General features: G+C 36.3%; 6 protein-coding genes and 1 pseudogene across 11 annotated transcripts; 3 read left to right on the top strand and 4 right to left on the bottom strand.

The window, feature by feature from the left end:
- Positions 1-11,307: 11,307 nt before the first annotated feature.
- Positions 11,308-16,592, bottom strand: LOC112274843 (putative methyltransferase PMT18). 3 transcript variants are annotated; one of them, XM_024504645.2, is made up of 8 exons: positions 16,451-16,592; positions 15,490-15,644; positions 14,334-15,001; positions 13,905-14,115; positions 13,394-13,700; positions 12,753-13,145; positions 12,089-12,166; positions 11,308-11,756 (listed from the first exon to the last, which is right to left on the bottom strand). In XM_024504645.2, exons 2-8 carry the CDS (start codon positions 15,515-15,517, stop codon positions 11,519-11,521), a joined length of 1,923 nt encoding a protein of 640 aa, XP_024360413.1. In that variant the 5' UTR covers positions 15,518-15,644; positions 16,451-16,592; the 3' UTR covers positions 11,308-11,518. The 3 variants fall into 3 exon arrangements, 2 of the variants coding, with proteins under 2 accessions (XP_024360413.1, XP_024360415.1); XM_024504647.2 differs by having other exon boundaries at positions 15,490-15,635; positions 16,451-16,573; XR_012216400.2 differs by having other exon boundaries at positions 11,534-11,756; positions 11,997-12,166.
- A 1,704-nt stretch (positions 16,593-18,296) lies between these two features.
- LOC112275395 (putative MO25-like protein At4g17270) lies at positions 18,297-20,599 on the bottom strand. Of its 2 annotated transcripts, XM_090246137.1 has the most exons (2): positions 20,118-20,246; positions 18,297-20,008 (listed from the first exon to the last, which is right to left on the bottom strand). In XM_090246137.1, the coding sequence occupies exon 2, from the start codon at positions 19,956-19,958 to the stop codon at positions 19,032-19,034; it is 927 nt and encodes a 308-aa protein (XP_090102263.1). In that variant the 5' UTR covers positions 19,959-20,008; positions 20,118-20,246; the 3' UTR covers positions 18,297-19,031. The 2 variants fall into 2 exon arrangements, with proteins under 2 accessions (XP_090102263.1, XP_073386124.1); XM_073530023.2 differs by having other exon boundaries at positions 18,297-20,599.
- A 3,455-nt stretch (positions 20,600-24,054) lies between these two features.
- Positions 24,055-26,381, bottom strand: LOC112275055 (mitochondrial carnitine/acylcarnitine carrier-like protein). The gene is made up of 3 exons (XM_024505009.3): positions 25,920-26,381; positions 24,870-25,166; positions 24,055-24,576 (listed from the first exon to the last, which is right to left on the bottom strand). The coding sequence occupies exons 1-3, from the start codon at positions 26,251-26,253 to the stop codon at positions 24,287-24,289; spliced, it is 921 nt and encodes a 306-aa protein (XP_024360777.1). The 5' UTR covers positions 26,254-26,381; the 3' UTR covers positions 24,055-24,286.
- A 949-nt stretch (positions 26,382-27,330) lies between these two features.
- LOC112275052 (uncharacterized) lies at positions 27,331-31,250 on the bottom strand. Its single transcript, XM_024505006.3, has 5 exons — positions 29,704-31,250; positions 29,303-29,389; positions 28,623-29,011; positions 28,176-28,490; positions 27,331-27,866 (listed from the first exon to the last, which is right to left on the bottom strand). Exons 1-5 carry the CDS (start codon positions 31,156-31,158, stop codon positions 27,530-27,532), a joined length of 2,583 nt encoding a protein of 860 aa, XP_024360774.1. The 5' UTR covers positions 31,159-31,250; the 3' UTR covers positions 27,331-27,529.
- A 1,028-nt stretch (positions 31,251-32,278) lies between these two features.
- LOC112275058 (uncharacterized) lies at positions 32,279-34,711 on the top strand (annotated as a pseudogene). The gene is made up of 7 exons (XR_016499949.1): positions 32,279-32,414; positions 32,759-32,822; positions 33,211-33,288; positions 33,395-33,471; positions 33,930-33,996; positions 34,163-34,270; positions 34,475-34,711. The product of XR_016499949.1 is annotated as an uncharacterized LOC112275058 (transcript).
- A 2,872-nt stretch (positions 34,712-37,583) lies between these two features.
- Positions 37,584-40,808, top strand: LOC112275053 (uncharacterized). Its single transcript, XM_024505007.3, has 6 exons — positions 37,584-38,483; positions 38,601-38,777; positions 38,896-39,135; positions 39,254-39,462; positions 39,623-39,865; positions 40,008-40,808. The coding sequence occupies exons 1-6, from the start codon at positions 37,883-37,885 to the stop codon at positions 40,533-40,535; spliced, it is 1,998 nt and encodes a 665-aa protein (XP_024360775.1). The 5' UTR covers positions 37,584-37,882; the 3' UTR covers positions 40,536-40,808.
- A 13,612-nt stretch (positions 40,809-54,420) lies between these two features.
- On the top strand, positions 54,421-56,591 carry LOC112275054 (agmatine hydroxycinnamoyltransferase 1). 2 transcript variants are annotated; one of them, XM_073530222.2, is made up of 3 exons: positions 54,421-54,599; positions 54,856-55,290; positions 55,554-56,591. In XM_073530222.2, exons 2-3 carry the CDS (start codon positions 54,889-54,891, stop codon positions 56,454-56,456), a joined length of 1,305 nt encoding a protein of 434 aa, XP_073386323.1. In that variant the 5' UTR covers positions 54,421-54,599; positions 54,856-54,888; the 3' UTR covers positions 56,457-56,591. The 2 variants fall into 2 exon arrangements, with proteins under 2 accessions (XP_073386323.1, XP_073386322.1); XM_073530221.2 differs by having other exon boundaries at positions 54,845-55,290.
- Positions 56,592-70,931: the final 14,340 nt, after the last annotated feature.

The raw sequence follows: 70,931 nt of genomic DNA, 5'->3' as shown, positions 1-70,931 counted from the left end.
CTTGAACCATACAAGATAGTGGACATACCAAGAAGAAGACAAGTTCCACCTCCTCCTATAGAAGTGGACAATAATGAAGAGTTTGAAGTGGAAGAAGTCTTAGATTCAAGGCGGCACCAAAATAAATTGGAATATCTTATCCATTGGTACAGATATGATATTAGTGAATGTATATGGGAGCCAATAAAGAATCTTGCAAATGCAGGAAAGGCGGTGGAGGCTTTTCATTGACGACATCCATCAAAATCAAGATAAAAAACTTCTTTATAAAAGAAATAACATCTAAGCAAGATATCATTCTACTTTCAATCCTTGTTTGTAGCTTCTTTATAGTTGTGATGCTCGGGAGATGGAAAACTAACAACTAGTAGATTCGACTCAAGAGCCTTCATTTGTTGATCTGTTGGATGAGACATTACAATTATTACACCCTTCAAGATGACGCAATCGAGATGAAGATCTTCAATAACGACATGTTGTTTCTCGAATAGATGGCAAAATACAACGCGTTTGGTATCATGACCTTGGAAGAGACTTCCGATGTTTGGTGATTTTACTAGAGGTAGGAACAACTCCTAATGGTGTTCCAAATTTTTTATTCGAAGAAAGTTATGAAGGCCTCAACAATGATCAAATAATTAGGTCGTCTTCTTACCTTGGTATGAGACACTACCAATGATTGAGAGGCCCTATTAATCATCTTCGAAGAGAACAAAGATCAAAGTATGTGATGAATATAAATGGTTGCATCATAGATTTTCTCAACATATGATGACCACTCCTCGTGGAACTCGTCCCTAGAAGGGGGGAGAGGTAATGTCACGGACATATTCATATAAGCCAACAATTACATATATAAATAGATAGAAGTTAGTAAAAGTAGATAAAAATAAGTTGATTCTATACTATTTGGTATGGAAGCTTCCTAAAAGCTTCATAGACATTGCTTTGACTTTATATGTGTCTTTAATTGACTTTTTGGATAAGAAACATGGTCAAACAAGTTGGCCATGTGCCACACATGTTGTTAGCTTGAAGACCAAGCTAACTATGTGGCCCACATATAAAAAAACTTGCCTTATAAGTCAAGGCATGTGTCCTACAAAGTCAACACATATTGGAGGTCATATAGAACGTCGCCACGTTGTCGTATTACGTGCTTTCCTGCTCAAGAACGCGCCGGGCATCTGGGTGTAGAAGGTAGTATGGAGATTCACCGATAGTCAAGCAGTCTATCAATTTTTGACTGCTGGAATATAAACGACTGCAACAATGTACCATAAATCTATACGGATGCTCTTCGACTGCTTGTCGAAGTCTTTTTTTTTTTTTTTTTTTGCCCCAGCCGATAGGTCTCTAGACATTACAGAGAACCCCGAACAACCCAAACTGTTAATCTTCAATACCCCTTTGTACTTACGATCTTGTATCCACTGACTGTCCTGTTAGATTAACCCAATAAATTTCATTCACTCCGCATACTCAATCCTATAGACACCCCTTTAATCCTTCAATCACAGACGTAACTCAATTTTACAAAACAGTCAAGAGTATTCAAACCCACTTCATTTAAAAATCCCGATTCACCATTACAACACTGACTTCAGCAGCGATTGCCTCAGTCTTCCCAAAACTCTATGAAGAAGAAAAAACCAAATTCTATGTCTCTCGTTCCCCGACCCGAAGCATGAAGCTCCTCTTTCTAATTCCCTTGATCTTCAAAAACCTCCAATGAAAACCGAACTGGTAACCTTGCAGAAGCTTGAAAACTAGCTCCCCCCCCCCCCGATTCCCCGAAAAAAAAACCTCCCTCCTCAAAACTATATCCCCTCTAACCTTATCCTCTGAATTTCTTCAATCTTCCGTCTTAGATCCGGAATTGGCTCCCACCTCAAGCTTGGATCCGAAATTGGCTCTCGTCGTCAAGCTTTCTCCTCCGTTTTTACCTTTAAGAAATCCATTTACCAAAAACAACGTTCCCTGAAACGGCACAGAGAACAGGACAACCTGAAACAGAATCGAACCCCGTAATCGGGACCACATTGAGTCGCCCGACCAATTCAGGTCCTATATTGGGAAAGATGCCCGTAGTAACCTGGATGTTCCCGTAATTGGGTCAAATTGGTCCTCGCGTCAGATTGACTAAGACCCGTAGTAAGACCTGGATTTCTCGTAATTAGACTGCATTGGGTTGACCGGCCAATTCAGGTCTCATATTGGATAAGAGGACCCGGATTGGATTATCGAAATTGGATCCAATTGGCTCCTTGAACCCGTCGTGTGAATTGGTCCTTCTCTTCCTGCTGACTCCCATTATTGGAATCGAATGGAGCATTTCAGTATGCCCCGGCTGACTGTAACGGAGTGACTGAACCTGACCACTTAGTATTTGTACTGGAGTTGGTCGATGCTCCCAATATTCGAGGTAACTGAATATTAATAAAATTCTCCTTTCTTTTTATTTTCACTGTATACTCGTGTTACAACACGACATCCACCCCCTCTGAACCTGTGCATCTTCCGGTATGCACCAATTTACCCAATTGCTGTTTGATTCAGAATATATCCCCTACGTCTTTGTGCAGTTCGTCTTTGTCACCTTCATTATCCATATCACTTTCATCTTCTTGCTGCAGAATCTCTGTACCTTCATTAAGGTCTTCCATATTCATCTCTGCGTGTCTTCGTTTAAATATTTTTACTCGCTTCCCTGCAATTGGTATTTTCAATTTTGTACCATCTAACTCCCGTAATGAGTAAGTCGCATTATCATGAACAGTTGTTACAACATATGGTCCAAACCAACGTTTTGAAAATTTCCGCAAAGTACTATGTTGATTATCCAGACTATTGTCATAAATAAGTACCCAGTCACCTTCCTCGATTGCTTTTGGTCTCAATCGATGTTGCTTACCGAATCGCGCCTTGTTTTGTAACCTTGCTCTTTTTAACCTTTCCAATGCTATCTGGACATCTTCCGTTCTTTGCTCCAATTGTCGAATCCTAATAGCCAGAAGTTCTTCTCTTGTCAATCCATCTTCCCATGGTAGCATACTCTAAGTAAGTACCTTTTCTTCAATCGGCATAATTGGTTTTTGACCTGTCATAAGTTCTACTGGCATATATCCTGTCACCGAACTATGTGTTGTTCGATCAGCCCATAATGCAAATGACAAAAGCCGTGGCCACTCTTTAACCTTCCCATTACAAGCTTTAACCAATGCTTTCACAATCGGTGGGTGACCACGTTCACTTTTCGCATTCCCTTTCGGATTATAAGCAGTAGTCAGTGATAGTTTAACTCCACATTTTTCAAAGAACTTACGAGCTTCTTGTGCATTTAATTCTCCACGATCTCCAGTGATTTTTCCTACGCACCCGTAACGGCAAATGACATCTTCAAGCAAAAACCTACAAATCCCCTCTGTAGATTTTGTCCTCAATGCTCTTCCTTCTACTTGATTTGATAAATCTTCACGAGCTAAAACCAAATATCTCATCTGCCATAACCCAACCGACATAATAACCAAATCAACAACCCATTTAAAATGAATAGCCAGAGGATACGTAGGATGAAGACCATCTCGATGTCGGATATTAGAATACGATTGACAAATTTCACATGACTCTACAAATGAGAGCACATCTCGATACATATTTTTCCACCAATATCGTTCCTTGAGTTTAGCAAAAGTAGCCCAGATTCTTCTATGCCCTGCCCATAAACTATCATGAAACTCCTTTAATAATTTTAGTTTTTCTTCCCTTTTGCCTATCACTCGTTGTGGCATCCCAATTCCTTTCTTCGGTCTCTTCCATAAGAATCCATCTCGAAGTAAAAATCCATATGTTTTTTTTCTTATTTGTTTGAATTTTTCTATAGACCAATTCCCCTGCTTAGACAAGATATTCAAATAATGACCAATATCCAATAATTCTCCTTCATAAGATTCTTCAAGAAATAACTTGTCTTCTCTGTTGAGATTTGATATTGAATAGAATTTCAATCCGACATCATTAATGTCTTCAACCATTTCGTCCTCCCTCTCGTATCTTGCTCGAGATAGCATGTCTGCTACTAAATTGTCCTTTCCAGTGATATGCTTAAATTCTGGATTTAGTGACTTAATATAAGCAATCCATCTCAACATTGCAATATCTGGCGTTGAACAGTTAATAATCATTCCAAGCAATGGCAAGCAATCTGTTTCAATTACTACTACTGCCCCAATCAAATAGTCCTTTTCAGCTTTCATAGTCGAAACGACTCCCCAAAGTTCTCTTTTGACTTGCGAATATGCACGCTGACGAATACTTAAAACTTTAGTCCCAAATCGAACTGCAAATCTACTCCCATTCGAATCATCTTGACCCACAGCCCATCCAACGGCAATTGGACTAGCGTCTACAATAAGAATCACTGGTCTATTGCACTTATAATCAACCTTCCTCAATATTGGAGGTGACATCAATAATTTCTTCAATCTTTGCATTGCCTGAATATGCCTTTCTTTCCATTCAAATCGGTAACCCTTGCATAACAGTTCATATAATGGATCCACTATGTGAGCAAAATGAGGGATCCAGATTCGATAAAATACATATGCACCCAAAAACCTGCGAACCTCTGTTAAAGAACCACAATCTTCTTTCATCCTTCTAATTGCATCAACTTTAGTCGGATCTGGTTTTCTTCCATAAGATCCGCATAAATGTCCAACAATTACAACCTCTCGCACTCCAAATACGGACTTCATACCCAATAATGTAAGATGAACTTCTCCAAGCCGAGTTAAAATCTTTTCATAATCTTGTATATGATCAACAACATATCTGCGACACCCCCTCGTATCTAAAGTTTCATCCTTGTCTCCTTCTCTGCACCCTTTTATAGGAACATCATCCAGAAAAGGCATAGTCTTTTCCGGAATAAAATCTCTCAAAACCTTATTCATCCCATTCATCATATGCGCAACTGAGTTGATCGCGCCTTGAAGAAGAGTGCACATTCTAACCAATCCAAGCGGTGTTCTCATCGTTGTCATATCTCTACTTCCTTCGGCAAGTTGAAATTGATCATAACCTGAATACAAATCACCCATTGAATAGATCGCCCTTCCAGCAAACGCCTCAGCAAATTCATCCACAATAGGTCCAATTCCTGCATTCATGACAGTTACAGCATTCACCGGCTGCATATCTTGAATAAACCGCAGTGACCCATTCTTCTTAGGTACCGTAAACCATCGACTAGAATACGGCGCAAATGAAGGTTCTAATATTTTCATCTTTATCTTTTCTTTCAATAGTTCCACCAATTTAGGTAAATGTGCCCTCGGTACTGGAATCGGTCTTAGATTCCAAGGTACATGCGGTACAGTGAAGATAACCATAGGTGTTATAATATTTGGATCCACACACCCAATTTCATGAGATTCGAAGGCAAACGATCTACCTTGTTTAGCCAACATCTTTTTGAAGCAAGTAATTTCCTCCGGCAATAAAGAACCATCAGAACCAATCTTCAATTCTTCAAGAGTCTCTTCAGTAAACTGATGTCCAATACTCATTGGATCTCTTAAACTTGCTTCTTTTGATGCTTCTCCCATTTGTTCTTTAGAATCCTCTGGTAATGGTCTGGCAACAGGCTTTACCTTCTTATCTGCCGTTTTATATCTCGTCTCTACTGTGACTTCTGGTGCTTGAAAAGATTCAAGCATGGTATAAACCTCTCTCGAATGAATCTCAACAATCTTATGATTATCCCCTAACCCAATAGATGTAATCAATTCCAATGAATCTTCCAGTCCATTTTCTTCATAAACACCCAAAATCCTCTCATCATCTTGCAATGTACCTATCTTACGTAACTGTCCTTCAATATCATATAATCTTTTTCTTTCTTTTCTTTTAAAATCATCAACTTTCTTATACATAATATTTCTATTCTCCAATATACCAATAAAACTCGCATCAAAGGCACCTTCATCTCGCGAGAGTACCTCCTCTTTTGTACCTCCATAATCTCGCTTTACAGTGGTACCTCCCCAAAATCCTTAAATCCTTCAACAATCTTTGGCAATGGTTTCTCCCTCAACTTATCTCGATTCCGTTCATGGTTAGGACGTACTGTTAGAAATTGTACAGCTTTCCTCCCATCTTTGCTCCGTACCCTTGCATAAGCAGAACAATCGTCAAGTACCTTTGTTTCCATCCGTGTTGCCGTGATATAAGGTTGTCCTAAAATCAACGGATAAGACGTTGTATCTTGAATGAAGAAATGTTGCTCCGTCGCAACATCCTCAATCCGAATTTTGACATTTGGACAAGCTCCATATAATTCGCCTCGTGTGTTATTAGCTGCTCGTATGGCCCATCCATGTTCCATATCAATTGGCCATTTTTGCTTCTTATAAAGATCTTTAGACATGAGATTTATTTCAGAACCATGGTCCACCAAAGCAACTATTGGTTCTTCTATATCTCCTACCTTCACCAATACCTCAGTAGTTGCCCTTGCCCAATGCTTTCGAGTATAATGGCTCAAAGTTTCCATTTCCTTGTCACTAGAATCTTCGAAACGTACTCGCTGATTATACCCATTCTTTTCATTTGTTGGTTGCTTGTAACCAATATCAACCTCTTCTTCATCTCTACATATTCTTGCATCAATAGCATGACTCATTCCAGTTTCGCTCATTAATTGCCTCTTTCGCTTAATGCTGTCAATGATAATATCATGAAACTCCTTCTTTGCAATTCCCAAGACTTCTTTCAATGTGAATTCCACCTTAGCGTTTAATATACGTTCTTCCAACACCCCTTTCAAATTTGTTGCCGCTTCAATGTCAGAAAGTAGCTTATAAGCAATTGATTTGCCCTTATCTTTTGTCTCCGTTGTTTTTTCTCCCAATGATGCTGAGGTATCCTTTACAGGCAATTCTTGTGAAGCTGCCTCCCGAGCCTTGTCTCCTCGAGTTTGCCTCTTAAAAGAATTTCCTTCTCTAGTATCATCAAAATTTCCTCGTCTTTTTTCTTCCATCAAAGCTTCATGTTGGCTCTTAGCAAAATATGCATGAACTGAAAGAGACTCAACGGGATCCTCCCAACCTGTTCTTCCTCGTATTGTAGCTGCAGTTCTCAATAACGCTTCTCGAGGTAATTTCCCTTCTTGCATTGTAGAAATGGCAGAAGCCCAAAACTCACTAGTTTCCGTACTTCCACCAATTTCATCATCTACTCTAGCACCATAACTTGCACTTTCTCGTACTACTGTTTCATGCTCTTTTAAGTAATCTTGAACCAATGCTCTCATTCCTCCCTTGCCAAAATTGGTTTGAAGAAGATCCTCCCTATCTTTCAATGCTATCTTCCCATCTTTCCAGCAAATAATTCCCTGCCGTATCATATTATTAAATTCATTGCAATCTTTTCTAGTGTGTGAAGCATCATCACACCAAATGCATCTTTGTACATATCCTTGTTTTGAAACATTCTTCGAATTGTTTATAGAAGTATTCTCTTCAAGTCTTGCCAATTTGATTTGAAGATCTCGCATTCCTCGTATAATTTCTTCCATACCCATATCTGCTTTCTTTGACAAGGATGTCGAAGGTTGAACTGTAGGCATTGTCGGTGGTGTTGTACGTACTGGAGCTTTGGATGCTTGTACTGTTTTCGGAATATTGCTCCTATCCTTCCTCCTTTCTTTTTTTGTAAGCAACCCCACCGCATCTTCAACGCTCTTCCACTTCGTCGTCAATCCTTCATCTTCTTCTTTGTCTTCAAGAAGGGGTTCTAATTTCTCTTGCAATTCTCCATCAGCAGCTTGAAGAAATAGATCAACTTTGTTCGGCTCCAATGTCAATTTTTCTACCTTCGATAATTGAAAATACTGCCTCTCAAATTCCCTTAGTAGCTCTGTTGCTTACAAATTCTTATTGGGCCGTTCAATCCATCCCAAAAACAGCTTCTTAGTAACACGATCAGCATCTTCCAAGAAATATTCGTCTTTTAATGCATGTGAAAAATCCTCCCATGAATTCCCACAACGATCCGTAATCGATGTAATGTGGTCCCTTATCTCCGGTATCGTGGCAAGTCCAAATAGTGCAACCATTTTCTTCTCAGAAATCCGATTTAATTCCATTTCACGAACATAACATCTTAAATACTTTGAAATATTCCTTCCATCAAATTGATCAATTTTATTGACCACTGCTTGCAATGCTTTGGTTGCCAAAGCTTCCTTTCGATCATTGCTTTGCTGTTGCTGCATTGACAATGAGAAGGCTTGAAACAAACTAGCAATAGACGGATCCATGTGCATACCTTGTCCTTTAGAAGACTCCCCACCAGAAACTTCTCCCAAAAATCCTTCAAAATTTTTATTTTCGTTTTCCATAAAAATAAAGATAAAATCAACCGAAATCCAATACCTTCCACCTCAAGCTTTCACGTCGGGTTCACCACTTATGTCATATTACGTGCTTTCCTGCTCGAGAACACGCCGGGCATCTGGGTGTAGAAGGTAGTATGGAGATTCACCGATAGTCAAGCAGTCTATCAATTTTTGACTGCTGGAATATAAACGACTGCAACAATGTACCATAAATCTATACGGATGCTCTTCGACTGCTTGTCGAAGTCTTTTTTTTTTTTTTTTTTTGCCCCAGCCGATAGGTCTCTAGACATTACAGAGAACCCCGAACAACCCAAACTGTTAATCTTCAATACCCCTTTGTACTTACGATCTTGTATCCACTGACTGTCCTGTTAGATTAACCCAATAAATTTCATTCACTCCGCATACTCAATCCTATAGACACCCCTTTAATCCTTCAATCACATACGTAACTCAATTTTACAAAACAGTCAAGAGTATTCAAACCCACTTCATTTAAAAATCCCGATTCACCATTACAACACTGACTTCAGCAGCGATTGCCTCAGTCTTCCCAAAACTCTATGAAGAAGAAAAATCCAAATTCTATGTCTCTCGTTCCCCGACCCGAAGCATGAAGCTCCTCTTTCTAATTCCCTTGATCTTCAAAAACCTCCAATGAAAACCGAACTGGTAACCTTGCAGAAGCTTGAAAACTAGCTCCCCCCCCCCGATTCCCCGAAAAAAAAACCTCCCTCCTCAAAACTATATCCCCTCTAACCTTATCCTCTGAATTTCTTCAATCTTCCGTCTTAGATCCGGAATTGGCTCCCACCTCAAGCTTGGATCCGAAATTGGCTCTCGTCGTCAAGCTTTCTCCTCCGTTTTTACCTTTAAAAAATCCATTTACCGAAAATAACGTTCCCTGAAACGGCACAGAGAACATGACAGCCTGAAACAGAATCGAACCCCGTAATCGGGACCACATTGAGTCGCCCGACCAATTCAGGTCCTATATTGGGAAAGATGCCCGTAGTAACCTGGATGTTCCCGTAATTGGGTCAAATTGGTCCTCGCGTCAGATTGGCTAAGACCCGTAGTAAGACCTGGATTTCCCGTAATTAGACTGCATTGGGTTGACCGGCCAATTCAGGTCTCATATTGGATAAGAGGACCCGAATTGGATTATCGAAATTGGATCCAATTGGCTCCTTGAACCCGTCGTGTGAATTGGTCCTTCTCTTCCTGCTGACTCCCGTTATTGGAATCGAATGGAGCATTTCAGTATGCCCCGGCTGACTGTAACGGAGTGACTGAACCTGACCACTTAGTATTTGTACTGGAGTTGGTCGATGCTCCCAATATTCGAGGTAACTGAATATTAATAAAATTCTCCTTTCTTTTTATTTTCACTGTATACTCGTGTTACAACACGACAACGTAGCCCTTAGTTAGATAGTATATATAGAGACAAGAGTGAAGCCTTCTTCACTCTTGTCAATTCCTTTCTTGCTTCCAGTCTAGTTTCAAGGGTCTCTAGTTTTCTTGGCTTTTGGCAATAGCCATTCCAGTTTCTTTCCTAATATATATATATATATATATATATATATATATATATATATATATATATATATATATATATATATCAAGTTATTTCTATTTTGTCATCTTTCTTTGAGAGAAGTTTCACTTGTTTATTTGTTTTTATCATGTTCTTGTCCTTAACACTTAGTCATTTCTTTCTTACCAATTTGATCTTATTTTAAAAATGGTTGAGTTTTTATTTTATTTTATTTAGTGTAAAAATAATTATATATTTTTAAAAAATAATTATATATTTTTAAAAAATAATTATATATTTTTAAAAAATAATTATATATTTTTAAAAAATAATTATATATTTTTAAAAAATAATTATATATTTTTAAAGAATAATTATATATTTTTAAAAAATAATTATATATTTTTAAAAAATAATTATATATTTTTAAAAAATAATTATATATTTTTAAAAAATAATTATATATTTTTAAAAAATAATTATATATTTTTAAAAAATAATTATATATTTTTAAAAAATAATTATATATTTTTAAAAAATAATTATATATTTTTAAAAAATAATTATATATTTTTTAAAAAATAATTAAGTATTTTGTAGCTTCTATAATAGTATTTAGGTTTAATTTTTTTATTCCCAACTTCTAAACATGTTGAAATCTTCATGTAATGAGATATTTTTTCTATTTAATTTTTAGAAGAATGTTTAGTTTTAACAAACTATTCAAATTTTGACTAAAAATCATCACTTATTTTTTCAATAGCCATTAATATTAAGATACATCTTATTATTAACAAGTAACTAGCAAGAAATTACTCCACAACCATGGAATTCTATAATTTAACATGTTTGTAACATAATAATAAAATTAATTAACCATAAAGCTTCTACTTTGAATGAAATTGTAATATCACTAGTATTTTGCGACAAGTTGTTGACTATATAAAGTAATTGTGATGTATGGGAATGCTAGGATTTATTGTACATTTTAAATTGTATTTATTTGAAATACAAGCATAAACTATTATATAATGCTTTTCCAAATTTGGCCATATCAATCACATTTCTTTAAAATATTATTTTTGAAAGCTCTTTTTCAAAAAATAATACAATACATTACAAATTTGATTTTTAAAAAATTTCACAAATACAAATAGGAAGGTTTATTGTAACTAATATTAATTAAACCTTTGAATAAATTTTATTTAGAGTTTTATAAGATATTAAAGTGATAATTTTTTTTTCAGAAAGTTGTTATTATGATTCCTATGATCATTATTTTTAAATTTTAATTTTTTAAAAACCTGAATAAAATCGTGAAAATGTTCATGTATATGTAATCAAAGAAATACATCTGAAGTAATTGATTAAAAAAATGATCATAGATTGAGTATTTTCAACAACGCATACATGATTGGAAATAGACCCTCGAAAAGATTTACAGTTCTGGTTTAGGGTTTAGGGTCTAGTTCAAATTCGTTTGAAGGTAGACAATCTGAGGGACACGGTCTTGTAAAAAAATATTGGCAGAAAAAGCATCTATAGCTTGTGGTATGATACATGCCAGTGACATCCTATGGACTTTCACCCGTTGCATTCGCTGAGGATCCTACCCAGTAGGTTTTCACCCCAACAAGAATCTTCTCCGGTACCAAAGGCCCATCCTCATGATCCGCCATACGAGTCTCCCAGCGCATCCCTTGTGAGATCATCATCACCCGATTTAATACCTCTACCTCGTCACGAATTATTACTGCCCCTTCAGGACGCAAAATTCGGTCCATTTCCAGCAAGATATCCACTATGTCGCACCTGAGCATATCATAAGACGGCGACTTAGCCTTAAAATGAACTCATGCCATCGACAAATTCACAGAAGTATTGACGAAATGAACACAAGGAATCTTTCATTTTTAGACCAGAGGAGGAATGATATAGCAGATACATCTGCATGCATTCATTAGACCCAGATGGGCACTTGCAGATTTGTTCTGGATGTATACTTTTTGAAAAAAAGTATAAATCTTATTAGCAAGAAAATTCTGTTTGAACCTGGAAATATAACTTCGTGGAACGACTAAGAACTGAGTGCGATCCTTATGCAGTATGTTCGCCTTTCCTGTGGGTCCGAGATTCAGACGCACCTGTCTTGATACATGCTGAAGAGGCCACTTGCGTGAATAAGGTCGTACGTTCGTGGATACGTAGAAAAGGCTTCGCACCTGATGAGACATTGACACAACATTGAAAAAACAACATGGGAGACTTAGAACGTTGTAAATGCAGCACAGACGATGACGTGAATACGACTTCATGGCCTCCCCTACTTTATTGGAGCTGCTGTTGTTCTTAAATTCTTCACCTTATGGTTTTTACAAACTATGGATTTCAACCGCTGCTTAAAAACCAGGGAGCCTTGAGCTAACTTCCGTTGAGAGAACTCATGGGTTCTGTAAAACATTGCAAGTCTTTACAATTGACTACCCTCTTCCTGATATTTGAAGATTAAGGGAAAAAAATCAGAAGTGCATAAAGAACGATAATCATGACATCTTTAATGTTCCTTGATAACTCTAATCAGTGACCCTTGTCTGTAACGTGACAAAACCATTAAGACGTTCTCCTAGGGAGCAGGCTACACAATGTGGCTTTCAAGGATGAAAGCATGGCCATTTTCAGCAATTAATTTAGCTTTCAAGTTCCTGTAAAAAGCATGACAAACTCACTGACATAGGAATGCTCTAATTCCTGGAATCGGTTCTTTTCCTGTTACTCCATTAGAGCTTAGAGGGGATTTCGAAAACTCACCAATTTTGGTATGTTCCAATCAGTCCTCGTTCATAGATTACTCCAAGAGTATTGTCCTTAACATCGGAAGGCATGACATTCATAACCCAAACTGGATCCTTTACCAAAGAGGCGGCAAAACCTCCAAGTCCTGCGTTCATGTCCATGATATTCCGGTATCTGCCAGAGGCCAATGGGGTAACTAGACGGGTCTTGTAATAACTTACACGTTTGTCCCATAGCAGAGTATCATCCCTAAAACTTTTAGCAGTCATCCCTGGAATTGAACCGCTTGCGATTCGAGGTGGCACTGTTGTTAGCCTCGCGGGCCATTTTTCAAGAGCGCCACCAGCAACTTCTTTTGTGTCCGTGACGTCTGGTAGGGGAGTTATACACGTTTCCATCTTTCGATACCTATGAAGTAGCAATAGAAGTTTGCTTCGTATGAGACTTACCATATGCAACTTTTGTGCCTAATCCTACCCGCGACCTTGCTTGTAAAACGAAATTCAATCTCAGGTTGCATCTGACTTTATAATGAGATAAATCCAATATACGTAAGCCAAACATCACACTCTCAACTAGGATTATGCAGTTCGCACGAGACTTTCGATTAACTTCGGAGGAACATGAGACATTTGTGAAGGGCAACAAAGACGCACCAGGCCAAGTCAGGGTTTTCACCCTTGCTGCAGATATGGGGGCGCAGGTTACGATCACGCTGCCGCTGTTGCTCACACACAATGTGGTTCAGAGGCTTTTGCCAGATGGCAAGATTCTCCCTCTCAGCATACTTCCTCCAGCATATACGTCGAGCTGCGTCTTCAATGCTATCTTGCTCATCTTTCAACACCTCTTGACTTCGTGACCAACCCTTATAATGCGATCTCCAATTTATAGGTGGTCCAGAAAGGATCCAAAAGCCGCCCGGCCTCAACACACGGTCGACCTCAATCAAGTACAAACTATCTGTTAAACATGCCCAAAACAATTTTTCTCTTCAGGCCGTCCCAACACATATTGATAGTCCTCCTTAAGACGATGCAATAGAAACAGTCCTTGTGGTGGGGCTTATTCAGCCCATTATGGCATTGCTTACCCACAGGTGAGGATCAAACTCTTAACAAATAAATTTAAAGAAATTTTACAGAACGAGTGAATTTGTACAATTACCGTATTTGGCCCACGGAATTAGGCAACGAGAGCAGTGTGCCATGTCAAAAGATCGTGCTGGGTATGGCAATCGGTTCTCGGCCATTATGCCAAGAATCGCCGAAACACCTCTCTCTAATGCAAATTGGATCTGAGAAACATGTGTATCCCGTGGTGCGAACGACATGGTTAATACATTCTTCTCCAGTAAGTATGCGCCCCAGCTAGCCACCTTGAAACCAACGATACATTAAGGCCCGTGAGAAGCGCCAGAAATTAGCAGCATTAGGAGAGAAAAGAACTAGAGCAAATTACAGAAACTAGCATGAGATCAAATAGGTGCAGGAAACAACACACTCTGAACGGCATTAATGACATTTGACGTAGTTTAAGTTACAGAAGGTAACTACTGGAGCTGATGAGGCTACATTGTTATCAGTTCATCCTTACCCCACAACCAGTATCTATGGCTGTTCGGATGGATCCATCATTAAGAGGGATTAGGGCTGCAATACTGTTGATGTATTCCTCAGCACCTCCAGCAGAGAAAGTTCCACCTCCTGGAAAGTATAGTTTCTCTCCTTGCAACTGCACCCACTTTTGGATCGCCTTCTCAACTGTCAGTTCTTTATGAGGTGTGTTGGCAAACCAAGTATAATCTCGACTCTGAGGCCATGGGAGAGGATTCTTGTATCCAGCTGGGGCAGGAATCAAACACTTGAGGAGCTCGTCTTTTTCGGGGCAATGACGCTCCCTGTAAATCAATTTGTCCCGTGGATATTTTAAAGAACGTTCAATGTCTTCACAAGGGGTGTACTCGCTGTATTTCATGTCACAAGGTTCGAAAGTGGTGTAATTAGACCCGCTGTCAGCGCTCAGTGAGTCATGATGGGTGCCAAAATCAAGGCCATCTATTGTTTTGCTGGGTGAACGGACAAGCTTCTGGTCTTGGAAGGAATCGGATTTAATTTCGACAGTATTGCTGTTCTGCCAGGAACCTAAGATGTAGAAAAAGAAACATAAACCACCAACACTGACCATCCATGTCACTTTCTTGCGCTTCGCGACTTCAAGAGTATGAACCTTGGGTGATCCTGGCCCGGCGTTCCCAAGAATACCTATCCAGATGTTAACATGTTAGTAAGCGGCAAAGAAAGGTTGAACTACATTCCTGTCAAGAATTCCAGTCAGCATCCGACAGAAATGATAACTACGCGCCGAAAATTCGATACAATTCTAAATTCAGTAACGCCTCATCGTGTTGCTTGTTCACAATTTTCACCGATCAAAGAGGTCACATTAAGTAGTAAGTTGGAATAAAATTTGATTCAAGAATGTTGACTGCTTGCGATTACGACACGAAATTGGTCACACAAATCTGTAGACTATCTCTCCAACAAAATCTTTCACTATCATCAAACGAAGGGCTGGGTACGCAGTTGACTAAGTGAGTAAACTCCTTTAAAGCAGACATTTAGGCTTATCAATCTTCCCCTAGCGAGTCAAATGCAATAAGAACACAGCGTTGGGTGAGCCCATAAAAAGGATAATGAGTCTCCAAAAACTCCAGGGTTGAGAGGTTTAAGGGTTAGTTGCTGAAATTTACCGATGAAGGTGTTTGAAGCGTAGGCCATTGCGAAAACTCCAACTGCAACAAAAACTGTCACACTATCCGCGATATAAAGACTACAATATTAATTATTCCTCTATTTCTTCAAGCACAAAGCTGTTCATGCTCCATTCCTTCATCAGCTGCACACTCTGAAACCTTCTCAAGGTTAGATCCCAGAGATAACATGTGGAAAGTAGATCTGAAATTAAGAGGACGAGGGCGCTCAGGAGAATTTGCGACGGGACGCGCACGCGAAGTGACTAGCGGAAATAAATGTCATCCTGAATAACAACACAGAAGTAAGAAGATTCACTACGAATCTTCCCACTTCATGAAGAAAACTCGCTATACAATATCCAGACGCAGGAAGATATTTGTCAAGCGTGGTTATAAATTGCTTGGGTTAGTACACAAGGTGAGGCACTCAACAGATAATTGACGCCAATACTGTTAACTCGGCTCAACAGTAAGATAACAGTGCAATGAATGGCGGCAGAATGAGTACAACCTCGGATAGTTCAGCCAACTACACTTCATGCATCTAAATTACGACCTCTAAACCAGTGAACATAATTATTCACGTAGATGAAATATTTTTCGGTAGTTTGAGGCCCATCCTGAACTACCATCCAGTATATGGATTAGTACCGCAACGACATCACAAAATCCATACGACGCACAACTTCCTCAAACAAGACTTCTCTTCAACAGTGAATACCATCACACCTTCCTACCTTGCAGCTGACACAACTACAGCACACAATTCCTTCAACTACACAACACCACTTCTCTCACAAATTCATGAGGCCGAAACAAATTAATACATCGAAAACCCCGCGCACATACACTGATCCCCGAATGGCAATGTCACACGCACGATGGTCTACGTCCTGACTGCATGACACAAACTTGGAAAACAAACCAAAAATCCTAAGGACAAATCCACAACACAAACCCGCTTCATATCGAGGTTCGCCTCCAGTATCCGTCGAGGGAAAGGCCAACTCGCGAAAAGAAGCAGAGCGCGGCTGAGAGATGGAGCGAGGCTGTGAAAACAATGCAGAGCAGCCGAGAGCATTCATGAAGGAATGGGAAGCATTCATGGACAAGGCATACCATGGAGCCAACGGCGGAGCGGGGGCGAGAGAGACGAAAGGCAGGGTGGCTTGGCCCGGCTCACCCCGGCCCCGACCCGTCCACCACGGTGATTCTATTACCGTGGTTTCCACGGTGGTGGGGAGCTTAGTGGGGTGAATAGAGCAGGTTCTAGAAGCGGACGCAGACATGATGGTGAATGAATCAAGAAGAGGCGGTGATGGGTCCGTGATGATGAGAAAGATTGGGGATGCGGCCTCTGTTGCCGTGGATATATTGGTTTTTTCCCCATCCTTGTCAATGTATAGATATGGTAGATTTTGTGGTGAGGACCATATCTGCCACGCGCGGATATTTAACCATCATTTAGGCACACACCAAAAAAAATAATGTATGGATGGATGGATGGATTGATGTGTAGATGAATGTATGTATGTAAATACTTTAAAAGCAAAATCACTATATTGAGATTTCAATGTTTTCAAGAACAAGAAATTTCCCATGAGTTTTCTTTTCTCAAACATTTTAACAAACTTGGATAATCTTTTACTTCAAATAGTTGTGTATTTAGTATGTGTGTTATAATAATCTTATTATGAGATAAGTATTTCAACAAAAAGAAGGACACCCCAAACATAGTAGAAAATTAGACTGTATAGCTTATTATACTAGCAGGGAACCATTCATTGGTGAGAGCTCGTGCATGCAGCGATTCCTGAACAGTAGAAGGGAAGAATATGCTCTGAGGATTTGCACAAACAGGATGAGCTTTACTTTTCAAATGAGAACATCAACCTGGATGTGAATGAAGCGGGGGCACGCTGCTGCTGGTATTGCTTGGAAATAGAGTTTTGCATTCACAACACATTGTGGCCATTTAAATATACATCCACAAAGTTGGGTTTCAGGGGCACCTGAAATTCGCAGAAAAGAATGAATTCGCCACAACCTGCTCCAAATAATGAATTCACCTGGTCTTATACAAACCTATTTCCGTGCTGCAGCACACTTATCATTGTAGGTGGATTGCATACTTACTGTTTGCATTCTCAAAATTCTCCTCTAGTGTCTAAACTATTTTTATTTACGGAACTGCATAACAGCACAAAGGTTCACCACATGCCACTACATGAATGCGCAAACTATACCCAGTGTAGGAAAAGGATACAAATCGGTAATCTGGATGATCATCGTTAGACTGAAGTGAGCGCTTCCTGATAGATATGTAACACCTAATTCTACCAAGTTGACAAAGGGAGGAACCTGGAGCAGGTCGATCTGCAAATGCCGAAGTCTCTGTGGGTACTCTGAGGAAAAGAACCACTTCTGCAAGACCACATCTTCAACAAAACTTGATTGAGTTTCACTGAAATACATATAGAAAGAGTGACTTTGTCAACGCTTCAAGCAACGCCACGCATGGCAATGAAACCCCCCCAGGTGGAGAAGTTGCAAGGAAGGCTTGCAAAATCTAATTTATGTTCATTCCTCAAGCAGTTAGCCAGCGTTGTTTAGCATAAATTCATTCGACCCGTAAAAAGAATAGCGAGCATTGTTTCTCATAATCGTCACCTGCACTTGAGCGAGGGAAAGCTAAAACTAGAGCATTTGCAACCAAAACAATAGAACGTAAGTCACAAAATGTGACCAAAGCGACCATATCACATGCTTTTTCATCAAGGGTTAAGTCAACATGTACAAGAAAATAAAATAAAAATTGAAAGTCATAGTATTGCTGAATTAGGTGTCGTGAACCATGAAGTTCCGGCTTGCAGGACTGCTAACAAACTAGGCCCCTGAATTTGTATTCTACACAGTTCAATAAAAATCCTCAAAACACAACTCAGTACACCGAGCAATCCCGTGAGGTAAAAGTAGTACTAACGCATGATAAAAATGTAGCTGCGTCACTACCTCCTTTACAAAATGCATGCCGTAGGAGAAATGGAACCAAAAGGCATGCTATTTTTCGCCGTCATAATGACGATGCGCACAAAACATGCCCAAGTACACACACTACTATGTTCTTGGAGGACACTCGAGTAACCAAAATAAAGAGATGATTACCGCCTCCAAGCCTGTAAGCCGCCTGTGAATCAACCAACTTCCTCACTTCAAAACTACTAGATCTTCTTCGCTTCGCACCTGGTAAAATCTTTGTGCCCAACAATGCCAAGGCATGAAATTGTTTCTGGCGCTTTTGAATTGTTCATATCGGCCAATGCGTTATCAACCCCAAGAAGATCTGAGCATCCATAGTTTTGGTAAATGGGCTGTGACGACAAAAATCAATGGCAGGCACCTCCATGGCTTGCACTCCCTTCGAGATTAACGAGATGAATACAAATTCAGCAGGCAGAGACTTAGAGTGATGCACTAAACCCTAAGTCTCTGGAGAGATTTTCTACGACTGCTGGTTACATGCTTAGACGTTAACGATTTCAAGACGTCAATGATGGTAATCCTTCGATCTCCTTCACGAGAAGCTCTTTTTCTTCGTCAAACTGCTCATCCTCTTTGTCAATATGGAAGTTGTCCAAAAACCTAAGCAGCCTCTCACGATTCTTGGCGAGTATATTGATTATCTGAGGTGGTTTCTGAGGGTTTGCGACGAACACTTTAAACACGTGAAACGCAGACGCCTGGATGTTTTTACTGGGATCAGATATTAAAGTCATCATCACTCGCAGGTTTCGCACGTCCGAGATGTACAGCATCATGATTGCGGAGTTTGAGCGCTCCAACAAAATGTCGCTTAGAAGCTTAAGAGATTGCCGTCGCGTAACATAATTCGTGGATCGGAGAAGTTTGTCGAAATTCGCGAAGAAAGATGCATAGCGCGAAGTCAAATATGCCACCACCACTGAGTTGTGCCTAGTGAGAAGCTCCTTAAATGTAGCGAAGGCATCTGATGCAACATCGAAGTTAGGTGTCTCTACAAACTTGAAAAACATCTCAAAGCTCACAGACTCCAGCATGTACTTCGCCAACGTCGGATACCTGGCGCACTCCCGCAGCATGGTGCCACAATTTAGAGCCACTTCCTTATTTTCGTAGCACAGAACTAGGTAATCCAGGAGCTCAGTATGACTTTCAAGATACTCAAGTCCGTATTGCACAGCTCCAACTTTAATTCTCAGCACCGCGCACCAAATGTGCACGCAATCCTTGCGCGCTTCCCAATCCAGTGTTGGGATCTTCTGCACGATAAGCTCCAGGACATCAATTTTGCACGCTTCCTGGATGACCTCCGCAACAACCTCGGCATTGGGCTCTGTATCGGTGTCCCCCAAAAGCAGATCCTTCATCACCTTAATACTCTTATCGACCTCCTCCAGTGATTTCTCCAGGAGTCGTGTGTCGCCCATCGTCTTCGTATCAAGCGACGACAGAGAATCCTTCACCTGCCGCACCAGCTCTGCGGGCGTCTTGGGCTTCAACTGCTTGAAGAAAGAGAACGACATTGCTGCAGAATTGTGGAAACTAATCGAAAGGAAAGAACTAATGCCTCAATTCGAAGGACGTACCGATTTCTCCCTTCTCCTCGCAACTCAGACGAAAACCTAGAGGAAGCCTGAGGGCATTTCAACTCTCCATAGCTGAAGAAATACCTTCCAAAGACCACGACCCTTCCATGAAAGACCTAGAAAACAGAACTTCACGAGCACAGCTAAATAATCAACGAACACTTAATATGTCCAATTTCCGGGGCTCTCGCAACTCAGATGCTCCACAGCAAGTGAACTTCCAAAAAAAAAACTTTTCGACACACGGCAGCAATCAAAACTACCTGATCAAACAGCCGCCGACTATAGTCATCAACACATGAATCCATACGAAAAGCGAAGTCTACAACTCTCAGAAAAACAAACAAAATTTGCCGGAAACTACATTAAAAATTGACAGTCGTGGAGAGTACCCGAAACTCAGTCATCCGGTAAACGAAACAACGATCGTCACAATCCAACCATGAGAGAATTGAACACAACAAGTGCGCCATATACGAGATCCCACGGAGGAGGCGAAGAAGCAATGCAGGTAGAATCAGAAAAGACACCACGGCCTCGCGACGGGGATGGATGAACGGTATCACTCCGAGATGGATGACGTTTTACACTTTCATCCATGAGGTCGTTATCGTCTCGCTGACGTGGCTACTTGGTTTACACTCTATGCTCGTTAATAAATATTATTATACGCACAAATTCACGATATTGTGGGCTTATTACCAACATGGTTTTGATGTTTCTAGTCTAATGGACATGTGGGTATTAGTCTATGAGATTAGGGTAAATGATTTTTTTATGAATAAGAATCAAAATGTATTAGGAATGGCCTTCAATTTGAGTTAATTTTATTTGTTTAGCATATACTCATTAGAAAGATCGAGTTATTTAATTTTTACTCTAATAGTAATTAAATGAATTAGTGAGAGAGAGAGAGAGAGAGAGAGAGAGAGAGTTTGTTGGAGAGTTTATATTGCAAGAGGTTGGTAATTTTTTGTATGACTTTTTACTATTGATATCAAATTGACAAATGATGTGATATTATTCTCTTGAAAATTCTTTGTTGTCTAAATAAATATAATTTAAAAGTAAAATTAATTTATATTTTTAGTATATGAGAGATTCTAATTTTATTTACATGTTCAAAGCAACACATATTGATTGGCATTAAAAAGATGTGAATAAATCAATAAATACTCTTTTAATAATTACTAAAAACACAAAAACGTCAATTAGCTATTCATTACATATTGAGTATCTAAAATAACAAATTCAAAATACATCATGTGTTCAATATTTTCATATTTTGATTAAAATAAATTAATTGAAAAACATTTATAATTTGGATTAAAAAATTACATCACAATAAATATCAACAATTGTTATACATATAAAATTACATTTAAAATTCTATAATTTTCAGAATCTTTTATATTCCTTATGATCCCTCTAAACTTTTATAAAGTATTCATTGGATCATTAATTGAACGGTTAAGTGATAAATTTGTATACCATTTTTTTAGAATGTTTCTTAAGAAGCTCATGTGACAAATTACTTAAAGCTTGGGGATTTAGTTTCTATCTATGTGAGGAGTTTGTAAACAACAGGAGTAAATGTGTTCTTGTTTTGTTAACTTATCTCTAGAATTTTATTTCATGTGCATCTTGGCACCTCCATTATGATATCTTGTTATGATATAATACTACTCATTTTATTCATCCTATTATGCTGTTTAAAAATAAAAATCATAAAATTACTTTCATGCATTTTTTTAAAGAATTTTGATATTTTTTATGATGTGAATTTTATTAATAAATCAAGGAGTTGGCATGAACAATAGAATAATTTGAATCTTTGTACCATCTAAAGATAATACATCTTTTTTAGAAGCTACAATTGACAAGGAATATTTTGAAAAATGCAACAAATAATGGTATTTTTTAGAAATAAATAATAGTATTATTTTAAAACTTGTATTTTAAAATTCCTCAATTAACTCTTCAGAAAAAAAATCTCAAAAGAAGATATTATCACAAAGAATTTATTACCAAATTTTGATATACATTTAAATATAAATATAAATATTATTCAACATAAAGATATTGTTAATTTATTATATATAGTTAAAGAATATTTATATGTATCGAAGAAGTAATAATAATAATTTTTTTATTTCATTCCTATATTGTGGGAAATTTGAGGAAAGACTATCACATTTAAAAAAAGATTATGTGCATGAACGTTTTTCAATTGCAATTAACAAAGAAAATAAATAAAATAAGTACCTTTCAATAAAAAAACACATGTATACATTTTAAGATACTTTGAAGACCATAAAATCATGTTCACATTATTTGAAAACATGCATATAATGTTGTGTGCGCTTAGCTTGTCAATTTTTAGGGGGAAGGTCTCTTTGGCCTTTTCTTGGGCTCGCTCAGTGGATGGCTAGTAACACTTCCAACACCTTCCAGGATGACACTTGCAAAACTCTCTAGAAAGCTCTTACTTCATCGAGCATGAATATGCGGAGTTATTTTTAAGTTCACGGAGGAAATCAAGCACGGTGGGTCTTTTTTGATGGAATGATCACCGTATGAAGTGGTAAAGGCAATGCTTGGTCATGTTTTTCCCACTAAAAACTTCAAACGCTGCGTTTTCAATATGATGAGCGACGGGACGATGGTGTGCATACGGATTGAAACTGTCGTGTTACGATTTTGCAGGCACGAGATGCATTTTTCAAGTGTCTGGAAGCTGATTTTGAGCACCTGACATCGACAGACACCGATTCTGTGAAACTCCTCTACCCTTCACGGTGCAAACCTGCTCGGGCGTTCCTCGAGCAGAATTGTCGACGGCCATGGGTGAGCAAAACCCTTTTCCACATCTCCGAAAGACTAAATCGTTCGCGTTTTGTCTCGTGTTTCTGCGCTTGCCTTCACATCTTCTGATGTAGAAGTTTACTATTCCGTTACAGGTGAAGCATTTTGACCGTCGATTTTACGCTAAGCGGAGGGTGAAGCATCCGGTAGACACGGGTGACAAGCAACATTACCTTCGAATAAAATTGATTTGCAACCCGGGAGATACTAAAGCAGCCAATGCTTACTAGTAAACTGCTTTTTACATTTTATTTAAATACAAATAAAAATAAAAAGAAATTCATAGCTGTCTCGTGGCTTATAAATGCACATACAAGGACAAACTAGCTGTGAGCATGCATGAGCGGTGCATGGATTTTGCATTGCGTGTATTGACAGACACCAGATTAAACCTTCTGAAAATATTTGGGAGTCTGATTTTGTGCTAAGCACAGCAGTAGTGATTTTTCCCTTTTCTTTCCTTGTATTTTTATCTTGTTCTTCCTGCTCAATCATTCTCTAATGGTTAGTGCTAATTGTATTGACTCGCATCTGTTGAAATCAAGGGACTGCCTCATGCTGCCGACTTTGATTAGAAGCGAATGCGTCGGTGGGCTATGACAGACCGCAGTACGCAAGCACTGGCGATGATAAAGTAACTCGGCATGATCTCGTCAGGAGAATGAACAAAGATTCAGAACTATTCCAGTCAGAAACAATATAACTTCTCCACATTTTCTTAAGGTTTCTTCTTTGTGCATCTACCGTAATATAATCACCTCATCCAATACAGTTTTCTCTAGCAGCAAAACCTCATACTCGGCAACTTGCTGCTGTACATACTGAACAAGATGATGCAGCCAAGACGCACAGTATCCGTGGAACTTTACTTATGGAATCCAGTCAAAGCTGCAGAACGAGCCACAATTGATGCACTTAGTATCAAAACCACAACGTATGGTCTCTAGTCCAAGCAACGTGTCAATTCAACAATGATCAATACTATCCCCAAGAAATGCAACAGATAGCATAGTTGACTAAACCCAGGCCCCGCATAAAAGCCAAGATTACAAGTTGGACTCATTTCCGAGGGTCCGGGTAAAGAAGCATGTTGAATAGAGGGAGCTTTGTTACAAGAAGAGTATTCATAGTTTTGAGATATTTTTAGGGGGCAATACTCTACATAAATAAGCTGGTTAGTGGAGAAACATAAGTGCTCCTGGACTACTCCGGAATAACCAGCGAAGAATTCAAATTGCTGAATGTACACCGATGAAGCTACAGGAAGCCTCATAACGACTACCGTCGGGTAAATGAATGATGACTTAACCTAGGGATTCCCTAACCAACTCATAGGCTAGAAAGCAAGCTGCATTAGCAGGTACACTTCGAGCCATTGCAGGACCAAAACCTCTGTAGAGCCCCTTCACTCCTTCAGCAGCAAAAACCTTCCTAAATGCGTCCATTGTGCCCTTGTACTTGGGATTCCGATGATCATCTACCTGGATGACACTCTTGATCACGTCAGTTGGATAGACAGATACCCAGAACATCGCCCCAGCAACACCTCCAGCAAATAGCATGGAACCTCGGCTAAGTTTTGAGGTATCTTGACCTGAGATGCCAAGCACAACACAAGTCAATATCCGCGTAACCATTAAAAATTGCAAAAGTGTGGCAGACTTCATTGTTTATGAAAGAGGATCGAATGGATATAGTTCAACAGACTACAACTCCGAACACAGGTCAATTATCAGGAAGATTGAGCATATTTCACGAATATCACTATCTTCGTCTGCAAAAACAACTATAGTCATTCGAATGTGGCGGATCATCTAACAACATCCGTCAGTATCCTTAGGGCAAAGTTAGTAATTCAATTCAAGGGTCAGAAGATGTATATTGTACCTCCTGCAAGGTATTGTTTGGTAGCTTCATAAGCACCGAACATAGCTGCGTTACCCGGCACCTCGCGCATTAAAGTGGGAGTAAGTCCTTTGTACAATCCAAGAACACCACCTTCGGATTTTAGTACATGTTTAGCAACATCGAAGGGACCATTGTAACGTCCGGCAGGAGCACCACCAATCCCTGCAAGAACAGGAATCTCCACGGTGGTAGCAAGCGCACTTTGAGCTTGAAGTCGACACTTAACGAGCTCAGTCGGACAAGCTACCATTGAGCATGCTACTCCTGCTCCGGCACCTGAAAAAAAAATTAGAACGACAGGTTAGAAATCAAGAACACGGAATATTAATTTACGTTCAGAAATGACTTCCACAGGCATTCATGTTAACAAATTATAATACTCAACAATCCACTGTCAAGTCGCATCAGATCTTGAGTGTTTACTAGTTGATTAATGAGAACAACGAAATCGAAGGTGGTGTATGCCTACATCTGGTGCAGACCAAATCTCTCGCGCTACTCTTGTAAGTGACATAGAAGTTGCGACGGGAGCACGTGAGAACGTGACTACTTCATGAAAACGTATGGAATTCTACACAGAGGAAGAACGAATACGATGGTTGCCAAATGCTGCCTTAGAGCGCACAATGCCATTAAAACTCCTCAAGCTCACTTCCCTACAACGGTTCCTCTCGGAATTATTAGTGTATGAAAAGCACTAAGGTCGCTCTCTGGAAGAGAAAGGCACCACTATTTAGAAAACAAGAAAAACGGGGGAGAAACACATTCTACACGTTCAGAAGAAAGGACGAACGAAACAAGGTTTAAGGAAAAAGATTTGACTCAAGAGGAAAGTAAACGAATGAACAAATCGCGCCGAGATTTAATCACGTAATTTCTAACTCACAAGTGCAATCATGGAAAAAAATACGATGCCTAATCTAAGATCTCACTAAGGAAGTATTGTTTGGAAGAATCAAACCATACACTGGAGTCACAATGCAAGTAACTAGTTGCAAAGCGGAGGACGCGACCAAGAAATCCACGTACCAGCAACCATTTGCTGGCCAACGGAGAGATGAGCGCCAGGGGAATCACGGAGAAGCCCTTCCATTTGACCCCTAGCAGTGAATAGAACCGCGTTGAAGACGGCAACAGTGGCGAGAGGGGCTCCCATGCCTTTATACAATCCCTTGGGCCCCTCCGCCGCGAGGGTCTGCTTCACGGCATCGATAGCGCCACTGAACTTCGGCGGGTGCCCTGGCAAAGGAGCGGGCTGCGACTGCAGCTTCACCTTGATGGTATCAAACGGATGCCCGACCAGCAGTTGCGCCACACCAGCGAATGTCCCGGCGGTCAGATCCTTCGCCACAGCGTCCGACATTGTGCCGCTCTCACTCACTCACACTCACACTCACACAAATGCAGGACCGAAGCGCCGCAGGGACGATGAGCTCATGAGACGCAACGGCCTGGAAGTGCAGAGGAGGAGAGCGAGGCGGACATGGGACAGGGCGGGGGCATAGACGGATTTGAACTGGTGGCGATGGTGGTAGAGCGTGAGCGGTGGAGGAGGGGGAGTGCATTCGCGGTGCAGAGGAAAAGCCAGCAAATTCGTGGCTCCTGCAGCATTTCTGTGCAGTAGCACTCATACTTAATCCACTCTGTACCTCCCTCCCTGCCTTTTCTGTTCGTCCTTATACCTTTTTCGACTCGATTTCCCCTTTATTTTCTGTTCATCCACATTTAAAAGTTTATTCTTATGGTGTTTTTCTTACCTATGTTGTTGTTGTTGTTGTCGAATGTTTTTTATTCAATTTATTTTGTACTTTTGACTGGTTGCATTCTACAGTGGAGTTTTGAATGATGTTTCTACGACCCACTTTTGGAACCAGAGTAAAAACATTTTTCTACGTGTGTTGGCAATTTGATTGCGTTGCGTTAATTTAGATGTACAAATTATGAGTTTTTGTCTTAAACAAACCTTGTGCGTTTCATATTGCTGGTCGCCTATTTTTTTTTATTAATATTTTTGATACTTCAGTGTAAATTTTTCATATAAAAGCTTATTGAGAGTGGTCGAAAATGCTTTTGCAATTAATGTTTTTTTTTGACATTGAAGCAATTAAACGTGTCTTATAGATTATTCATTTTTGGGTCAAAAAATTCCTCTTAATATATTGACATGTTTTGATATATTTGTTAACTGTAAATCCCATTATCTCTCCACGATTTGTCTCTGGATTGTTCACGGAGATGTGGTTGCTAACTGAAGATAAGTGAAGTATGAGCTAATACCGGTACCTCATTGACACACCTCCCATCACAATGTATCAATTTTAATAAGCTGCCAGGAGTAACACTAAAGATGTTACAATATAAGCACTTGCTAGATGAAGAGAAACTCTGCATCTTTTCTCAAGACCTAAAGGAAACCATGCATGTATAACTAGGATTTAGATGACCGGGCACAAAATATTCTCTTGCGTTACCAGATGAAGTACATTCAACCAAGAATCACCACAGTTATAATTTCCTAATATTTGACAATTAAGAACCCATTCCAGGGATGAAGAGTCCAGGGTGCTTAGCTTGTGATGAAAACTTACTATATTCTACTTGACAGGAAGTGTAGCTATAACTTATGAAGGAATCACCTGCTAAGACCGCAGGTCATAATCATCCACCCGTGCAGCTATTCTTCGGTAAGCAGCCTTACTGAAATTGGGGTCCGAACTTTTGATAAATTTAAGAATTCGTTCTACCTCTTCAAATTTACCTATTTTGCAGTAAGCATCTACTAAAGTACGATATGTCACTTCATCTGGTTTGCACCCAGTCTTATGCATGTGCTTAACAACACTTAAAGCCTCCGGGAACATTCCTCCATTTACATAACACCCCACAAAGGTATTATAGGTGAACGAGTCTGGCTGTATACCATTGCTGACCATCTCATGGAAGATCCGAGTTGCAGAGCTAAGCTGACCATGTTTACTGCAAACAAACAAACAAAAATTCTCCATGTAAGGGTACATTCGAAATTAAGGCATTTACTAGCTCATGCATTAGGATAATATCTAATGATGTCAACACCACAGCATTTGCTCGTACTCTGATTTTGTTGAACAAGCCATTCTGACATAGACCAACGCAAGGGAAAAAAGAAAAAGAAGCAGGACCTTCTATACTTAATACGATAGAATTTCGAAATCTAAATTCGACACGCAAATCAACTACAGAAAACAAGACAAGCACGTTACAAACATGACTTGCCCATATAGGATGCAAACAACATACGAATACCTGTAAGAGAATATAACAGTGTTATAGGAAACAAGGTCCGGTGTTTGCCCTGCAGCCATACACTCTCTCAAAGTAGCCTCGCATTTCCGATACATGCCTTCCCGCCCATACATACCCATCAGGCAGTTGTAAGTTACGACGTCTGGTTCCAGACCAGTACTCCGCAACAAAGCGAAGGTATCAGTGGCCTTGTCCATCATTCCTTTCTTTCCATACATCGAAATCATTGCATTGAATGTGCTGGTATCTGACAAGTACCCATGGTGACGCATTGCCAAAAAGGCATCCTCAGCTTCATCAACCAGACTGCATTTACTGAGAAGAAAACAAAACTGTTAGCACGACCCTCTATCCAAATATAAATCTGCCACGGCAGGTATAGCTCAATTAAAAAAACAGTTTCATTAGAACCAGTAAATTACAATAGTCTGGGAGTTATTATAATACCTGTAGACGAGGACAAAAGTCTTGAGCAAAATCTTAGTAAACGGCACATATATGGTATGCAAGGTGTCAACCATCTCCTTCAGTTTTTCTAATTCTCCACCATTCGCATAAGCATGTAGCATTGAGGCATATGCAATGTCATTTGGCTTGTAACTGCTTCTATTAAGCTCATCCAATATCAACTCCGCATGCTCCCACCGACCTTCTCTGGCAAGCGCAGCTAATAAAGTATTGAAGGTGGCCAGGTCTGGCGTGCAGCCAGCCTGCAGCATACCATCGTATATGCTCAATGCCTGGTCTGAAGATCCACATCTTCCATAAGCCTCAATAAGAATGTTAAAAGTAGCCTTATCTGGCTCAAATCCTGCCTTCTTCATACCCCGAAAAACCTGCGAACAACAGAACAGATCCTCAACCTAAAAATAAGAACTCCAGTAATTGATGTCGAAATTCTTCAACCCTTTCACGAACATAAACAAAGACAGTGAGCTAAGATCCCAATAACACACTCAGCGCGAAGAAATACTACAGTCAATAGCATATATTTTGATCCAACTTGGTCATTAACTTTGCGCTACAAAGAACTGTCTTGTAAGCTTCTGCATAATCCCGACTGTACATTCGAAGCTAGTGGGAAAGAGCCAGAGCTGACATAGCCAAGAAGGTGAATACCGGCTGACCTTCAAAACTTCAGAATACATTCCGTTTTTGCCAAATGCTCCCAATAATGAATTCCAAGTTACAATATCGGGTTCAACCCCACATGCCTGCAACAGAGGATTCAAGCTACACAATGAGGATAAATTCAGTATTTTAGCAGCTCCAGATGCTATTCAAAGAACAGAGTCGGCCCCGAATCGCAGGAAAAACGACATTCCCGTCTAGAATTCTTGAGCCACAGTAACAACCCTTCGGACATAACCATGCGACTTTCAGCAGCTGCCAAGTGCACAAATTAAATCACAAAAGCTTCTGTGTTGAGAGCACAGTGGAATTCCATGTGCTTGATAGACTGAATCACTCGCCACAATGATGCATCAAATAAAAAGAAAAAAGGAAAATTGAAAAGCTTCTCACTTACCTGCATATCCTCAAATATCACCATCATCTCGCTGAAGTTCTTGTTCTTGCCATGCATGCCGATTAGAGCGTTGAATGTGAAAGAATTTGGAGTGCAGTTACTTGTTCTCATCTGATTGTAAATCTCCATTGCTTGCTCGACTTTTCCTGCCCTGCTGTAAGCTGAAAGCAAACTAGTATAAGTAAAGACGTCTGGTTCAATACCTTTACTAACCATTGAGTCTTTCATCTCTGCCGCTGCATTACAAAGTCCAGCTCTTCCAAATGCAGAGAGAAGTTCGTTGTATGTTACAATATTAGGGAGGCAGCCTGCACTTTCCATCTCCTTCAGAACGTTTGCAGCTTCATTGTACCATCCTGCCTTACCATACACGTCTAGTAACGCGTTATAAGTTACCCTATCAGGTGTACAATTTGATGACTTCATCTGAGTAAACAGCTCCGTAGCTTCTTCACATAAAGATCCACTTGCGCACGCAGTAATGGCGGTGTTGTATGTGTATTCGTCTGGTTGAATTCCCTGAGCCTTCATCTCTTCAAAAAGCTCGAGAATATTTTCCCACGATCGACCCTTCTTCCCATACAAATCTATGATCACGTTATAAGTCACAAGGCTAGGCTGCGGTCCAGCTTCTTTCATCTGCTCGAAAAACCCTAAGGCTTCCTTAAATTTACGGTTCCGCGATAATGCAGAGATAAGAGAAGTATACGCATAAACATCTAAAGGATACCCTTCTTCCCTAAGGCTTTTAAAAAGTCGAGAGACAGTTGTAAGCTGTGATTCACGCCCGAGAATTCTCAACATGACAGCAATCGTTACACCATCCGGTCTAAAATTCACGCTTTGCCTCATCCAATTAAAAACCTCCAGTGCCTTATTCCATTGCCCCTCCCTTCCCAACCCCTTCATTATCGACAGAAGCTCACTCGAAGAGAGATTGGGCTCCGAAGTAGTCAAAACACTGCTCACACATTCATCATTAGGCAAAACAACGATCTTCCTCAAAAGCTCCTCTCCACTCTCAGTAAGCCCGCTATCCCACGGCTGCTTCCGTCTTGAATGCATCTTCCCTAGACGCCGCCGCCCGTTTCCTACACCACCACCACCGACACCATTACTACTCCAATCCTCCCGCTGCCATCTGGACACATTCACCACATCCGCCTTATCCCTCCCACTTCCACTCTCTCCTCCAGAATCTCTGCCCTCCATCTCGCTCCCATCCCCCGCCTCCTTACCCCGCCTCCTCCCTTCCAAAACCGGCTCCAACATGGCCAACAAGCTCCCATTCCCAGTCCATGCCGGGGAAACAGGCTTCACCGCTAACGACACCGGCGCAACGCTTGTCAGCCCGTTAGAAACCGAGACCTGCTCCCTCACCACCCCGGATGGCCTCTGCGGTTGCCCCCTTGAGGATGCCCCCGTCAACCCGAGGCTGGCCCGCAGAGCGGCCATACTCCTCACAGCTTGGCTATGGCGGACACTCTGACGCTAGAACGTCAAAATGTTGCAACTTCCAAGACGTCCTGCGAAAGCAGACCTAAGCAAATTAGAATGGATTACTCTTGGATTCCAAAACCCCGCAGGCAGATAACCTCCTCAAGACCTCAATCTTTCCACGTGGCGCTAGCTTATTAGAGATACATTTATCTCAGGTGTCTTTCTAGATCCTCAAATATTCGAGGATCTAGAAAAAGGACCTGGTCGGCGAAGAGTCTTGCTGGCGCCGCGGTGACGATCTTTTTCGAAGATAGCACAGTGCGGATTGACTGACTGAGTGCCGAATTGGATATCGCAAGCTTAGTCGAGTGAAGCGGAATAACGAGAAATACTGTGGCTAGTTTGTAAGTTTTTTCTGGCTGTGGAGCACTGATAGGGGTTGGCAGGGCGAAGCACAATTTGAACGTGGTTGACAGCCCCCTCGGGAAGGGCAAATCTGAGGTGAGTGGTGGAGTTTCTAGGCGAGCGGGTTTAGACAGTTTCTGAGGCTTCTTTTGTTGTTGTAGGATCTAGAGGAAGAATGCGGAGACGGTTTGTTCTGTGTGTGGTGGAGCGGACATTAGTTCCGCTTTGGTCGAAATCTTGTTCTGCTATGTTAGTACTCCAAGTTGCGTTTCATTGCTGCCGATCCTGGCATTTTCACTATACTCACGTGAATTGCTGATTGCTGCAATTTTCTGTTTGTTATTTTATTTTTATTTTTATTTTTCATTCTGGATCATTTCGTCGAGCTTTGCACGGATTGTTATTAGAGTTAATGTTGAATTGGAAAGTTGACGATGAATTAATTTTTAATTGTTTTAAACCATATCGCGAGATTTTTTTCCTGATAATCTCAGTATTCTCTTATTTAATACCCTGGAAACTAAAATGAGGCTTATGTAGCATAAGCGATTTTAAAGTTAAGTTTGAAAGTTTAGTTAAAAACAAGTGTTGTGAGATGATCTTTGCATTTAGTATGATAGTTATCATCGAAAATGCAGAGCAGCATATTGTTTCGATGTGAGGCCCTCAGCATCTGAAGTGAACGTCATGTTCAATGTAGGATGGAGTTATGGAGCAATATTAGACCTCGAGGTGGTCTATTTGAGATGGTTTGTAGATGCTTGCGAATCTGGTACTGTGTTCATGCAAGTTCATGCTTAAGTGTCTGAATGCACAACTGGCCTATGGGACCCGATTTTTCATCTTTTCATGTGGTATGTGTGCAGGTAAGCCTCAGTGCATTTGCATTTCTGTTTTCGGAGCTTGTGCAGTACAACCAAGGAAAAGTTGAAAATATTGCAGAGTTGGAGCACAGATTATGTTCCGCTGCTTCTTTCTGAGTTAAAAAACACTGTTTAACGATGTTTTACTTAGCATGTTTTAGAGTTGTGCATTGAAGGTCGCTCAAGCAGGTGTGTGCAGTGACTGTGTAGTAAAAAGCAAAACCTTTTTGCGTTACTGGTTGATCTTTTGGCGCGAACGTAGCTGTAAAAATAGGCTTTTTCTAACCTCTGCTTTACATTTTTGTTGACAACATATCGTATCGTGCTTGTGGAACCTCAACAAGCAGGTTGGAAGAGGCTGGGTTTGGGGTTGGCATCCAGATACTTGAATTATTATGCCACAGAGAGAAGGTATAGGTACATAGTTTAGTCAACATCCACCTCGTACATCTTTACAGTTCTCCTGGTACGGGCATATGCAAGGAAGCTATTTTAGATTTCTCACCTGCACAATCAAGATTGTTAAATAAATGATTAATAAAAGAATTCATTTGCATGAAGTTCATATGTGCCGATCGAACTTGATGGAAATGCGTAGCTGTGACGTTCCTAGAATTCTTAGAATGTTATTTAAATGTGACTAAGATTTCATTGAGGACGTTCAAGGTTAAACACAACACATGTTTATAACCAAGTGCCTACATGCTCGTTAGCTGCCAAGATTATCTTTGACAGATAAGAACGATGCATGATCTTAGAACTGGTTGTCTGACTCTGCGAATGTGGAATGAGATTTCAGGCTAACAGGAGAGAGACAAGAGTTCTAGGCATTCTTTCATTCGTCCACAGTACTGTGTAGAAGTCCCTGATTGGAAAGGTATTTAACGTGGCCTTTCTGATCAAGATACTATTATATCGTAGGTTTTTCAATTTTGTGTGTTAAGTGCTCCCACACTGAGACTGTTTGGGTTTTTTCCACTCAGGTTGCGGATTCTTTAGAGAAGGGTACGGAACATGAAGATGAATACATGATCAGCGAGAAGGAACTGCTTGTAAACAAGTTAGTCTTTCTCGTCTTTCTCGTCTATCTCCTCTTCTTTGAAAGAGAGGCATGCCGATCGTTGCGATTGAGGCCTTAAGTCGTTTTGAATATTTGAAGCTTGGGTGGATTCAGATTTCTTTCTCATCAATATTCTGTGCACCAAGATTACTATAAGTTGAGTAAATCTTATTTGAACATGGCAGCATGTTCATTTAACCTTGCACAGTTTTCCTCCAATTCTAATCCCCTTGGCTAATCAACTTTTGATTCTGAAAGATGCATCTCAGTATTTTTAATTTCACTGGAGCATCTTCAAAACTTCTTCTCAGACTCAGCAGATTACATGGAAATATTATAGGTCAACTGTAGTTCAGTATGAGTAAAATATTCAATCACATGTTGCGTACACTTGCAGCCCTATCTAACGAACCTGAATGTTGTGTTTGACTCTTCATTCATGAAATGCTAATCTTCAGGTTCGTATCAGTTCCAGCGAGTATGGGAGGCTTCAATTGTGGTACGTTTGTAGCGGGTATTGTCAAGGTAATTATGTCTCCAATTTATCCTATCGCACTTATGCTTCATTGCTGTCAACAATCCTTCGTAGAATTTCCTTCCAGTCATATTATCTCGAGGTTTAAACTAAAACCTAGTAAACTAAAGTCTATAATCCTGTCAAGCTTATGACCTTATACAACGTTTCGTGTAGGGAGTGTTGGATGGAGCTGGCTTTCCAGCAAGCGTAACAGCTCATTTTGTTGCAGTGGAGGGTCAAACTCGATCGCGCACAACTATACTGGTTAAATTTGCTGAAGAGGTACATTATGATTCTCGCTTCCGCCACTTAATTCCGTAGGTTTTCCAATTTGTGGTGCTGTTTTGTTGAAGTAGCAGGTATTGGGTGTGTAAGTCAATACTCTTGTAGTGGAAACTCCTTGTCTTCTCACAATATTGCTAATTACTTCCATTTACTGGATGATATTTTTCTTTTTGTTGATTTATTTGCGTGATCCACTTCCAGGTTGTCCAGCGAGATGCCCCTCTTGCCTGAAGGCAGTATCTGGCAGCCTTAATCAAGCCAGATAATTTAGAATTAAAGAGTGCGGATCTGAACTGAGTAGTGTTGTGTTGGTGAGGGGATTGAATCTCCTCGGGAACTTGAGAAGCTCAAACACAGAGCTCTTTGTACCTTAGTTATGATGCATCATAACCTATGCTGCATCTGAATAGAGTTTCAAATACGTCATCTTTCTCATGACACGGAGATTAATGGCTTCATTGTTCAAGCTGGTTTACCATCATATGGTTGTTTAGTGAGTGGAGGATACGTGGTTACCTTCAACTCTAGTGCACATATTGGAATTACAGAAACGGTTTAACTTCCTACTTCATGTGTCTAAAACTAAGAGCTAAACTTCAGTTGTTGGCAAGATCTTGATTCTCAGAAGCCTAGGTCTTCATAATGTAAGGATATCATTTCACCTACTCAACGATGAACAAGTTTTGCATGCCTTATGGGGACGAAATTGAATGGACTGCACCTTACCATCTTTAGGTGGTAGATGCTCAATGGAAGTCATCGTGTGTAAAGCAGTGAGTAGTTATTGATTATGCTCAATGGATTGATGAAATTGATAGGGGTGGAGACCATGGTATCTATTTTTGGTAATTACTTGGACAGTTGAATCCGACGCTGGGATTGCCCAAGTGCACTCTCATGACAATCAAACCTCCCTATTCTTCTTAAATTGAATTATCCATGCAGTGCAGAAACCTTTCCTCTGTTTTTTGATTTGCAGTTGCTGGAATTTCTGTGTCTTGTGCAGCATTAGTGCAGATATAGGGCACAGCTGAAGAGTACCACAGGTTATAGTTGCATGAAGCATGCAGGCGGATACATCAAGGCTACTCAACGCCTCATTTTAGCAAAGAAAACGATGTACACTTCAGCACAAGGTTGAAAACACGGGCTTCGTGGAGTCAGGGACAAAGGACTTTGATTTTGACCAGTAACCATCTCTCGTTAGTCGACCCAACGGATTGGGAAGAATAATTCCACCTGTCATCTATATGGTTGCGGCTCCTATGCGTCCTGTCCATGTGGTGGTTGATCGCTACGTGGCGCTTCTGCATCTCACTCATCGATTTGGTACAGTCAGTAAACTGCCATGGTCACTGAAATCTCTTCTAGAATTTCGTACAGGCAAGCTTTGCCATAATTTGGATCATACCCCTGTATATTTATATGAATGAAGGCATGAACTTTGCAGCTCTTGCTTGAAATCGACGTCCTAGTGTTGTCACCGGTTGTGAGCGAGATTATCACGTGCTGGATAACAGGTAGTTTTGAGCGACAACAAGTTGGCCTGTTTTGGTTTTCATTTGAAAGCGTGTATTGTACAGGAAGAGGGTAGAGAAGGCTGCGCCTTTGAATGAACTCGAGCTTAGATTGTGTTTGAACTTTTGCTACGAAGTTGAAAGTATTCAATCTGCAGCTGAGCATGGAGACGAAGCAGGAGCCCCATGAGAGGATTAAGAGGCCAGAGAGTGTGATTCCATCTGCACCTGAGAAGCCCCAGGAGGGTCCTCTGAATGAATTGGCGATTGCTGAAAAGGAGGCCGACAAAATAGCTTTGTACAAAGAAGCTGGAAAGGAGACTCCTATAGAATCCCAAGTTGGTCTCAGTCCCGAGCAGCATGATGAGCTACAAAGTGAGATCCAGGAGAGGAAACACCAGTCTTCAAGTATGTTGCTGTGTTGAAACTGACGTGATCGACAAGTTAGGTTTGGAATTATAAGCAGGCTGTTTTAAGATAAGCGGTAGATGTGGCGGTTTTATTTTTGAGTGTGGTACAGGTCCATGTGTTTGAAAGCAGAGTTACTTATAACGTGATCATCGTTTACATCGCTAAATCATCTAGAACTTTACTGTGCGATACGATTATTTATTTGTGGTGCTTGTCGGTTCAGTTAGCCCACAGCAAACATATTGATATCGTGCATCACAAGCTGCAATCTGCAGGAACCTGTTTTGTGTTCCAACTTTTCACTGGACATCTCAAGACATGTATTACTATGTAATGTTTTAAAGTAAACTTGTGTATTAGATTTGTTGGTTCTTTGTGATTTTATTCATTTCAAATCCACAGTTTTACCGAATTGATTAAAGCTTGAAATGAAGAATCTTGTAAAAAATCCATTTGGCCATTACTCTATATTATCACCAAATTAACCTCAATTTATCTATTTAAAGAATCTTATTCTCATTCGTCTGCTATCAACATAGAACTAAGACTTTAATGGATCCTGTCATCACAAAATCTATCCGTTCAAATTTTAAAATTGTTTAGAAAGTTATACAATTCAAGTATGTGTTTAAGGTACATTGTAATACTCAACAAAAATTTAAATGAATTTTAAATTTTATTTGTAACATAATAAATTTATAACCATAAAAAATATAAAGTATTTGTAAAAAATGTTACAAAAAGATAATTTTCTCTTACATAATTATTAGAACCACAAGGTTTAGATCCAGAAAACTCAACCAATCACAACTAGTATCAAACAAAAATTAGTAATTATTTCCAGCCAAATGTAGTATGTATGCAACAATGTTTTAGAGGTCCAAATAAATTTACTACCCCTTTGATTGTAAGAATGAAATGTATCAAGAATAAAATCTGAGATTAAAAAGAAGAAAAAAGAAAACAATTCAAGTCTCCTCCTCATTCAAATCAAGAAAACTTAAATGCTATAAATAAGTCCACTTAATGGCAAAATGGCAGAGAACATCTGATGCACTGATCTTTTTAATACAACATTTTCAAAAAATCGTTGAAGACAATTCTATCAATACCTAACACACACTTCAAGCAAAGGAAAGAACACACCAAATCATATTAAACTCATTCCACTATTCTATTAAAAGTACTTTGCTGGCATCAGCAGCAGAAAAAGCGAAAGGAAAGGAAAGGTCAATGCGGGGACGCATGAATAAATCGAGATAAGTGATGGATGAATGAATTCTTCATCCCACGTGGCAATGGGTCCAGCTGGCATGGACTGAAACGTGGCGCCTCCGAGATCCGCCCCGCCAAAGCTGACGGTGAATCCTCACTGTCAAGCTTTTTCTGACTCACATCGCCTCCTCCTCGGGCTGACTTAGCTCCTCGTCGTCGGCGTCTTCGGATCACTTACTGTGAATCTGTGTGGAGAATTGAATCCCGCAAACTATTTCCACAACAGCTTGGCCACACTCGCACACACGGTTTGGTGGCTAGCAAGGCTGGAGTTTTTCTCAAATTTCTTTCGCGTTTTAGAGACGAATCGAGAACAATTAGATTTGTTTGTGTTTGTGTGTGTGAGTAGGAGGAGGGAAGTATTGCATGCGGTTTGAGATTCGAGGGTGGTGATAGAGGTTGTGCCATGGAGGAGGAAGCATTGCATGCGTCGCCGGAGTCGTCAATGGAACAGCAAGGGAAGGAGTCTGAGGATAACGTCAGTAACCGAGGAGCTGGTGCCGGAGAGAAGGGGGTGGAGACCTCGGAGCAAGTGAGGAATCAGTCCGCCGAAGCCGCGCAAACGTGGCGAGATAAGCTGCCGGAGGTGGTGCGTCAAGGCGCGGATCTTGTCAAGGCTAAGGTGCAGCCTCTGATGGAGCACCCATATGTCGCCCAGAGTGCGGAGACGGTGCAGCAGGGGATTCGGCAGACGTCGGCGGTTATCGCACAGAGCGCTGCGGCTGCTCCCGCGAGGTTGCAGCCGATTGTTAACCACCCTTACGTCCAGAAGTCGACGGGTGTGCTCAGCTCTGGCGCGGCGCAATTCAAGCCCCTGGTGGTTAGCACTACTGATATTGTGTCCAGCAGCTTGCAGCCCGTGGTTGGGAAGGCAGCCGAGACGGTGCAGCTTAGTAAAGAGACGGCGAAGAAGATATACTATAAAGAGGAAGGCTACGAATCGGCCAAAATCTTGCCGTACTTCGCAGGCAGCCTCGGGATTTTAATCTTCTGCATCCTCCTCGCAGGTTTGTGTACGCTCCAACACAGAAACCCTCGCCACTGTCCAATACTTACGTTGTGCGTCTTTCCGAATTGCTCAAAATCCTCACAGCACTTAACATTCTTGCATGGCGTTGCTCCAGGCTGGAGTTCTAGCGATGGAAGTTCCAAATACAATGTGGATGTATCCAACATAGTTGCTGATAAGATTAAGCTGCCGAATGGACGGCACTTCGCCTACGTTGAGCACGGCGCCAGCAAAGCGGATGCAAAGCACAACGTTCTGTTTGTCCATGGCCTCATGTCATCTCGACTCTTGGGTACGTCATCTTCGGGATTTTTTTCTGCAATGTCACGCTCATTGCTTGCAGTAATTTATTAGAGAGTGTTGCAACCTAACTGATTTGTGATTGATCTACCGACGCAATCAAACTGCAGGACCCTCTGGCATTAATGAGGATTTGCTCAAGAAGTACTCGATTCGTTTGGTGTTTTATGACCGGCCGGGGATTGGGCAAAGCGATCCTCAACCGAAGCGCACCTTGAACTCATCAGCAGAAGATATGGCAGACATCGCCGATGCATTGGGCATGGGAAGCAAATTCTGGGTCTTCGCCCACTCCGGTGGCGCCGTGTACGCATGGGCTGCCCTCCACTACATTCCTGATCGACTGGCTGGTACTTTTCCTCCTTTATGCGAACATTGCTTTTGGTTTACAAAATCTAACCACCCACACTTTGCCAATCTTCCAATTGCACCCTGACATTGCATGAATGGTTTCATATTTTATTGCAGGAGTGGCCATGTTTGGACCCTTGATGAACCCATACGCCAAGAACATTACAAAGGAGGAAAGCAAAGCCATGTGGGCTGGTTTGAGCGGGTTGAGTTCCCCATTCTGGTACGCTCGGCACTTTCCTTCTTTCGTCCCCAGAAAACTCAAGAGTAATATCAAGAAGGTCAACAAATACATGAAGAACATCAAGCAGTCTGTCAATTCGAAGGTGCCAACCTTTTTCCATGGTTTTTACTTCGTCTTTCTTTACTCTTCAGGAGCCTAGGCGGAGAAACGATTAGTTTTGCTTGCAAAAGAATGTGGGTGTATTCAGGTTTGGGTCTTGTATTAAAATTCGCAGCAATCAAATTGGTCGGTTCTTGTGGCAGGATCGCGCTCTTATTGAGACAGATGCCTTTGGTGAAGCGTGGGAACGTGCAGTTCAGGAATCAGTGCGTTCAAAAGACCCCAAGCCACATGCACAGGATCTGATCCTGCAAGCTCAGGACTGGGGCTTCCAGTTATCCGATATCCGACCCAAGCCAGCGAAGAGGAGCTTGCTCAGTCGCATTTTTTTATTCTTTAGAAGCTCAGAAATGCCTGGGTTTTCCGGACCAATCCATATTTTTCATGTACGCCATCTCGACCATGTCTCTGGGTGCGAATTCAATTTCGTGTGCAATGAATACAAGAGTAATAAGGTTGTGCAACTGGAATATTTTGCGAAATCACATTCAAGCATGATTTTGAATTCGGGATGGGATTTTCCTGCAGGGAACTGAGGATAAGGTAGTGCCTTTGGTTATGAGTGAGTATGCGAAGCGGATCCTTCCCCAAGTGGAGCTCCACAAACTGCAGGGAGAGGGACATTACTCCTGGTTCTTCAACTGTGACCACTGTCACCGTGAGTTATTAAAAACCCTATTTGGTGAGGTGGCGGGGCTAGAGGAACTGGACGCGCCAGTTGCGTCGGAGGATGGCATCAACCCAGAACCTGAGAACGATGAACACCAACAAAATCAGGAGGAAGAGAATGCAAAGACTCTGGAGCCTCATCTGAGGATTGAGAAGCCTAAAGGCGTGATACCGCAAGGGCCTGAGAAGCCAGAGGAAGGGGCTCTAAATGACCTCACCATCGCTGAGAAAGAGGCTGAGAAGATTGCTCTGTTTAAAGAAGCAGGATTGGAGCCCCCAATCGAACCCCAAATCGGTCTCAGCCCTGAGCAGTATGACGAACTACAACACGAGATTGAGGTAAAACATAGCCATGAGCATGAGGCCAAACATCATGAGGAACTCTGAGGTGTATGTATTACTAAGTCTTCGTACTGGAAGTGTCGAAATCTGAGCTTTGGTTAAGTGCAGGCATTACGTAGGATGTTTGAAGGTAGTTGTGCATTTGCAACGATTCTACTACTCTGGAAATCAAATGTATATATGGAGGTCCGAAGTAGCTTGGGTGGTCAAACTGCCTTCACTGTTATATCTCAGCTTACAATGTGACTACATTTCACATCAAGGTTGTAATGATCTCACAGTTGCATAGAATATATTACACAAACGTTGGAATGCCAATTTTTCTGTGGGTGCATTCGTCATTTGGTAACGTCATACAGTGAATAGATTAGTGATTGATTAGTCTCTTCGCTTCTTGCATTAGTGTGTTGTGAGAATTTTGATGTGAAGTGGAGTTCGTGTATGAGGAACTCGAGGTAGTTTTTGCTCTTCAGCCTCATCTTCTGATATTCCAATTTTAATGGTGATGTTGCCTCAGTCACTTTCGACCATATGGATTGAAAATCACGTTGTTAAAGGTATCTTGTGTTCAATTATATAAAGGTTTGGAAAAAGTCTGTTATAACTAAAGGCTATTTGTCTTTTACCATGTAGAGACAAAAGTATAGAGTGCTTTGGTTTTTGTTGCTCATGTTTGGAAGAAATAGTTATATTTGAAAACAAATAATATTAGTAAATAAATATTTATTTTTTTGATATAAAATATGATACATCTCATGATTAATGAAGATTAATGTGACAAGATGTATCTTAATTCTTTATTCTTTGTAAGTAAGAAAAAAAAAATAAAGAGTTTTATCTACCAAAAATTATTATAAAGAAGAATAAATGATGTTTCTATAATTATTTTTGACTATTTATTTACGTATGATTGAACCACACAAGTATTTTAGGACTCCATCTTATTGTCATCTCATATTTTACTCCTATTATATTTTTGATTATCTATGATTTATCTTTACAAGAAGTTCTTAGCTTGATTTGGTTCTTTTTTTTATTATTTTATTGAGTGAATTTTTTTATTAGATTTGACCATACTTAATTAAATGCTTCAATATTTTTTTTTTGCATATTTGAGTCAGTCCAAATGTGATCTTCAAAAAACAAACATATTTGTGTGAATGTAATAAGGTTAGCTTTTTTGGACCATATATATATATATATATATATATATATACACAAAAGTTAAAGTAAAGTTTTTTTTAGATAATATAAAAATAAAAAATAAAATTTAATTTTTAATTTAATTTTAATTTTTTTTATTCTTCTTTTTGGCTTTGAAATATATTTTCACTATCTAAACAAAGCCTTTTTCTAAGTTAGATATTTCTCTATTAATGTGTAGATTAAAAAATTTCACCTCTACAAAGGTTTGTTGTTATTAAAATATCACTATAGGGTTATAATCATCTTTTTACTTAAATAAGCTTGAATAATTGTTGACTTTAGGAAGTAGTATCTCTACTATAACTATATTCATTTTTTTTTATTTATTTATTTTTTTTGGATAAAACCATGTGAGAATCACTTAATCTTTTGTCTTCAAAATTAAGTTTAAATTCTTCTTTGTCATCTTCTTACAATTATAAATTAGATTTAGAAGCTTTAAATCTCTCTCTCTCTCTCTCTCTCTCTCTCTCTCTCTCTCTATATATATATATATATATATATATATACATATATATTTTAAATAATACTAGTGCTTATGTGGATTTAATATGTTTATTAATAAATTAGTAGAAAATTAGTAGAAAATCACCATGTTTTGTCTATTCTATGTTAAAATTCTAAAAATTCAATTCTCATTTGTTCTTTGTCATCAATTGTTTTTCAAAAGTCCATCTACTATATTTCAATGCCTATTACTTTAGCTATCATAAGTTTTTTTTTTTTTTTTTTTTTTTTTTTTTAAATTTGTTAAACATTAGAATCACTACAATAGAATGCTTTGATTTGAAATTTGGCTAGTAGAGCCTTCATTGCTTGCTACTTTACTCCCTGTGTGATGCAAGAGTGCATTGACTTTTCAAAGTTCTATCGTGATTTCTTTCTTTAAGAAATTTAACTTTTATTGATTATCATTATAAAAAAAAAAAAAAAAAACCCCCCAGTGGATGGTAAAAAATGTAGAAAAGAGAAAATAAATGTTATTAATAATAATGACCCTTCTTCTCATGTTGAGAACTAAAGTTTAGTTTCTTCTTCATCTTGTCAATAAGAAATTATGTCTTTATTTTTTACACAGATTAATAGCTTGAAAATAGTACAAAGAATCTTATTTATATTTACTGATAATGCATAAGATGATCCAAATTAGTCAATCTATATAAGAGTCTTTGTAAATTTTTATAATACCAATAGACCATTAATTTGGTTCAATTGATTTTAAGTCTAAAAATCTTGCTAAAAAAGTTTTAAAAAGTATATACTACTTTAACTTTAGTTTTTTAATTTTCTTTCCTTAGTGTAAATATGGTGGTGTTTGCTTGTTAAGTAATACATTTGTTAATTGTGTCCTAGAGTAGATTAATTATATTAGTTTTAGTATTTTTTATAACTTTTTCATTTGCAATTTTAAAAACTCGTTCAATAATAATAAATAAGTATGGTATAAGAAGACCTTCATGTCCTTTCTTTTTAAACCAAATTATTTGGTGTAATCATCATTTATGCCAATTGTGGCTTTTTATCATTTAAATAAAGCTTGAACTATGTAAATACATTGTCTATGAACAGCTTATTTGTATAAGGATATCTAAAATATTCCATAGATTTTGGAGAAACCAAGTTTCAATAACAATAGAGATTAATTGAAAGTTTTGGCTCAATATATAATCTCCTAAGTCATTAGAGTGTTGACTAAAATAAATTGCAAATAAAAGAACACAATTTGATCAAGATAGATAATCACCATTAATATTAATTATAGTCATCTTTATAAAGCCTTCACATAAATATTATACTTTATATTTGATAGAGTAATATATTTCTAATTTTAAAATTATTTTTGCTTTCTTCCTTGCATGCTCAGATGAAGTTTATTTTACAATATTTTAGAATAAATGGCCTTTTGTATTATTATCCATTAATTTCAAATAATCCTCTCTGATTGTATTTTAACATGCCTTCAAAAACGCAATCTCAATCCTATTAGGCTCTAGAGCTTTTTTAATAGCTAATTCTTCCAAATCATCTTTTACTAGTTTTAGTTCCATTCCCTTGGCTATATCAAATTTATTTTTCCAATCACCTAATTTTATATTATCAATGGTATGTTTTTGATTTTTATGAAGTCACTTTAAAAACCTTTTTTATGATACAGAATGTTTGTTAATCATATTGTATTCTAATTAAATCAGTAATTTCTTTCAAATAATTTTCTTTGCAATTATTTAAGGTGGAAATAATTAAATGTGAGATCTTTTGCACAATAAATCTTTTCAACATCTGTATCCAAAAAAGTTCAATTTTACACAAGCTTTGACCTTTGATTGTTTTTGTTTTTATTTAACAAATCAAACAAGTTAAGCTTAGGCATATATAAGTTATTATTGTACATCCTCTAGAAATTATTAGAGCATTTGGTGAGATATTGTTACTTTCAATTCTTTTTGTGCCTTGATTTCATCTTTGCTTGATAATTATTGAAAACAAATTCATGGAAGCTAATAATTTTTTTTCTATCAAAATAAAATATTTTGGCAAAATATATATACATATAAGTATTTGAATATGTAAACTATTCCATTCTCTCCAAATACTTAGGTTCTAATAGATATTTTTTTTAAATTAAAATTTAATTTGATAAGATTAATTTATTGTTGTGTGCATATCTATCTATCTATCTATCTATCTATCTATATATATATATATATATATATAATATTCTTTCCAATAATTAATCCCACAAAAACTAACTACCTACCATAATTAATTAGAATTTGAGAATCAATTTTTTTCTATGGTGCATAATTAATAGCTTCTAATTTCTAATAACTGATTACTTATTATAATTTATTGTTAATTATTGAATTTAATTAACAAGGTGAAAATATTACTTAATTTTTTTATACAACGGATCATATTAATTGGTAGAGGAAACATTATATATATATATATATATATATATATATATATATCAGTTAAATTACTAATTACTAAAACATTATTGATATTAAAGTTTAGAATTATAATTAGGAGGAAATTTGAGGTTGCTTTTAATTTTTTAAAATTTCTCTTTGAATATATTTCAAAATATATTTTATTTATTCTATATTTTTACATTTTTATATTATTTTAAAGTTTTTAATGAAAATATTAAAATATTAAAAATTCTTAATAAATATTTTTATGTAAAAAGTGGTGGTTTGTATTGCAATAGTTGTAAAGATTATTTCAAAAACAACATTAGTTTCAATGATCAAAGAAATCAACAACTGTACTGTTTTCTTCTAGGTTTTGTAATAATTTCTGAAAATTAAAAGATCATAGATTTTAAAAAAGTATCAAAAGCATCAAAATCTTTGAAAACATCTCGAAAAGTTTGTTGCTGATCATGAAGTAGTAGAATAAAACCAAAAAAATATCTTAAGTAATTATATGTATTCAAGTTTTTGTTGTGTAAGGAAACAAACCATTCAATGTGGATTGATTTATTGCTATTTTGTTTTAGTAACTAATAAAAACATACGCAAATCTTTTAAAGTTTCACAATTGTGATACATATAAGTATAGATCAACATACAAGTGGAAAAGAAACGTAATTTTTTACAGAAATTATTGATCTACATCCATATATACAAACTTTATTGCTTTGTGCAATTAGTAAGAGCAAATAACGTGGAGTCAAATATCCGTTAACGAAAAACCCTTCAATTTCGTCGACGTGGTCGTCGTCATCGTCCAATAACGCGGGCGCCGGCGTCCGTGGCGTAGCTCCAAGCGCCCCTTACCGGACGAGTTCCGAATCGAGGCATGGAAGGGAACGTTGCGCCGAATCGTGAACACATTGGTCGATCAACTTTTAGCAAGCAACCCTAAGCTTGAATCTGCTTGCGTGGGGAACGATGATAACATGAATCAGCTCTGGAGCGCTTGTGAGACATGGGTTCTAGGTTCGGTGTATGACAAGATCATTGGCGCATGTAAGCAGATGTTTGGTCGGAGTGATAAGTGTCTGGATGCCAATCTTGCCCGACTTGATAAGGTAGATCCAATTGTGCTTGGAGTGCGATCTGAGTTCAAGGAGTTTGTACTCGGTGAGGCACTCTCGCAGTTCAGAATGATCAACCGGGGTCGCACGCCGTTGGAAAAAGCTATCTGTCTTCGGAAGTCCATTAACTGCATTATTGAAGGAATCCAGACCGTAATTTCGTCGTGCAGTGGAACGGAAGCTAGTCGCGTCTGTCCCAACACCTTCCAGCGTAGAGACTATGCCCACGGCTGTGAAATCTCCAAGTTTGCTGGCTTCCTCCCCTTCTATCGTCACCCCTGTTTACAGCAGATCATGTAGCTTTGAACCAGATCATCACACCGTGAGCAGCGGGGAGATATTCACTGTGAATGTGTTCGATGACCACTCATTTGGTCACCGCAGAGGCCAAGGAGAGATTGAATTGCGGAACCTCTCCGACAAAAGTTTGGGAGAAAGTGGTTTGCGAGGGAGCTCCATGTCGAAAGGTGCTGACCTAAGCATCCGATCCTTTCCGAGAGTCTCCGGAATTTATACTTGCCCCCACACATCAGTGACGTCTAAAACATCACAGTAAACACTTGTACATATCCAAATTCTTAATCGAAGTTTATATCCATGTTTTGAACGTATACATCCAAGTTTCTTCCTGGCAGTATCTAGTGAATGCATGTCTTGCCATTTGCTCTTTGGTTTCAACTTCGCATCGAAGTTGCATGAAGTGACTAACATGAAGCTTGTTGATCTAAAACTGTCCTTCAAGGTTGTTGAACTAAATCTGAATATGCAGTAAATCAGTAAAAAGGTAACCTTTTGTGTTTCTTCTCGTTTCTAAGGTTGTTTCAAGCGGTTCAGATAAAGGTTGGAAGAATTTGGAGAATGACGAGGTTTGTGAAATGTGTCGCAGATTAGTTGAACTAAACCTGAATTTGCAAATTTCAAGGTTGGAAAAGGTTGAGTTTTTTCTTGGTCTCCACGTGGGTTGTTTTTTGTTTTTGTTTTTGTTTTTGTTTTTTTTTTTTTTTTTTTTTTATCTCTCAACACGTCAATGGTTTGGCACCCTTACGACTCAATTTGCATGGATTGGAGTTGAGTCCATTTCCTTATCAGATTTTCCTCCTAGTAAGTGGTATGCCCACTTCTTTTCCTCTGTCTTTGTCTGACCTACAGCAGTGGCATTCGACTTGTGTATCCCGCACAGTTGCTGTTACTCTTCCATATTTCTGCCGTAAGAGTCATGCTTGCCTTGTTAGCAGATAAGATAAACAAGGATACACCAATCAATTTGTTTTGTTAACAAGCAGATAAAATACATCAATCAAATTTTCTTTGTTTTCAAGTTGCTGTTGCAAGCAAAAATGAACAGTAAAACTATCATGCACAAAGCACCAGCAATGATATAGGTTCAAAAACATCATTTTGGGAAATTGATTTTTTATTCAAATAAACAAGATCCTCATTTACCTGAACAAATAGCCATATGCTTTCAAGAAGAAATTTACAACCATTTCATATCCATTTTTTTTGTGTCTTTATTTGTCACATATCAAGGTCATGATATCTTAAAAGCTATTTTTGAATTTAAAGCGAATTGTTTAAAAAAACATTGAAATCCTAAAAAAAAAATCCTAATGAAATTATAAAGAAATCTTAAAGAAATCTTTAAAATAAAATCCTAAAGAAATATAGAAACCATAATTTTTTAAAGTAAACCCTACAAACATCCTAATCAAATCCTATTCAAATTCTAATGAAATTCTAAAAAAATCCCAAAAAATTCTAATAAATCTTAAGTAAATCCTAATAATTCTAATGAAATCCTATTTTTTTTGAAATATCATAAGAAACCTTAATTAAATCCTAAACATATCTTAATTAAATCTTTAAGTAAATCCTAATCAAATCTTAACTAGTCCTAATGAAATCCTATAATTATTTTAAAACCTCAATAATTAATAATCAAAGTATTAATTATACTTCAAGTTTTTTACACATTGCAATCTATTGCCTCATATCAAGCAAAAAAAATTTAAGAAGAATCCACATTATTAATTGGGAAATTAAACTTCTAATTTGCTAAGGTGTTTGCCGCCTTTTTTCTCTAATCTTAATGTTAATCCAATAGCCATTTTATCTTCTTATTGCATCATTCTATTGCCCTCAAACTTTACAAAAATGTTCCAAACCAAGGTAACTATCAACTTACAAAAATTCTTCTCCATTAGATTGGCAAGTTGTGCAAGATAAAAAAAATCCTCACTAAACATTGAAATTCAAATTCAACAATCTTAATACAATTGAATTTTAACAATCTTTAATTTAAACATTCAATCTATCTAAAACCCACAAAACACATTTAAGACAAGCAAATTTATAATTCCAAAATTTTTCACCCACCATTGTACTACAATATTCACAAAAATTTCAAATTTGTAAATTCTTTTTTATTTTTGTAAATCCCTAATACTGAAAACACCTCTTACTTTGAAAAGCCCTCAACACCTCAATATTAGTCTAAATCACTTAAATCCAATGTTGAAACAAATTGAATAGAGTGTGCTCCCTAATCTCACTCTTTAATCAATGAAGTAACCTCAAAATTGCCATAAGTGTGGTTTTGTGCTTAAGGGTTTGATTTCAACCATAGCTTACAACTAATTCTCTTTGGATATGAATTTCAAATTTTTTGAGATATATTTTTTTTAAATTATTCAAAATATTTTCTTAAAGATAACTATAATATTTTTATTTACTTATTTTATTTTATTTATTTCTAATATATATATATTTTTATCTTATTTATGGCTCTACAAAGTAAGTAAAAGTTTTTTTTGACGAAAAAAATAGCATTAACATTAAATGTATTTATTACCTTTCTATCTTTTATTAATTTCTTTTCAAAGTATTTTTTTTTTTTTTTTTTTTTTTTTTACCTTATAGCCATATTATAATAAATCATTTTTTAAAATATTTTTTAAAAATATATCAAAACCTATAATTATATTAAAAATACAACATTCATTAAAAATTAGTAAATGAAAACACCGTCTCAAAAAACCAAACACTCACAAGTATTAAATTTAGATCTTTAGCAAAACAACGCATTTTATGCTCCTTACAAAAACTATCAAGAGTGAAAAAAAAAAAAAAAAAAATTCTTGTACAATATCTATTGGAAAAATAGACTTTCAAGTCACATTATATTTGATCACAAATCTGAATTTGTATCAAGGTTTTAGAAGACAGTTTTTGACGTATTGAAGATTGATATTGAGTTATCTTCAACTTTTCATCTTCAAACTAATGGATAAATAAAAAATGTGTGAATTAAGTTTTGGAACATTATTTGCAATTTATTATTAGCTATGACTAAAACATTCAAATAACTTTCTTATGATTACTGAAATTTATATAGAATAATGTGGTATATTTTTCTACTAAAAAAATATCTATTTTTTTAATCATTTATATTTATAATCTATAATTTAGTGCTTTTGATTTTTCAAATGTTGGAAATCTATAAGTGGAATAATTGGCAAGTAGAATAGTCAAACTTTATACAACAACAAAGATATGCCTAAAGAAGGTCCAACAATAAAAAATAAAAACTAACATATACATTTGTGGAAAAAATAATATATATATATATATATATATATATATAATTGGTACCAAGATAGTATTACTTTATTGTAATATTAAAACCAATCAATCTTATAAGAAACTAGATTATTGAAGCCTTGGTCTATTTATTAAAAATAAAAATAAAAATAAAAATCAATTTAATTGTAATTACCATTGTTAGTGAAGATCCATCATGTATTCTATGTGTCTCTTATTAAGTGTTATTTTGCAATTAACATAATAAAATAAAATTACTATTATCTTTTCTTGTAATATGTAACAATCAAGAATTTGAAATAAAAGAAGTCTTAAATTCAAGGCGGCTTTGAAATGAATTAAAATATTCTATTAATTGATGTAGAAATAATATTAATAAATGCACATACAAGCCATTAAAGAATGTTACAAATGCATCAAAGCTTCTTATTATGTTTTTATAGACAACATCAATAAAATAAAAATCAAACATTAATAATATGATATATTCTAAAGAGAAATAAGTTCAAGAATCAACTTTTAGAATTTCTTTGTAAATATAGAGAATCAATAGCCAACAAATTTATCTCAATAATTTCCAATTAAAAAATTGCCACATGAAGCACTTATATTGTCTCAATTTAAAGAATATTGTAATTATAAAAAAGATACTTACAAAAGCCATGTCTTTTCTTAAATAGATAACTTGATACAACATATTTGGTACTACAATCTTTGAAAAGATTTTTGATGCTTAGTGATACTATTTGAAGTAGGTATTTGTACACATTATTTAATTTTTTTAATTATTTAAAGATACTTTTAAAATTTTCATTTTAGTATTTAAATTGAATAATTAAATTCTAATTAATTTATCAATAGATTTTTAAACAATTTTTTATTAAGAGTTATTTTTTTTTATTATAATTAAACATCTTATATAATAAGAGTAAATTCTTTTAACAAATATATTTTAATTAAAAAAATATTATCAACCAAAAAATACTAGAATTTTTAAAAATAAAACTTATCTTTTTTTAAAGCACCAAATTAGTACTTTTATTTGAATTCATATTAATATCCAAGAAAGTATTTGTAAATAGTTGGTTTGCATTCTTATAAAAGATAAGAGTAGCTTCATTGCCAAATTGAGAGTAGATTACCATATTATTGATAATGCATTGAAAATAAATTATTAATTGGAATTAATACATGTTTTCAAGGTATTATAGTTATACATATTTATTCTTATAATTATCTGGATAATATGAATATGTAAAAGTAAATAAAAGTAGATAAATTTGATAATATCTTGTAGAGAAGATTTTTAGAAGCTTCATAGATGTAGCTTTGCTTATATATGTATCTATAGATTATTGATAAATTGAAAACTTGGTTAAAAACTTAGCCACATATTGCACATATTGGTTACTTGTGGTACAAGTTGGTATACATATAAGAAGCTTGTCTTATAAGTTTAATACATATTGTGGGAGTTAAATACATATTAGAGGTCTTATTGAATGTCGCTACATAGATCTTAGTTAGATAGTATATATAGAAGTAAGAGTGAGGCATTTCTCACTCTTGTTAATTCTTTTCTTGCTTCTACTCTAATTTCAAGAGTCTCTAATTTTCTTATCTTTTGGCAATAGCCTTTCTAATTTATTTTCTAAATATATATATATATATATATATATATATAGAAAAAGAGAGAGAAAGAGAGAGAGAGAGAGAAAAAAAAATGAATGATAAAGTAATCTAATCTTTTAGTAAAGTGATCCACTCTATTATAAGCATCATTATACCTTTGAAGCTCCTATCTATGTTTCTAGCTATTCTTTGTTTTCAACCATTACTAAAGATAGGAACAATAGGCTAAGAACTTTGAAAATAGAGATGATTGTTGGAAATAAGGGAATATGGGAATGATTGGAAAACGAGCATGCAGTTTGATTTAATAAAAATTTTGATTGCTTTATCATTTTTCTTTATATATATATATATATATATTTTCTTATCATATTTTTGTTAGATATAAATTAATTGGTTTATTTTTAATAACTAATTGAATACCATCCACAATACAAAATAATTTTATGTTAGAGACAAGTATTAATATTATTTTAATTGGCCCTTGGTAATTATTGAGAAAAATTACATGGACTTAAGAAGAAGATTATGAAGTTAATTATACTATCTAAATAGTTAGCTTAGCCACCATTTCATGATAAAAATTGATTAGAATTTGATAGAAATCAATTGTTTAAAAAAAATTATTTACTACCAAAAGACAAAAAAATTAAGCTATAGTTCATACTATTAAGTATGAATAATAAATTTTGAATAAAAAATAAGAATTTTAAAATTAATATATTTAATTATTCTTATCTTAAATTTTTAAATTTGATTAGATTTTTAATTTTTTTTTAATCTTTCAAGAAATTAGCTAAATTAAATTGATAGAAAATACTAATTCAATAGTACTATGCCTAATTAAATATAAAACATATTATTTGAATGTAATTATGAAGGCCAAAATAATTATTACATAATTAGGTGGTTTTTTTGCTTTAGCATAGAATTTTATCATTGATTAAAAAGACCTATTTATCACTTTTATAACAAAAAAAGATCAGCATTTTTTGCTAGCACCATTTAAAAATATATTAGACTTTATCACCTTGTACAACAATTTCATTACTTCCTATAGAACTTATTGCTTAAAATAAAGATGTGATATAATAGATATCTAAGTTATTTAAGAAAAAAATTTAAATAAAACTAAATAAAAATAAGTAGAAACATGTTACAAAGCTAATATCTTTCTTTAAAAACTTTGAAAAAATTTCTTAAACATAAATTAGATATTTATATTTTAATAGAAATGTTACATGATTATTCAAACCTATTTTATAAGTTTCTTATTTATATGGAGTTGCATTAGAAGCAACTTACTATAAATACTTGATGCTCAGAACTTAAGCCTTATAATCTTTAAAAAGATTCTATAAGATTGTCATTGAAACAAGACCACTTTATCTCAGAGATCCAAGACCGTTCTAATCCATAGCAATATAAAGTCTCATCACAAAGTAAGATAAAATAGACCAAAATAAAAAATAAATAAAACAAAATAGAGTAGGACACAAAGAACAAAATTGAGTAAATGGAAATAAAACTAAACAAAATTGAATAAAAAGATGCAAAATCAAATTTTATTAGAAAAAGTGAAGCCATACTTGACTAGATGCCCTAAAAGGCCCTCGCCAGTCCAATTTATACTTTGTTCTACCCCCTTGGACTTTTTAGAAGTTTTTATAATAGGTCCCACTCAGATAAGTAATCTTAAAGAATTTTAAAGTAACTTATAAAATATTTCTAATAAAATTTTAAATAAACTTCTATAATTCTAAATAAATATTTAAAAAATATAATAAATCATTAGTGAACTTTAACCAAATCTTAATTAAGCTTAAAGAAATTCTAAATAATCCTACCTAAATCCTAAAATTATGCTATAAATTCAAACAAATACTATTCAAACTCTAAAATTATTCTACAAATCCTAATGAAATCCTAATGGATACTTAATCAATCCTAATCAATCCTAGGACAATTTTAAAACCTCAATAAATATTGATTGAAAAATTAATCTTTTTTTAAAAAATTCACGCATTGTAATCTAATGATCAAAAACTTTCATAATAATTTTAAAAAATAAAATAAAATAAAATAAAATAAATCCAACATATTAATTGAAAAAAAAAAAAAAAAAAAAAAAACACTCCCTAACTGCTTAGGTGTTGGCCATCTTCTTTTTCCAACCTCAAAATTCATCTTTTAGCAATAATAATATCTTATTAAATTATTCAATTACTTTCTAAATTGGATAAATGCTAAGTTTACAACATATTTACAAAAATTTGCTTAATCCAACTAACAAATCCTTTAAGATCAAATAAATTCTTACTAATTCTTGATATACAAATTCCAACCAAGTTAATTCGTGGTGGTCAACAAGCACCTTCTCAACGACTTAACAAACACGGGCCTTTGGACGCACGACTTGAAAAACCAAGTCATCTATCACAATGGCTCAATTCAGCAAATCGACGTCATTCCAGATGACTTGAAGATATACAGGACCGTCTGGGAAATCAAACAGCGGTCAATTGTGGATATGGCCGCCGCGAGAGGAGCGTTCATTGACAAGAGTCAAAGTCTGAACATCCACATGGACCAGCCTAACTTTGGAAAGCTTACTTCTCTTCACTTCTACACCTGGACGAAGGGTTTGAAAACAGGCATGTATTATTTGCGGTCGAGAGCTGCCTCAGACGCAATCAAATTTACAGTGGATCAAAGTAGTATTAAGGTGAGATTTATCTTTTCTTGTGCCCCTTCATTGCACGTGAAGTGTCGCCTTGAATTAACATTTTCTAGTTGTTCTGACTAAACCTAAATCTTACCAGTTCACTCCTATGCAGAGTAAGCAAGAAACACCTGCGGCAGTTGTCTCTAACAATCTGGAGGAAAAGATGTCTCAAATGGTGTGTTCGCTTGAGAACAAGGACGAATGTATGTCAAGTGGCAGTTAACGGGTCTTTAAATGCATGTTTACATATGTCTAGAATTATTAAGTACTCAATTGATTTCACGTATTGAATACAAATTCACTATGAAAAATCTCATTCTGTACTAAGATCTGAGTCACAAGACTAAAACTAAGTTTTAAAAAATAAAATAAAATGGTGTTAAGCAGTGATTTGATGACTTATAGTTGTTTTGTCCCACTGCCAAGAAATCCACCCCATCGTCGACCCACTCACTGACAGGTGCACAAGTGACAAGCAGGGCGTGCCACTCGTGCGCGCATTCCAGGATCCGAGGATTCTGAGCAATCGATCCCTCGTCAACCTGCACAACGAAATCTCCGTCGCCACTATATGCGTGACGCCCGATCCAGCCTGGGGTCAACCCCGAAGATCAGGACTGCGTTGGCATATGTCGAACTATTGCACATGCATCTCGTGTATTAGTGTCACTGATGATTTGGGCCGACCAAAAGTGTCAGCTTTGTCTACGGTGCAGTCGAAACCGTGCTTTGAGTGTACTCTTCAACTCTAAATGTTGATCGGAGGTCGGAATTCATGAAACGTGGTAGTTTTTTCATGTTATGATTTGACAAACACATTTGGTTCAGGTGATCTTTATGTGAACATGAACCTGTCACATGTCGGCTTTCTGTAGTAAAGAACTGAGTTTAGTAGACTTCGGTGAGCATACTTTACTCCCACATTCAAGCAGGAGATTTGGGATCTTGAACTCTGCTTTTCTTTGCTCCAACATGCAAGCCGTAGATTTAGGATTTCGAACTCTGCTGCACCTTAACGGAGAATTGTATATAAGTCATTCTATCTGCAAGGAAAATTCCACGTTTGTCACTGAAGCCTTTCTTCCTGTTCTGCTGCTGTTTAACAGCTTGCGCATCGTCGGCTTTTTTGAACAGAGCTTTGAATAGGTACTGTGCAGGTTGTCCGTTGAGCGGAGGAGATTTGTGGAGAAATGAAAATCGAGAGGGGGTTGCCGCGGTTGGTGAAGCCAGCTGATAGAAGCAATGCGGTACCGAAGGTGGTGCCGTTAAGCAGTTCGGATTTGGTGGTGGCCAGGGTGCACGTCGGAGTGATATATGCATACAAGGCCAGCAAGGGGGTCAGCTTTGATCACGTCGTGCAGGTGTTAGAAGGGGCGTTGGGGCGGGTGCTAACCGAGTACAGAGAGTGGGCTGGACGCCTCATGATTGACGAGACAGGCAGACCTGCCATTGAGCTGAATGACGACGGAGTAGTGTTTGTGGAAGCGGTGGCGGACGGGTGCTTGCAAGATGTTTTCCCGTTTGATCCCTCGCCGTTGCTTCAAAGTATGGTACCTCCTAGTCGTGGTGTACCAGAGCTTCTGCTTGTTCAGGTGAGTGTTGTCGTCCAACTCTGAAATTGATGTTCGTTGTCCTGCCACAAAGTCGCGCCATTGGCGATAGATGTCTCTAGTAGTGCAATATGAAGTACACAGTATGGTTTCAATGTCTTCATTTGTAGAATCGTAAACCACTACCTGGTAGGCGACTGACCTGTCGCGATATTGCAGTTCAGTTCGTATTCGCGAGGGTTGGAACTCTGAAAGAGGTAGATGAATTTGTGACTGCGCTAACACCTAAAGTTAATCGTGACCAGGTCACCAAGTTTAAGTGTGGTGGATTGACGTTGGGTGTTGCAAGATATCACCAAGTTGCCGACGGAACGGGGGCTAGCCAATTCATGAACGCGTGGGCGTCTGCGTGCAAAGGGCTTCCGTTGTCATCCATACGCCATGATCGTGCAGCTCTGATGCCGAGGGACCAGCCAACGCCAACATTCGACCATATCGAATATGTCATCCCCCTGCCTAAGCCTGATGCTGAGGTCACATCTAACAACCGTCCCGTCGCTACAAAGAAAATACGCTTTAGTTTCGACATGGTTAAGAAAATTCAGTCGAAAGCCGTTAAAGAGAACGACGAGCGCGGCTTCCCCACCTACTCCACCTTCGAGAGCCTGACTGGGCACTTATGGCGGTGTATTACGAAGGCGCGTGGATTGAGCGGTGACATCGAGACACGGACTACCATCATCTGCGATGTGAGGCGCCGACTGACCCCCTCAATCTCAGAAGATTATTACGGCAATGCTATCTTCCGCAGTTGCGCTCGGACCCTTGTGACACAATTGACGGAGGAACCCCTCTCGTACGCTGCAGGTGTTGTACACGCTTCCATCAAAAGACTTGATAACGATTACATCCGATCAGCAATCGACTACATCGAGCACCGGCGCCAGAATACTGCTTCCTTTGGTAGACCCTTGAGCACGGTATTAAGCCCTGACCTGAAGGTCACGTCTTGGTTACAGATGCCGCTCTACAAATTGGACTTCGGATGGGGCACGCCTGTGTATGCCGGCCCTTCCTACGTCCCTTTTGAAGGTCTCATCATTCTCAACACTTCTCACACTCAAGATGGCAGTGTTGATGCCATCCTCACATTGTTCGAGGACGACATGGCCAAGTTCGAAAACATCTGCTTTGAAGTTCCGAATTAGGGTTTCACAAATATGGACATGCAAACAGAAAGATCATTGTGCAGTTTTGTAGAAAACTGCACAATACTCAACATAACTCGGTGTAAGATAGCTTTGCAGGAAATGCAATATATTCAACTGATGCCTCTTACTGGATGAACAGAAACCCCGTATTGCTCCACTGAATTATTTTAATATACCCTTCACCTAGTCAAATGGCTTATATATATATATATATATCTAAAATATTATGTATTAAAAAAGTCCATACTCTTGATCTTGTATTTTCCAATATTCTAGGAATATTTTAGAGCTATCGAACAATTGGTTGCCAGTTAGTCAGCAGCAGCCCTCAAAAAACAAGATGGAACAATCCAACATGTTCGGTAGACCATCCATTTCTGATATTTGAAGCATTTTAGCAGCTACCCAGTAGGTGGAGAAGTGAAAAAAATAACCCCTTGTAGGAAAATTCAAAAGAGGAGGTATCCAAGTAATTTCATACAAATTGGCTCGAAACAGAATATATGTAACTATATTAGCTAAACACTCCCTTCCTCCTATTATGTACACATAGGCCTACTTAATTCCAATTGATGCAGGATTGCAAATTCAAGAATCTAATTCTTACAAAATTATGATAAGTGGCACATATTAATGCTACAAAACTTTATCTAATTCCATCAAACGTATGGACGTAAGTGTATAAAAGAAGATATAAAAATTCAAACATTTGGTTGTAACTAATTCACCATGTTCAAGTTGGATTCTTGCTGCCTTTCTTCCTTCTTTTTGCTCATTCCAAATAGTAACTCACATACTCCATCTTTCAATCTCAATCCACAATTTCACTAAATTCTTTTCAACTTTTTACTTATTTATCTCCTCTACAACACTCATTTGGTGCCAATTGGAATAGATCTCCTTGCGATGCTGACTTGGGTTGGCAACTATCACCTTGCATTGATCAAAGGTAGCAACTACCTTGTCATAACAACTAAAAATGTCAACCAATCCTTCATACCAATTGGAGACAACTATCCCCTTCTTGGGATGATTAAAGTTGGCAACTACATCTCTATATTGATTGGAGTCAAGTATTATCTATCTACTCGAACCTTAGCTGATGACTTCCTTGTAATCCTAGCTTGGACTAACGTCCAACTCATTGAGTCGACTTGAACTTGTAAGCATAAGTTGGTATTCAACTTCTTGCGTTGATTAGGACCAATTTTTATTTTGGTGGTAGACATTTTTGCAATGCCAACTTGGATTGACATATAACTTGCTGTACCAACATGAGCTATTATCCATTCAAATGAAAAATAGCTCATTTACTTGCTCCATCTTCTAATCTCAATCTACAATTTTACTAAATCCCTCTCAACTTTTTGCTTATATTACTTCTCCTATAACATTCTTATGTTGATAGATAGAATAGATTTCTTTGCAGTACCAACTATGGTTGGTGATTGTTGATTTGCATTAATTGGACCTTGCGACCATCCTACTGCTATGATTGAGAATGGCAACTACTCCTTGATGTTGACCAAAGTCAGCGACTCCCCCACCGAGATAATTGTGATTGGTAATTGCATCTTTGCATTAACCAAAGTTGGCTACCACATATCTATGCTGATCGGAGGTGATGACTACTTTGTGATATCAATGTAAGTTGGCAATTGCTTTGTTGTGCTTGCTTGAATAGGTGACCATTTTGAGGTATCAACCTAAGTTGGTCTCCAGCTTCTTGCATCAATTTAAGTCCATGTCTATTTCGACAAAGGATCCTCTTACTATGCCAAATACATAGTTGGCACAATCATAGTACATATCACAACTTCTATTTTGACAAAGAATATCCTCTATAGCACCAATAATAGTGATTGAAAACTTACTAATATTATTGACATCATGAAGATTTTTCCTTATGTTCCATGTAAGATTAAAAGAGTTGGATTGTCCTAATAGTCTCTTTGACCCTCTTATTAACTATAATCTATGAGTCTTAGCATAAAAAGCTAAGCAAGTTTAATGTAAGGACTCCCATTACTCTTGTAAATATTAGTATTGTGTTTTTATTATATGTAGCTAATTGTGAGTATTTTATGCTTAAGCACCTTGGAAGTACATTTTTTTTATTAAATCATCTCATTCAAGTGCTTTGGAGGCATACTCTTTTATGACAATCTCTTGATGTGTAATCTTAAGGATTCATTCTTTTTTGAGTGCAACTTGGTGAGCTTTTCTTTGAATCCTCCTCTTTTTTAAATCCACTAATCTTTTATATTTTGACTCTTTACGTCAAATTTGTGTTCTTTTTTTCTCTATTTTTCATTCAAGATTTTGATCTTATATTTTTTGCACAATTTTCATGTATGCCTCTGAGATTAATATTAATAATTTAAAAAAATCTACTACGAGATCTATATTGTATCTCTTTAGATTGGACACATATGTGATGGAAGGCAATGTTAAAAAGAAAATTATAGATTTTGGATTAGACCATTCAAAATCCAATTTGCCTACTTCTTCTACCAACTCCAAATTTGACACATTTGCATCAACAAAAAAAAAAAATCAATGGTAGAATTTGAAGTCAATTTTAAGTCTATTGCAATGTTATGAACTAGTACAATTTCTAATACATTTATTTTACCTTGTCCAACATCTTCTAAAAATTGTATATAAGTTTGGCTTGGATCCCCTGTGATTGTCTATTGCTATTCTATCACGCAAAAATATACCAATAGAGTTGAAACCTTTGATGATATTATTCACTATTAAAGCATGTTTTAAGCTTAGAGACATCTAATATGCAAGAGTTTGTTTTTAGGCAAGTTAGTTTAGCTTTTTGAAAATCCAATGATTTTGATTTTCTTTAAAATATGTCTTCAAGGATCGAAATACAAATATATCTAGAAGCCACATAGCATGGGATGTATGAATTGGTAGAGTTAGAATATTCAATCTTTCGTCATATACTAGTCTTGCTACTTCAATATTAATGTAGCTCAGATGTCCATCAAGAATCAATAGCTGCTTTTATATATGAGAAATGCTACAAAGTCATCTCAAGCTCTTAATAAAATGAGAAATCCATGTAGAATATAAAAATAACTTGTGAACCAAACCTTAGGTTGCATTGCCATGGTTGCACCTAACTTGCTATATTCTATGTAGTTTTGTAAAAAACATTCACGTCTAAAAATATAGAAGGACAGTATACCAATGTCGTAATGTAATACTATTATATAGTGAAACTATAATCAAAATTGAATTTTTAATTAATATCTAATTATCTTGATTCAATAATAATTTGAGGTATCTAAACATGGCTTTTATAGAAGCTTCAAAGGTTATTTTTTTACTTTAATAGGAAGTAGATAAAAGTTAATTATTAATATTACCTTCTAAGATATAGAAATTCTTTCACTGCCTTCGAAACGCCATAAATTGATAAAATAAATTTAGAAGAGATAAATAATTAGTATAGTTGATACTAGGATTAAGTTGAGGATAGGGTTGGATAAAAAAAATCCTTAGGATATTTTAAATTGATACCAAGGGATCGATTATTTGTGAGACAGGGTCAAAATCAAATCTTTAGCCACAAAAACGACCAACTAGGACAAAATATGTTTTTGAAGATGGAAGATTAGGATTGGAGAGCTAGGTTAGAAATTCTTCCAGAGATGTAAGATTGGTTTTGGTAGGATTTGGAAAGAGTTAGCAATTGTTGTTGGAAGTCAAGGTTTGTATTGGCAACTTGGGATTTATACAATGAAATTAGGGCTAGCACTCTCACCTAGTTCGTAAAATTGGTGTCACATCTATAATTCAAATTTTGATAGTACTTAGATAATTAGGTTTTCTAAGTATATGTAAAATTTTGTAGTAATCCAATAGTGCAATTGAGAGATATCTAGGTATTGGTACAAGTACATATCGAAAGTTGGTAGTTTATAATTTAGTAGGATTTCTATGATATAAAGAGATCTACCAATTCGATCAAGGTGAAATTTGTCATGGTATTGAAGGACTTGAAGATCAAGTTGCATACCAATTTTAAATCAAAGTTAATAGTTGGAGAAGGAGAAATCACTTTTGAAATTTTTGCTTCACCTTTTAAGTTGGCAGCCAAGTGACATCAATGTAGTTTTTGGAGGTTTTTTCACAATTTGTAAGTTGGATTGGGCTGAAAATTCTTAAGCATATAGAAGACTTATATTGACAATTGCTTGCAAAATTTCACATTAAGTGGATAGTCAGATTAGAAGTTATAGCTTATCAAAGCTCACTGATTAGGATTTAAGCTTACAAGAAAAATCTAAATTGCTTAAATATGAAAGTAACAAGGTAATTGAGGTTTACATGTGCGTAAGACTACTAAGAAGAGTGTTTTTTATTACTTTTGAATCAAAATTTGGATTATATTCTTCTCATATGCATGAAACCTATTAGGATTTTTTAGATGTTTGTGAAACATAACCTCACCTTCCACAGCTAGGTGGCTGATGCATTTCCAAATAAGACAACACATAATACAACATTGACCTCTAGTGTATTCATGCAAACTAATATTAATAGCCATTCTCTTTGATCTTATATAGTAAGATGTATTTGAGAAGTACATCTTCAAGCTATGAGAAGTATACTACGATTTCTTCCTGCTTGTACACCAAACTCATCATAATTCTATATCATTTTTAGAAGATATCTACATGATGTATATAACCTACTTTGATTATCATAGAAACTTTACATATTTTCTTTGCATAGTGCCTTTGGTCTAGAAGATGCTAGAGCTTGTTCAACTCTTATTGTAAGCTCAAAGTGACATTATTTAAAACACTTCAATCTTTCATCACCAAAAATTCTATTCTTGAATGGAGTGCTTTGAGTCTTAGTTATTTCAAAAACCTTCATTTTTAAAGTTATAGATAAAAAAACTTATGTCCCTATCTCATATGGCTTAAATATATTTGACAAGTTTGCATTTTTCTTCTATAGTTAAAGTTTCTTTAACTCTTCTTGTTTTAAAAGATCACATTTCATAACACCACTTTTTGAAAGTTGTATATAGAATATCATAGTTTATTGCTACTTTTTAGATGCTTCAATTCTCTTCATACTCTGCCAATATTACTATTATTGATTCATCATTCCATAAAGAATTTTTTCTCATATTGATAGTACTACTCATATGTTACTTTGATAATAGTGGTTGTGGAAGTTGATTATTAATATGTCACAAAGTTGTTTGATCATCTATAATGTTCTCCACATCAATGTTGCTAAAGAACAATACCTTGTTGTCCATCCTCATCCTTGTGCTATTTACAACTCCACTTGAGTTGGCTCTCTTCCTCCCTCATGAATCTCTTCTTTGTTCTTCACTAATAAGACTACCTTGGCCTATTTAGCAAATTTCACCACCCTATAAAACTCTTCTAATTTGTAAATATAAAATTTAAAGAACTTCATAATTATTAACTTGAATCCTAATTGGAGAGTTTGGCTCATTTGTACCACCATGTTGATCATGTTGACTAGTGTTGGAGTTGATTATCAATGGTTCACTTCGACTTGGCAATCCATTACTTGCTTCCACCATACTATTGATTTCAACCTATAAAAACCATATACTTTGGATGAGATTCATCTAAAAAAAGTCAAATAATTACATAAGTAAAATCATTATATATTAAACAAATCAATTATTTAGACATGGCATAAGTAAAATAACTAAATCTTTAATAAGTCAAGTAATTAGACATTAAACAAATGAAATAATTATAAACTTGTAAAATAAAATAATCATACATTAAAAAAATTAATTATTTAGATCAATTTATTGTGTATTAAAAACTAAAAAATAAATATAAAATAAAGTGATATTATTCATTTTTAAAAATTATTATTAAAATCTAATTTAAAGATAATACTAATAATATTTAATAATAAAAAATATTTTTAAAAAATAAAAGTCTAAAATAATTTTATTCTAATTGATATTTTAACTATAATTAAAAATATAATTCATAAAAAATCGAAATAATGTTCTTAAGAATATCCAAAAAATTAAACACTCAAATTAAAAATTCACATTATCATTAAAAATATATTTAAATAAAAAAATATTAATAAAAAAATATAAAAATAAATAAAACCTGAAATTATATTTTTAATAGTAATTTAATAGTAGTACAAAAAAATCATTCCAATCATTATTTGAATTAGATTTAACAATAAATTTAACAAAAATATTAAAATAATATTATTAAATTCATTCAAAAATTCAACATTTGGAATAAACATCAATATTTTAATAAACATTATATTTGAACCTAAAATTAATAATTTATTGGGAAAAAAATAAAAAACAAAATAAAATAAATTCTTTAATAGTTATCTAAAAAAGATTCATTTAAATAATTACTAATATTAGAATTTTAAAAATATATATATAAAAATTGAATTTATATTCTTTGAAGTATTCATAATTTTTAATATTCACATTACACATAAATATTGCCATAAAAATCATATTTATGTTTAACAGTAATAATAAATATATATATATATATATATATATATAAAGTGAACTAAAGAATTGTCTTTAAGAATTGTCCAAAAGAATTCATTCAAATCAATATTAAAATTTGGTAATCCAAAGAATATGCTCAAAGCTTTTCAGATTTTATTTAAATCCCACTTTGAGCTTAACTTGGCAGGAAGCACCAATCCAAGTTGATTCACATTATGCAAAAGCACAGCATACACTCACACATTGAAAGTGTTCCAATTGATTTAAAAATTTTGGTGATAAAAAAATGTTAAATAAAAAAATGAAATCCAGAGGCATTTATACATGAATCAAAATTTCATATAGAATAAATTTGATTAAATGGAAAAGTTCAAAATGTTTTACATTTGGCAAAATTTCTAACTTTACATGTTTTTAATGTGAGAACTTGTATACTTTCTGTGAGCCACTAAATTGACTCACTTAGATATTTAGTGTAAAAAATTCTCTTATTATGCCTAAAATCAATGAATTGGTAAGTTAGTAGTAGAATTTTTTGAAGAAATAGGAAATAGATTGCTAATAGCACATATGCAACCTAGGGTAGAATTTATTAGGACAAAATTCTATGATAAATAGGTTTTCGTAGCTAACATTAAATGATGGCCAATGCGAGTCTTTCTTGTTGTCAAAAGGACGAAAAAAAAAAAATATATATATATATATATAGATATATATATTTCTTTTGTCGGCTGGTTCAAGCTGGTAGACTTGTGATGCTGTGCATGGCAGCATCCTTCTTTTCTGTGGTCACAGCTTCTTTGTGTTGGAATGAACCAGGAACTGTAGCCGAAGAGTAGGGAGCGTGATGTCGTCGTCGTTGAATTAGCGGCGAGCACATCGGCGATGCTGGTGTTTTCGGATTTTGCTTCCCCGGTCGGATTTTACATCCAGAGGAGGATGGATATGTGTTGAGAGTCGCAGGATCATCGTCGTCTTTCTGCCTTGCCTTCCGCTGTTGCCCACACTTTGCACGCCCCACCTCCCTAATTGCCATTCCTAAGGACAAGTTTTGTAGCCAACGGCCTCGACAAATTCACTTCTTTGGATCAAAAGGAGGCTCGTGTTGGAATGATTCAGGAATTGCAGCCGAAGAGCAGGATCGGGGGAGCCGGAGGAGGAGCGTTGGTTCCATTCGACGACTTCTAATCCTCATCAAAGCAAAGCGAGAAGGAGTCCGCAAGATCGTGTTGGAAGAAATAGAGCACCCTGTGGAAAAACCCAGAAGAGACTCTTCTTCAACGTCTGGGTCAATAAAATATTGCAAGGTGATTTCAGGATTCATAGAAGATCCTAGGTCTAGGAAGAATCAATTAAAGTTGATGGGTTAGAGTTTGGATGAATTTTATTGGATGAATTATTTCAATCAAGGATGAATTTTCATTCACAGATGATTTTCTTTACTGGATGAACTTGATTAAAATTAATGCAAACAATAATAATAATAACAATAGAAATAATATATATATATATATATTTTGTTTTTTTGTTTTTAGAATAATAATAATAATAATAAATAATAATAATAATAGAAGATAAAGAAATAAGATAATTAACAAAAAATAGGAAATTTTCATGGCATTAACTTCTTGACTAATTTATCATTATGAATGTGAATTAGTTATAGAGTTTTGGCTTATTTTCTTCAATCATTTAAGAAGGTCAAAGAGTGATTTGATTAGAATTTAATTAATAGCCATAACTACTAACATTCATAAGGTTAATTCATTTATTTTGAGTTGGAATAAACATCTAGTTAATAGAGGTTTATTTTAGCTCAGACTTTCACATTCAAATTATTGAGGAATAACATGAATAAAGTATAGATTTTGTCAAAAATTGATGCTTTGAACTGATTGTGTAAATTGTTTGTTTAAGGTGCCCATGTTCAAATCAAGGGATTGTCTACAAATGACACACTAAGTGTCAAATTTAACATTCAAATAAAATGTAATACATACCTCCATAATCCTATGCCTTGCTTATAAATTATTAATTCTTTATAAAATTACTTGTTGTAAACATAATACATTGCCAAATTACCATAGCAATTTTTCTAGCATTTTTGTTCACAAACCATCATTATTTTTGTTATAGATTTTTAATATTAATTTCTATTTAAGTGACATGCTTAATTGAGTTGACATTATTTAGAGGCATTACTTAAAGGATTGGTTCTATAATACTTGTATTAAAAGAAATTATATTAAGTAACAAAGATACTTGTTGTTTGAGGATGGGAGTGAAGAATCTCTTTTAATAGTAGTATAATATATGATGCATATGCCTTCTATATATTTATTTTAATAATAGATTGATATATAGCATCTTCTTAAAATAAAAATAAAAAACCAAAAGTTGGTGGTAGCTAAAGTGTGATGATATCAATCTTTTGAAATCTTCAATCTGATTTTTTATTCTTTTAAATAAACAAACTCCAAATAAAATAAAATTTAGGATTTAGGATTTGGAAGTAAGATTTAGGATTTTGAAAGGATAGCAACGTTTTTTTAGAAAGAAATATAAAGACTTTCAAAAAATATTTTAGACTCTCTTGTTTTTATTTTATAAATGTTTAAACAAAGAGTTTGTTGACAATATAAGGAACAAGAGAATTTACAAAGGATTTGTATTTTATTGATTGTTGTGTATGTTATAAAAGTTTTTATAAGAAAATAAGGAAATTAATAGCAGCCAAAGGCTTCATGTTTTTTAAAGCAATCTCTTTTTCTATGACATATTGATGTTTCTAATGAAAAAGCCTTAAGGTACTTATTGTTCTATTAGAAACGATAGAAGATGATGATTATGGATTTGAAATGCCAAAAAAAAATAATTTCAAACAACTTGTTGTGAGCATTTGCATAAATCATAAAGCAACAATAATAAGTTCAAGAGAATGACAAGGATATTACTAAAGCCTTGCAAGCTGTGGTTGATAAAATTGAAATATTTGAAGATAGAAATATCATCAAATTTCTTAGAATCTTTATATGCAAGATAGAAGTAGATCAAGTTTTAGAGGTAAAAATAATCTCTACTTTCGATCTTGTTGTTATTCTTTAGATTAGAGAAGAATAAAAAAATTGTATAAAGAATCCATTTCTTAGAGCAAATTTGTAGAATTTTTAAAGGATAAATTTTTTTTGAAGATTTAAAAAGAATCATTAAGAGGTCATTTTCCAAACTTCTTTTCAAATTCAAAAAGTGAATAAGATTACTTGTGAAGAAGCACTGTAAGAATTAATCAAAGATATGAAAGATTTGAGGGTAGAAATGATAAAATTAAAAAGATTTCAAAAGCCTAATGCATCAAATGTTTCAAAAAGATCTAAGAGATATGTAGAAAGATATATATGGTATGATAGTCCAAGCCATAAGCATGATAAATGTCATAATTGTAAAGCAGTAATTAAAAAAGATATTATTCATTTCAAGAAAAAAAAGATAAGACTTTTAAGCTTTGATGAGCCTATAAAGACCAACTTTAAAAAATGAAATATAAAAAATTTTATGGAGGAATAAATCAATAAGAGTAGTACCATATTCAAAAAAGAAGTAGAGTCTTATGCTATTAAGGTGGCACAAAGAAAAGTAAAGATTATTGATTCATCAACAATTGATGCCATAAAGAGAAGAGTTAAGGCTATTAGAAGAACAATTGAGTGGAAAGTTCCAATTGATGCTATGAGTATTAGAGCTTATTTAGGTAAAGATCAGAAAATTGTAAGTCTATATGTTATTGTGGTTGAAAAAAAGAGATGTAGGACTATTCAACAAAAAGAGATCATTGGAAAGGAAAAAAGAGAATAAAAAATATGCATTAGAAAAGGCCTAAGATGAAAATTCCACCTATAAACTTTAATTTGATATCAAAACATCTATTGATATGAAAAGCATTTTAAAAGAAAAAAATTTGGATACCAAAATTAAATTTACCTTGAAAGAAGCTCTTAATATAGCAAAGAGGGATTTTCATGAGCTGAACATTGATGTAATAAAAAGAATGAGACAAATGACAATCAAGTCCATTATAATTGAGGCATTAAATATTTGAATAACTCAAGTTAAAAAAAAGAAAGATAAGACATCTATTTGCTCAATCTACAATGTTAAAAGCAAACTTAAAAGACAAGACTTTGGTCAATAATAATATATTTATGGGAGTATATAAAGCAAAAAAAGTTCTAGCTAAAAATTATATCAAGTATAATGATTATGAAGAAGAACATATGAACTATTGAATTTGTCATTGTGCTAGAGCAACCAGAGAGACACAATTGAAGCTTAATAATTTAAATGATATAATGTTGGCTTTGATTGATCATGGATCAAAAAGTAATATCATGTTAAGAATGTGTATGAAAAGTATAAATGGCTAATTGTCATGAACTACAAATGGATAATTAGAGTAGCATATAATCAACAAAAAAATCGTTTTATACCTTATATGACAATAAAGACAAGAATTGCAAATATAAAAATGAAGCAAAAGTAATTTGTATAAAATTTAGATACATATTCAATAATACTTGGTCAACTTTATATCACTAGTAGAAGAATGAAAATTAAAATTTTGGATGATGATTCCTATTATGCTAGGATTTACAGTTGTGATGGAAAAAAAAGGAATATGATTTTTTATAATTAAGTCTGTTCATGAGAGGGATTGAGACCAATTAAAAGAGGTATCTTTAAAATTTAAGGGTAGATTTTTAACAACACCAAAAAAGAAGATGTTTTAAGAAATTCTTATTAAACATAATAAGGCATTTGCCTAAGCTTTTAATGAGATAGATTGTATGGATCCTAGTATTTGTCAAGGACAAGAACTCGATGAAAGCTAAAGAGTAAGTGAGACTTTTCTCAAAGAAATAGGACAAAATAGAAATATGTATATTAAGAAAGAAACTGGAATGGCTATTGCCAAAATACAAGAAAACTAGAGACCCTTGAAACTAGACTAGAAGCAAGAAAGGAGTTGACAAGAGTGAAGAGGGCTTCACTCTTGCCTCTATATATACTATCTAACTAGAAGCCACGTGGCGATGTTCTATAAGACCTCCAATATATGTTGAATTTCTAGGCCACATGCCTTTGCTTGCAAGGCAAGTTTTCTATGGATGGACCACGTAGTTAGCTTGTTCTTTAAGCTTCCAACATGTGTGGCACATGGCTAACTTATTGACCAAGTTTCTAGCCTAAAAGTCAACTATAGACTCCTATAAAGTCAAAGCAGCGTCTATAAAGCTTCTAAGAAGCTTCTCTAGAAGATATTACATAATTAACCTACTTTTATCTACTTTTACATACTTTGATGTATTCATATAGGTAATTATATGTATGTCCGTGACATTACCTCCCCTTCTAGGGACGAGTTCCACGAGGAGCGGTGATTATATATTGAGAAAATCTAATATGCGGTGAATTCTATTTGCTACATACTCTGATCTTTGTTCTCTTCGAAGATAGTTGATGTGTCCTCTTAGCCATCGATAGTGTCCCATTCCAGGGCGAGAAGACCACCCTGTTATTTGATCACTGTTGAGGCCTTCATAACTTCCTTCAAATAATACATTTGAAACACCATCAGGAGTCGTTCCTATCTCCAATAATATCACCAAACATCGAGAATCTCTTCCAAGGTCGTGATACCAAACGCGTTGTATCTCACCATCTATTCGAGGAAGAACATGTCGTTCTTGAGGATCTTCATCTCGGTTGCGTCGTCTTGAAGGTTGTGACAATCGCAATGTCTCATCCGATAAGTCAGCAAACGAAGGTTCTTGAGTTGAATCCGCTGGTTGTTGGCTCTCCATCTAATAAGCGTCACAAAATGCAAAGAAGTTACAAACAAGGATAGAAAATTGAATGTTATCTTGCCTCAATCTTGTCTCTTTTATAAGAGAGATTTTCATCTTGGTTTCGATGGATGTCGTTGATGAAAAACTTTGACTTTAGCTGATGCATTTGCTAGATTCCTGGATGGCTCCCATGTGCGCTCACTAATATCATATCCGCGCCAATGAACAAGATATTCCAGCTTATTTTGGCGCCGCCTTGAGTCTAATATCTCTTCCACCTCAAATTCTTCATTATTATCTACTTCTATAGGAGGCGGTGGCATTTGTCTTCTTCCTTGTATATCCACTGTCTTATATGGTTCAAGAAGAGATACGTGGAATACAGGATGGATCTTCATTGACTCCGGTAGATGTAACCGATATGCAACTGGGTTGATCTGTTCAGAAACAGAAAAGGGGCCAAGCCTACGATAGTCCAACTTGTCACAAGGTCGGGTAGTCTTGATATTGCGACGAAGTAGCCATACCTTATCACCCACGTTGATTTGTGGTTGCTCCTTACGATATAGATCTGCGTTTATCTTTTGTCGTTCTTGAGCTTCCTTCAATTGTGTCTTCATTATTGCATGTAACTCTGACAACCGATTTGCCATATCTTCTGCTGCAGGATTATCAACTTTTGAAAAATCAAAAGTATCAAGTCGTGGATGATAGCCATAATTGGCAAAGAAAGGTGTTTGTTGCGTGGAAGAATGTACCGTATTATTATAAGCAAACTCTGCCAATGGCAGAAGGGTTGTCCAATCATCTTGTTGGTAGTTGATAGTACACCTTAAATATTGCTCCAAGACTTGGTTTACGCGCTCTGTTTGTCCATCAGTTTGAGGATGGAAAGCCGAAGATAGCTTTATGTCCACTTTTAAAATCTTGAAAAGGGTCCTCCAAAATCTTGACACAAATTGAGTTCCCCTATCCGATATGATATCTTTAGGTAATCCATGATAGCGATAGATATTATCAATGAAAAGCTTAGCTGTTTCTTCACCTGTGATAGATTTTGTACATGGCACAAAATGTGCCATCTTGGTGAAACGATCTACTATCACAAATATAGAATCATAAGATCTTGAGCTTGGAAGATCTGTGATGAAATCCATAGAAACAGAAGACCATGGTTGTTCTGGTATAGGTAATGGCTGAAGAAGTCCGTAAGGTCGATGACGAGGAATTTTTGATCTTGAACAAATATCACATGATTGTACAAAGTCTTTCACTGACTTCCACATTTGTGGCCATTAAAAATCTCTTGATATGAGTTCCAAAGTCTTATTATATCCAAAGTGTCCTGCTGCTGGAAAGTCATGACGTGCTTGAAGAACACGTAAACGTGCTTCTCCTTCTGGAACATATAGGCGTCCTTCAAAATATAATAGATTATTCTTGAACTCAAACTTAGAAGGATCATGAGACTTGGAAGAATTATTCTCGATATCATAAACAAGAGGGTCTGAGGACATACTGGACTGGATTTGCTTGAGAAAAGTTGAATCAACAGTCAATGTTGATTTCATTGCTCGGAGATGAAATTGCTCCGGTTTCAAGAGGACCGTTCTTTGTTGCTCAAAAGCTGCATCTCCTTCTTTTGGTGCAAAATAAGAACGTCTAGATAGGGCATCGGATAAACCTTGTTGTTTTCCTGGCCGATAAGTGATAATGAACTCGAATCTTGACAAAGACATACTCCAACGAGCTTGACGACGATTCAACACGCGTGCTGACATGAAATACTCGAGGTTCTTGTGATCTGTATACACAATGACTGGACTAGAAGCGCCTTCTAGATAATGACGCCATTCTTGAAAGGAATCCACGATCGCAAGAAGTTCTTTATCGTGGATCTCATAATTGATCTCGGCTGCTGAGAATTTTCTTGAATGAAAAGCTATCGGATGGAGTTTGTCATCTGTTCCCATTTGTGATAAAACTGCACCCAAGGCAAAATCTGATGCATCTGTTTCCATAAAAAATGCCTTGGAAAAGTCAACACGATATAAGACTGGTGCAGAGACAAACGATGTCTTCAAGGCTTCAAATGCTGCTTCC

Source organism: Physcomitrium patens, chromosome 22 (assembly GCF_059467195.1).
Source record: "Physcomitrium patens ecotype Gransden chromosome 22, ASM5946719v1, whole genome shotgun sequence".
Lineage (NCBI taxonomy): Eukaryota > Viridiplantae > Streptophyta > Bryopsida > Funariales > Funariaceae > Physcomitrium > Physcomitrium patens.
This window is presented reverse-complemented; position numbering and strand designations above follow the sequence as displayed.

Excerpts from the sequence above, each read along its gene's own strand:
- LOC112274843 (XM_024504645.2), bottom strand. The coding sequence starts at position 15,517 with ATGGCCTACGCTTCAAACACCTTCATCG. Across the intron at positions 15,002-15,489 it reads CGCTTCAAACACCTTCATCG|GTATTCTTGGGAACGCCGGG; the intron begins GTAAATTTCAGC and ends ACATCTGGATAG. Across the intron at positions 13,701-13,904 it reads AATTCCGTGGGCCAAATACG|ATAGTTTGTACTTGATTGAG; the intron begins GTAATTGTACAA and ends CATGTTTAACAG.
- LOC112275395 (XM_073530023.2), bottom strand. The coding sequence starts at position 20,054 with ATGTCGTTCTCTTTCTTCAAGCAGTTGAAGCCCAAGACGCCCGCAGAG.
- LOC112275055 (XM_024505009.3), bottom strand. The coding sequence starts at position 26,253 with ATGTCGGACGCTGTGGCGAAGGATCTGACCGCCGGGACATTCGCTGGT. Across the intron at positions 25,167-25,919 it reads TGGCCAGCAAATGGTTGCTG|GTGCCGGAGCAGGAGTAGCA; the intron begins GTACGTGGATTT and ends TTTTTTTTTCAG. Across the intron at positions 24,577-24,869 it reads CAAACAATACCTTGCAGGAG|GTCAAGATACCTCAAAACTT; the intron begins GTACAATATACA and ends TTGGCATCTCAG.
- LOC112275052 (XM_024505006.3), bottom strand. The coding sequence starts at position 31,158 with ATGGCCGCTCTGCGGGCCAGCCTCGGGTTGACGGGGGCATCCTCAAGG. Across the intron at positions 29,012-29,302 it reads TGTATTCTGAAGTTTTGAAG|GTTTTTCGGGGTATGAAGAA; the intron begins GTCAGCCGGTAT and ends TGTTGTTCGCAG. Across the intron at positions 28,491-28,622 it reads ACTTTTGTCCTCGTCTACAG|TAAATGCAGTCTGGTTGATG; the intron begins GTATTATAATAA and ends TTTTCTTCTCAG.
- LOC112275053 (XM_024505007.3), top strand. The coding sequence starts at position 37,883 with ATGGAGGAGGAAGCATTGCATGCGTCGCCGGAGTCGTCAATGGAACAG. Across the intron at positions 39,463-39,622 it reads AGCAGTCTGTCAATTCGAAG|GATCGCGCTCTTATTGAGAC; the intron begins GTGCCAACCTTT and ends TTCTTGTGGCAG. Across the intron at positions 39,866-40,007 it reads GACCAATCCATATTTTTCAT|GGAACTGAGGATAAGGTAGT; the intron begins GTACGCCATCTC and ends ATTTTCCTGCAG.
- LOC112275054 (XM_073530222.2), top strand. The coding sequence starts at position 54,889 with ATGAAAATCGAGAGGGGGTTGCCGCGGTTGGTGAAGCCAGCTGATAGA. Across the intron at positions 55,291-55,553 it reads CAGAGCTTCTGCTTGTTCAG|GTCACCAAGTTTAAGTGTGG; the intron begins GTGAGTGTTGTC and ends AATCGTGACCAG.